At 43.9% G+C, this 71,474-nt stretch overlaps 2 protein-coding genes across 2 annotated transcripts; one reads left to right on the forward strand and one right to left on the reverse strand.

The window, feature by feature from the left end:
• Positions 1-5,259: 5,259 nt before the first annotated feature.
• On the reverse strand, positions 5,260-30,460 carry ARHGAP40 (Rho GTPase activating protein 40). Its single transcript, XM_064673593.1, has 15 exons — positions 30,047-30,460; positions 21,047-21,249; positions 16,313-16,533; positions 15,663-15,738; positions 14,997-15,145; positions 14,224-14,389; positions 13,786-13,877; positions 13,589-13,666; positions 13,155-13,314; positions 12,377-12,459; positions 11,463-11,669; positions 11,054-11,194; positions 9,214-9,374; positions 8,051-8,106; positions 5,260-7,712 (listed from the first exon to the last, which is right to left on the reverse strand). Exons 1-15 carry the CDS (start codon positions 30,271-30,273, stop codon positions 7,606-7,608), a joined length of 2,127 nt encoding a protein of 708 aa, XP_064529663.1. The 5' UTR covers positions 30,274-30,460; the 3' UTR covers positions 5,260-7,605.
• A 20,891-nt stretch (positions 30,461-51,351) lies between these two features.
• ACTR5 (actin related protein 5) lies at positions 51,352-61,298 on the forward strand. Its single transcript, XM_064673594.1, has 9 exons — positions 51,352-51,735; positions 53,132-53,361; positions 54,190-54,359; positions 55,179-55,396; positions 55,735-55,917; positions 57,989-58,111; positions 58,647-58,786; positions 59,697-59,829; positions 60,346-61,298. Exons 1-9 carry the CDS (start codon positions 51,352-51,354, stop codon positions 60,592-60,594), a joined length of 1,830 nt encoding a protein of 609 aa, XP_064529664.1. The 3' UTR covers positions 60,595-61,298.
• Positions 61,299-71,474: the final 10,176 nt, after the last annotated feature.

Raw genomic sequence — 71,474 nt, forward strand, 5'->3', positions numbered from 1 at the left:
CAGATTACCTCTACTCTATTGCTCTTACTATATAATATACACCAAAGCTGAAGTTTGAAAAAGCTTTGTTTCACACCTTCTGTGTGTGAAACAGCCAGAGCTGCAGCAGGACAGGGAGACCACAGAATGCCCTGTCCTACCTGCACACTTGATAATCCCACTCCTCAGTGCTGGAACTCGTTTCTTACTTGTGCCATGTAATCATGGTTCCCTTCAAAACAGGCCTGGGCAGCCTCTGTTTGCCTCAATCTCAACATCTCAGATTCCAGGCAAAAAGCAGATTGATCAATCTATTTCCTATCCGTACATCCAGTACTCCTCAACAGCCTCACAGGTACTGCAGGTTTGAAGGAGGTCTGAAGCCTGACCAGTTCTCCAGCCTGACATGGCAATGCAGCAGCAGAACCAACCACCTTCTACACTTTACTCTCTAAACAGGGCTTGGAGGAAAGAGGGACAATGGTCACCCTCCTCACCTGTAATAACCAACATGGTACCAAGGGAGGTACTTGGAGATGCTTTCACATCAAGTCTTATAAGAACAATGAAATTTCCAGTCCTCATCCCATTTAGAGCCCCAGCAAGACAAAGGGATGGAAAACAGCAGCTGAAACCACAAACAAAACCTAGATTGTCTCAGGTCCATTTGCCTCATGAGTTTGCACCCACACAATGCTAAAACAAGGCCAGCACCGCTTGCCATCTCTTGAACAGATGTAAAACCTGAGCAAATCATTCATCAGTAATGAATTTCTGTTTAAAATGCCTCTAAATTGAAGAAAATGAGTATTTCTCTTTCCGGCAGAGAAGTGGCACCGTGCCTCAATCGGGGTTGCTACGCAACCGCCTCCTGCACATGGCTGATAACACTCCCGGCATTATTTCCTCGCCTGACTACTCCGTCAGAACAAAGCCCAGCTAATGAAGCTTTCAAATGCTTTTGGCTTTGCCTTTGACGGCTCAACACGGGTTTTCCTTGCATGTATGTGACAGTTACAGCAGGGACTCACTGTCCCTCCCAGCCAGGCACTCTCCGGAGCTGGATGGAGGAGATGCCCAATGGAGAGTGATGGGCAGCAGGGGAAAACAGCAGCCAAACACCCAACAGACATAACCAGCGTCCAAAATGGAGGGCAGCCACACCTGCCACGGCACGAGGTGGCAATGATGAATCCCTCTGAAACACTGAGCCATCAGCATTACAGATCAAGCCAGACATTCTCCAGTTTCAATTTATCCCTCTGCCCTAAGGCCCTTATCACACTGAGGCTGCTGCTTATGGGTTTGGATATAGTGAGGATAAACCGCCCCTAGCATATGCAACACCTTTTTTTACCAATATGTTGGAATAAATTTGACTGTGATTTTCTTACACAGTGTGTGTAAGCAAAACCCTCCTTCTGCTAGATGAGTTGGTGTAGCAAGAACCATTGCTGGCAAGGAGAACTAGCTTCCACCACAGACATCTTCATCCTCCTGAAGGAGCAGCCAGCTGAGGCTGAAGCAGTCCCATTTTGTAGTGCCACATCCATACAATTTTTGAACGCTTCCAGGGATGACGATTCCACCACTTCCCTGGGCAGCCCATTCCAATGCCTGACCATCCTTTCAGCGAAGAATTTTTTCCCAATCTCTAATTTAAAATTCCCCTAGCACAACTTGAGGCTATTTCCTCTCGTTTTGTCACTTGTTACCCGGGAGAAGAGCCCGATCCCCATCTGGCTCCACCCTCCTGTCCAGGAATTGTAGAGAGTGAGATAGTCCCCCCTGAGCCTCCTTTTCTCCAAGCTGAGCCCTACAGCAACCCCAGCCACTCCTCTTCAGACTTATGCTCCAGACCCTTTCCTAGCTGTAGCAGATCTACCCTTTACCAGATCATTTCACAGAAGGGCTGAACACAGTGAAACAGGGAGCATTTCCTTGGCCCTCTGATATCTCATCTACTTAATGGGATCACCCTAAATACATGCGTGGATGTGACACAATCTTGGTGTGACCAGGCAGAAAGGATAGGCTGACTACACAGGCACTGTGAGCTTGCCAGAGTGCACAGACAAAATAACAAGCAACAATAAACAAAATGACAAGCAACCCATACAGGTACAGAAGCTCCAACAGGAATGAACTCCTGTAGCTGAATGTTTTCTAGACAGCACGTGGCTCCAATTACCTGGAAGAAGAGCTGGGGACAAGTTTTTCTCACACCAGCAGGGTGGAAGGATTGGCTGGGGCTAAAAGCACAGATGCCCTTGGACAGCAAGACGGCATCTGGGCAGTCAGAGCAGGCAACAGACAACCTGAGGGATTAATCTTGCTCTCAAAGACATACATTCTGCAAACAACTCAGTAAGAGTCACAAGGAAGGGCACCACCCAGAGAATCCAACCCAGCCCTGATCGAGGTGTAGATTATAGCAAATCAACCCACCTGGCTGCTCGCCTGCCAGGACTCTGCCTCGCTGGGCTGAGCTGAAGAAAGCCCAGCATGGGCGCTTTTTGCTGGAGACAAAATTATCTAACAAGAGACAATTATGTGACATTACCATTAAAAGCAGTGTGTGACAAAAAAAGCTGTAAGCCTCTGTATCCTGAGATCTGCAAACCCCTTTCTCTACCTTTGTGCTAAAAGGGCCTCATTTAGTCCATTTGCTCTGTCCCAGTCAGGCAAAGCGAAAGTAAGGTTGATCGATTTGTTAATTACAGTAATTTTATCTTAAATAGAGACAGCTGAGTGTTCATCAAGTCACAACTTCGCCTATTACAGAGAGACCTACCTCCTGCTCAGTAATTAGGGATAATAAGTGGCTCATAAATGCAACCCACAACAACATGCTCTGAGAGCATGGCTCAGAATCAGGAGGGCTATTAGGAAACCCCAAGGTCTATTTCTCCTTTTGAAGAAAACAATGTAAAAATCTTTAATTGTCTCTCTTGAAACCCTGAGACAGTTTTGCCATTTTGTTATAAATAAAAGGCAATTATTCCACTTTGTGATTGCTCTTGTGCCCAGAGAAGGCTTAACTAGAGTCACCAGTGCAAATGAGAGTGACTTTCTCTTCCTACATTGACTGGGCACATACAAAAAGCTGAGGCAGGAAGTAAGACCGGTGAGTTGTGTATAATCACACTCCTCAGACTTTTAAGACTCTAAGTAAGGCTCAAAAGATTCAGTTTGAACACAAGTCACAAGCAGTCCATGCTCAGCTTGAATCATCCGTCCACACACATGGCCTAACTTGAAATGTGTTCGTTACCGAAGGCTCACCTCACCCTCCTGTCACAGAAAGGGCAGGCTGGCAAAAGCTGAGGGCAAAGGAATCCAGCTTTGGTCGCCATCCTGCACAGAATGGGGAATCTCTGAGGCAAGTTTCTACTGCAGCCTGCCAAGAGCAAGGTTTGAGGTGAGCAAGGAGAGAACATCAGAGCTCACGTGCATCTGTATCTCTTCCAAATCCTGCAAAACAACAAACAAAATGACAAGCAACCCACACAGGTACACCCACATCTTCCATTTCTGTTTGGCTTCTTGCTTTTTTCCACCTTTATCCCCTAGGTAATTACTCCTGCAACTTCACCAGCCAGAAAAGTACAGACAGCCAAGAGGGTCAGAGAGATGAAAACCACACCACTTCAAGGACTACAGAGAAAAGGAATTCCTTCCTCCACCCACATTCTTTGGGCCAATCCTTGGACAGAACTAGATAACAGAGCACAGTGTGGAAGGAAAGGCTTCAACACCTTGAGCTTAGTTGATCCTGCCAGGTCCAGGTGCTGGGGAAAAGGACCTTGGTAGGTGAGGTCGCCTACCTTCCCCAGGACAGTGAAGAATGGGGAGGGACAACCAAGGGTGTTTGTCACCACAAGCAACGAAAAAAAAAACCATAAAACTTGAGATCGGGTGTAGTAGAGGAGGCTGGGGGTGACTATGGGGGCTGATCCTGCTCTGGCCGTTTCCCAGATAGTAAGTCAGTGCAGCTGCACATTTTCTTTTCCAGTAACTTAAAATACTGAACTGTGGCCTCTATTTTCCCCTGAAGCTGAAGACATATATGCAGCCCCCATGTGCAGTCAAGACCAACCAGCATTTGGAGAGAACTTTAAAGTCTCATTCTCTTAGCATGCAAAACAACAGATATCATTTATCTCATTTTCCGCACTGGGGAGTGCACAAGGATAAAGAAATAGATTTAATCAAATGCAGTTGTATTTCATTTACAACAATACTTGCTGTCACTTACTTTGCTCCAGAAGTGCATTTAGTTGTTTTCCTGTGGCATTTCCCTCCAGGAGCTGAAGCTTCACTTGTTCCTGTGAAGACCCTGTATTTCTGCAAATACCTTTTCCTGATGCAAATTACCCTTTTTTTTTAATTAACGTGTGTTATTTCAGTTCCACTTAATCCACAACTGTGTTTAACCAGCATTTGCAAGATTGTTTTATAGTCTGTCCTGTTATCTCAGCACAGCATAAAGTTGCATTCAAGTTGCCTGCAGAATAAATACTGGGCTTTTATTGTGAGCAAGGGAGAGCTGTGTAATGATCAATCACAAAAGCCCTTGGGGATGGGAGAGATCAGCACTTTGATAGTGCTGAAGATGAATGGGTGAAATGAGTTTGATAAGCTGGTCTTTTCCTCAGATAATTGCTCTGGAAGCTTTCTAAAGCCACTTGGATCCTCTTTCCCTTTTGTTTCTGGGTAGGATAGTAATTCCTGTTTTTCCAGCAGCACTACTGGACGGGCTGCTGCTGTTACTGTTTTTAAACAAATCACAGTGGATTTATGCCACATTTTATCACTGACTATTGAACACTAAAGTATTAGTCACGATTTAACAAAATATTCAGACTGGATTCCTATTATTCCTCGCCAATTTGGCTAGTCCAGCACCCATGTCACTGAGCACAGCTCAGCTGAGAAGGACTGAGGGAGTGGGAAAGGGACTTCTCATCCTTCCTCAAGCTTAAATCTTTAACAGCAGCTCAGAAGTCATTAATCCTTGGTGCTCACCTTCAGCTCCCATCAACCTTTCTCTGGACTTTTTATACCCATCACCATCCTCCTTTTTCTCCTCCTGGATCATTCTTTTGCAGCAATCCCACAGGATCATCCAAAGAGGAACTTCTCCTGAAGCTGTAATACAAAACTCTTGCCCAGCTCACTTAGACCCCAGGTACATCCCTCTTCAGGCCCAAGGCAAATAATGCTAGCATTCATAGACATACTAACTTATTCTCAGCCACTAATGAAAATGGAGCCAAGAGATTTCACTGTATTTTTATTGTTTCACTGAATAAAATGGAATTTAAATACAGAATTAAAAATTTGTAAAAAATGTTATTAAAAGCCAGCATTCAAAAGTGGGTTGCACATCAGTGACCAAAAAATTTGCATTTACTTTTTGATACAAAGACAGGTCAGAAAAATAAAAAAAGCACATCCATCATCTGAAAAGACCTGATTTTTTTTTTTTTACGTTTCCTTTCATGTTTGAGACCTGATATTTGTCTCTTAAGAATCTCCCACGAACCTTGGCTTTCACAGCACTGATTCACATTGTTTGGTTTTCAAAAAACCCCAATCATTTGTAGTTTACAGTAGCAGTGATGTAGTGACCCCTCAATACATACTGACAGTATGTTTAATAAACCAGCATATGAGGGGTGGAAAAAAAATGCAGCATTATGTGATTTGCAGGGGTGCAATTTAGCCTGCAAAAGATCTTTGCGCTCACACCCCTGCCTTTACTAGTTGGGTATTTCTCGGGTTATCACATTCCTGGCATTCGCTCTTTGCCAACTCCATCACTGCAACAAAGAATTCTACAAGTGATGAGTGAATAGGTACCATTGATTTTTAATGCCCCATTTTAAAGCAGCTTGATCTTTCAAGGCACAAATTCCTCATCCTCAAGGAAAACAATCAGGCTCTTTTAGGCACAATTTAAACCCTATAAAAGAGGCACCTCCCTCAAGAATTCTTGACATCGGGGATCTCGGTCAGGGTTGGGAGGTGGTTTTTTTGCAAGTTTATATTATCGTTTCTTAAGAAGACAACTATGAAGATGGTCCAACCAGTCAATGCATCTGCATCATCTCAACCAAAAAATACTAGAAAGACTCTCTAATATATGTATAATTTTAAGATATCACCGCCACTCACATACTGTTCATAACAGGCTGGAAAGAATATGGAGTATGGCTCACCTGTTCTTCTAGGATCTTAACCACCACAAGAATTTAACCACACAGACAGAGAGTGAAGTGCCCTTACAACAGAAACTAGGAGTTTGAGATAAAGAGTAAGGAAAGCTACACATCAGCCTCGGGGGAAAAAAAGGAGAGGGGGGAAAATTCAGATTGCAATGGAAAGCAATTAATTTAACAAAAGAAATAATACTGGAGATTGTCACTAGTGCACCTAGAATTTGGCAAATGAAATACTTTGAGCATACACTTGCAGGGCAGCCCTGCCTCTGCCACAGGAATAAATATCCAACAGTGTTTAATAACGGTACATAAAAAGAGACATCCGGATTTCTGGATACAATGCATGTTCCATCCTCTGTAACTGCACAGTGGGTTCCCTCACATAAGGTATTTCAGTAACATCACAAAGGAATACAATTCTTCTGCGCTCCTCCTCCAGGAGTAGAGTCCTCTTTAGCTGGTGTTGGATGATGATGATGCAGCAGCAATGTGAGGTGCAAGTGTTTTGCTCTACCCTCATTCTCCACCCACAGCGACCACATTGTGCTGTGAGGGACGGACATGTGCAGCTGGAGCAATGAAGGCTCAGTTCAGTACCCACTGTGTGACCAGGCACAGGCACAGACCTCTCAGTTCAGCCACTTCACATCTCAGGGGAGGCTTGGTTTGTTTTGGACAGACATGTTCACACAGAATCCTCCACAAAGATGTTCAGTTTATGTGGCCAGGTCAGATTACTAACCTCAAATTAACTTCAGAATATTTCCTCTTTTCTGTTGACATACAGGTTGTCCAGCAAAATAAATGCATGTTTTACCCTCATCAATGGCAGCCTGTAGATTTGGTTTTGTATTACCAGCAGAGCTGTATGGGACACACATCCCTCTTGTCACACTGCACATCTGAAAGGTTGCTGTCCATTTTTTGCAAGGAAAGTTATGTTCTTGTGTTGCGTATGTATTTATCTGCAGTCATTAAATACAGGATGTTGGTATCACATTCCACCTGGCCTTTTTGCAAACACCCTTCTTCATTCTTCAAAGAACATAACAGTGTCTCTTAGTGAAACCTATGGTCTCAACTTCTGGTGATGTGCACCAGGCAATCATGGACCTTACCAAGGGGATATCCTTAATACCACTGCAGCAATTCGACTGTCTCTCCTCCAAATGGTGCATACGACCAAAAAAATACATAGGAACTGCTGCTTGTTTCCAACACCTCTGTTAGCAGGTAGGCTCACGTACTCTCACTGCCAGCTACCATGGAAGCAGTAAATAAAGTTGTTTTTACCTCCAAAGTCACAAGCATTGTCCAGTCTGTGACTACACCAGAAATGTCTCTATTTCCATAACTTCCAAAAACTTCAACCAAATGCTTTGTTTTTCTCATCTTTTCCTTAGAACATCCGAGGATAAGATGGGTTTTGCTTAATTATCCACTCAGCATGGGGGTTGATGTGGTACAAGTCCAAGAGGTAAGTGTCTGGGTCCAGGCAATGTTCACCTATTAAAACAAAAAATTCAGGAAAAAAACCCACTTTTTTTTATGTCCTTAGTTCTGTAGTTGTTAGGTTTTGGGTTTTGTTTGGTTTTCCCTCACCTAAAAATCAGTACTTGTTAATTTCAATATTACGCCATTCAGAAGTGTTTTCACAAATCTGGGGTAATGCTTCAAAATGAAAGAGGGTAGATGTACATTAGATATTAAGAAGAAATTCTTCACTCTGAGGGTGGTGAAGCACCAGCACAGCTTGCCCAGAGAAGTTTAACTCCTTTCTAAAACAAGTTAAGCATAAAAATTGGGTAACAGAGTCCTTATTTTCAGTTGCCTTTTGTACTTACCAATATTACCTCCCACTTCATACAGAAATAAGTTTGTGCACTCTGTTGAGTTGTTACTGCAGAAAGAAAAACACACTGAAGTTAAATCTTTGCAAAGACAGGTTAGGTTGCTCAGTACTGTTTATTGCAAAAGAATTGTTTGTGGTTCTGAGGCCAGCAATGGTCAAGGAAGCTACAGGCCATGGTACAGAGACCTTGCTGATCCTCCTGAACAGGTGTTGAGAAGGACACCCAAAACTGGAAAAAAACCCCACCAAGGCAGTTATTCCTCACTGGCAGCAAGCAGCACACTGTATGCAAACACTAACTTTTCAGTTGGAAAACAACAGGCATAAATATCAAAGTTCACTGTCAGCATTCCTCAAAAACTGATGGACTACTCCAGAGAAGCTCACTTGCAGGAAGACTTTGGCAGCTGTTAGTGAGATACCAGCTGACTCGTAATCAGCCAACTTCCCCTCCATCCTCCTTGTCTAGACACCTTGTGTGACACAGTCAGGAGATGCACTGCTGCATTACCTACTAAATACAGTCTGCAGGAATGGTGACAGAGTGGGGCAGGAACTCTTCTGTTCATTTTTTGGGTTACTTCAGCAATTTACCACTGGAGCATAGGAGGGAATTGCAGAGTTCATTTTAGGAAATCCCTACATTAACATATTCATGTTGAGATTACTACTCCAGGCAGGTAATTTGCACAGGTGATGTTTTTTCCAGGTGAGTTAGAGAGGATTTGCTTTGCAGGGTCAATGTTATTCCAATTTTCCTTCCTTTCTCCACCTACTTTTCCAGCAAGGTTGCTGGAGTTCACTTGCTGTCCAGCAGCCCAGAGGGGATGGGACCACTGACCTCTTGACAGCCTAAGCACAAAATGGAATCACTCAGCTGAACTAACAGTTGACTTCCCCATCCAACACACTATTTCCACTGCTGAGAATAGAGAAGCAGAGAACAGTCTCCTCATGATTCACTGTGTTGCCACATCACCTCAGCCACAAGATCAAAACCAGCAACCACCTAGTTGGGGTTTTTTTGTTTGTTTGTGGTTTTGTTTGTTTGTTTGTGGGGCTGGTTTGTTTGTTTGTGGGGGTTTTTTGTGTGTTTTTTTGTTTGTTTGTTTGTTTGTTAGTTTTTTTTTTTTAAGCAGAGAAAAAGCAATTTACCACTTGAGGAGGTTGACAGTGTTAACAATATTCCAGCCATTCTGGCACAGGTTCTTTTGAAACTGCCTGAGGACATCCGCAACCCTGATTGCATTGTTCAAATGCACCTCCAGTGAGTCCTTCAGGAGGAGTGATGCGTGGACTTTCACAATCTTCGAAGGCTGAACAAAAAAAAAAAAAAAAAAAAAAAAGAGCTTAAAGAGTTTATTATCAGTCAAAACCCCAAGTTTCAAAATAGATTGGAGAGTGTGAAGAATTACACCTATCCAGCCAGCTGCTCATAGACTTTAGCCTTGTTTCTTATTCCACACATTCTACAGGTTAAAAACTTAAAGCAGCATCAAGGTGAGCATTCTAAATAAATCACTAGCATTTCGGTGCTGTGTCCGGGAAAGGAGACCTGTGCTCTCCATCAGCGAGCGGTGGTGCTCTCTGCTGTTCAAACCCAGCACTACCACCAGAAAGCGACACAAGCTTGGATGAAAATAGGATTTGTCGCAAGAAATTTTAACAAACTGGTTTGCACGAGTCTGAATGACTTCTCTGAAATTCATTTAAATTACTGTAAAAGGAGTTTTGACAGCTGGATTGCAGACTACTGAATTTCAGAAAGGTAGTTTCCAAAGAAAGGAAGCACTGAGCCATCACAGAGCTGAGTCCAAGTGGGGTTTTTTTCCAACACTGTTTTAATCAGCTACTCCATGAAGTAACTTCTCAGAACTTTTGCCAAGAACACTGAATTATTCTCACAGGATTTAATCTGCTGTAAGTTAATTTTGCAATCCCAAAACCTCTGCAAAAACAGTGCACAAGATTGAGTCCATTAGAACGGTGTTAACCACTTCCTAAGCATGGGGTCGTCTGTTTGATTGCCTAAACAGTAGCTGCCCTATCCAAAATGACAGCACCTTCAACAGGGACATGTCATCTTAACAGCTGTATTTTAGGCAGACATCATCTCAGTATTCCAGCCATAGAAAGGTGGGGAATGTATTGGCTTGTGAGAACATAGACTCTTCTTCAGGAATGCAGATTTAAACTTTCAATTATTATTTCTACCTGCAGACTCCAACTAAGCTTATGTCCTTAGAGCATCCTGGTTGCACCAGCACTATGTGATATTTCAAATCCAGCCCTGCATGATATAACCCAACCCCTACAGACCTGCACATATTCAACTAAGATGGCTACCAAAAAAACCCAGGCAGAATGGCTCCAAGGATCTTTTCCCAACTTTGATACTGAAACAGATCAGGTAGAAACATCTGTTTAAACAACCTCAGTCTGCACCAATACAAGAGTGCGCAGAGCCATCTGGGAACTTCCCATCTGGGAACGTTCATCAGGGAACTTTTCTCCCTTTAAGCAGCAAGAACCTCCTCCTCAAACCCTTCCATACATATCAACAGCATTATGGAGTAAAAAGAAAATTAGATACAATACTGCTATAATAACCTAAATTTTTGTTTTAAGTTCCTGAAAATAAGTCTGCCTTTATCACAGCAGATGTGTCTGTGCCAACACCCAGGGCACCCAGAGCCGCGTGAATTCTGCTTTTCACGTGAGGCAAAGACCAGCATTTCTGCTCCTGGTCTCTTCCCTCTTCATCTGCTTTTCACCAAGTGTTTTGTAGCCTGAAACGTATTTAGTGTTCTTGTTGTTGGAATCAGTTTTTGCCACAATCTGGCCGAGAGAGTCTGGGAAACTGTTCCTCACTATTCTGCAACTTTTTTCTCTCTCTTGCTCTTCAAAGAACATCCCTCTTTACAGCTTTCTGAGTTCTCATGAAAGCATTTGACACTGCCATGAAATGGCTTGTTTTTTCCAAGTCCCAACTCACCTCTGCCTGGTTCTTTTCCACCTTATCTTTATCAGCATGAATCTTGCGCAACAAATTTTTAATTCGCTTGTCACAGAACTGGTACCTTTTGCTGTTGCTCTCGTTCAGCTTTCTCACTTGAGCTACCAGAAAAGAGGAGACCTGGGCAAGGGAGAAGGGAGAAAACAGGAATTAAATCAAGCAGAGATGAGGATGTCATTTAAGAAACCAGTCATCACTTTATGAAGCTCCTGAAATAGACAAAATATCTGTGTACCTTGAAGACAAGGTAGTCTTGGAACTCAGTCAGAGGATTTGCCTACAGATGTTTAACTCCTCTGAAATTTCCAAGACTATTCCCTCCCCTCTTCTAACTCTAACCAGATCAAGACACTGCTGCACCATACTGCCAAACACGTGTGCAACTTACTGTCCAGAGCAGATCCTGGTAATGTATCATCATCCGTACCACATCAGCCGCTCCCTCTGCCAGCTGCTTCTCTTTCCCTTCAGGGATCTTGTTTGGCAGCCCCTTGTGCATAAAGAGGTTTGGGGCCATGACTGTGGAAACATTCCAGAGGTTCATTTTGTTGTTGTTCTCCCTGGCAACCACTTTGCTGAGAAACTCAAGTAGAGCCTGAAGAGAGGGAAAGAGACTTAAGACTATGGCAATTGCTGGAGAGATCACTTAATTAGCTTTTTCTTCTTGTTATCTATGAGCAAATTCTCTTTCCCCAGTCATGAAGTTCAGTGACCAGTTTCTAATACTAAAACGGCAACAAGCAACTATACTAAGCATACTAGTTTGTCCAGCACTTAGAGATCAGGAGAGACAGTCCGTGTGGGAAGCAGATGGGCTCTTACTCCTTGGCAGGTAGCAATTTACAAAGTCGAGTCGTAAAATTTGCAGAATCTAAAGATAAACCCCTCCTTCTCTTAGTATCCTTTCAAAGCCATTCCCAGATGTGGAAAAATAAACCCTTTTGGATTATTTCTTTCACCTCACACCTCACCAGAGCCATGACAGATCATCTTTGGCTCAATTATGTATTCCAGAACCCTAAAGTTTTCAGGGTGCTAAGTCAGCCTTGCCTTTAGTACCTGGAAGCTGAACTATGCAAGAGAAAAAAAAAAAGCAGTAGCAACCACCATAGCTCTTATAAAGCACAGAAAGCCAGAGGTGGTGGTTATTTAAAAGTCATGCAGACGTGGCACTTGGAGGTATGGTTCAGTGATGGCCTTGGCACGGCTGGGTTAATGGTTGGACTCAATGATTTTAAGGGTTTTTTCCAATCTAAATGATTCTATGTTTTTTCCAGTTAAAACCAGAACAAGCACTTTTACCTTTAGAGTGTTTCTGTTGGGCTCTGGCAGAATCAGGATCAGGAGGTTCAGCGCTTGCAACCTTTGCTTCAGGTCTGGAATATCTAGATAGGGAGAGCAACAACAGGACAGAGGATTCAGGCTTCTGACACTGTTCTTCTTGAGCAGGGAATCCCCCAAAGAATAAGGCAATTACTTATTGCAGCGTTTGTTGTCTAGGATTTGAGAACTTGCTTTATAGAAGTAAATCAAGCTCATACTGTCCTTTTGAAGGGAATTACCCATGTTTTAGAAGACTGGCTCATTTCCTTCAGAGTACACAGTCTACCAGCAACTCTGATTCCCTTGAAGGGCACCAAATGACCCCATTATTCCCCGTTTCTTGAACAAAGAAGCTGTGCACTGAAAAAGTTAGCTTAACCCATCCAAACCACTCACTGAGGCACAAACCTCAAACCAAGGTGCTCGCAGAACATTGCGTTACCTGCAGTCAAGCCAAGATTGTACACCCTGGCCAGTGGCCACAGCTGAGTTTTCATGTCCTAATTTTTTCAATGACCTAATACAGCATGGCAGCAATGCTGTAGCCTCAAATGACACAACATAATGTAGACTTCAGGATAGTGTACAAAGACATACTCAAGCAAGCACCAGCAACTATGACTCTCAGTCATGCACTTATTCCCATTGGATCCGCAGGCTCCCAACACACCTGACAAGAGAGTTCAAGGCCACAGGAGCTTTGCAAGAAGAGCACAAACCAAAAAACTGCTGCCAAGCAGGCAGAGCAGGGACTCACTTTGCACAGCAGCAAAAGCAGGGAGGTACTCTGCTGTTAGCAGCGGGGCTGGCAGCTCCCGTATGAACCTCTTCAGCAGCCCAGACACATCATTCTGATGCACTTCATCCCAGCGGAAAAGGCCAGTGTAGAACTCCCTTTCTAGCTTCTGTTCCAGACTCTATTAAAAAGATGGCATTTATTACAAGCAGGTATAAGGGAAAATTCTGTAGCTGAGCACTAGGAGGGCAATCTGTCAAGTCAAAACAGTGCATAGGCCCTCACAGTATGCACTCCCAGATTTCCCAGGGTATTTCTAGTTGTAATTGGAAGGGAGATGAGACAGGTTATTAATAAATATTAATATTTATTATTTTGGGTTATTTAGATACTCGCTTCAGCAAATGCTCCCTGATCACCTCTGACATTTTTAAACACTGCTAAAGAGCTCATACCTTGATCCTGGTCTGAGACCCAGAAACTCTCAGAATGCCCTCTGTTTCAAGTCCTCTCTTCTCCAAGCAGGACAACAGCTATTAATAACGGGGGAAATGAGAAAGCTATTAGGCACAGATGATGAGGAGTCAGCCCTTCCTTTTCACAGGATGACTCTGGGGATCAGAGGTGTGATTGAAAGCAGAAGAGAACTTACTGCCTGGAGTAGCAGAGGAACCTTGGTGTTGGGGAGCAGCTTTTGGTCATTTTCCAACAAAGTGTTGAGTGGAACTCCGAAAAGCCTTTTCTCTACAACAGAAACAACAGTTCGTAAGTCTGTATCACCTCTAATACAGGGCTAAGGGGTATATCCCCCACTGCAGACTAAGATGGCACTTTTGCAAGCATAGATACTGGAAAAAGAGAGGAACAGTTAAACAAGACAAATGCATTTAATAGCCAGATATAAATGTGGTACTAGGTCTTGATGTCATGATCCAGTGACTTCCAGGACCAAGGAAAATACACCTGTCACAAGGTTGCTTATCAAAGACTCTCTCTGTCCTAACATTTGGGACATAAATCTATGAGAAGATGAGTGTAAAAAAAAAAGGCACCAAAAAAGAAAAAAACATAACAAAACACCCCAACTAACCTGTTGTTTTCAGTTTTGCTGCTTTGTTTCTCTTCAGCTCAAAGCCCAGGATATCACAGAGAGCTGTCAGTTCAATGAGGGCCAGTGTGGGGATCTTCTTCATGTCCTGAGCAGACAGATCTCCAATCCTGGTCACTCCTAGTCTGCCCTTGAGGATCTTAAATTTCTAAAGGAAACCACACACCCCCAGAAGCTTCAGTTCAAGTTGTCACTTTTTCCACTAGTAAACAACTTTTGCTGTATTCTTACGACTCTTTATCATAACCAGCCACCTGTTCATTCTGCTGTGTTCAAGACCAGACACATGCCCAAAACTGCTCCTACTCAACCACTAGTTGAATAAATATCTTCCCTTTTCAGTATTGCTCTTCGATTATATTGGACATTCCAATTTATCTAAGTTAAAGCCTGATACCCACCCTGATCTACTTGGATTTTGGAAGCAGTCCAGTTCATCTGCAAAGAAAACTGTTAGGATGATGAATAAATAAGTCCAGTTACTCTCCCCTTGTCAGAGGAAACAACACAGATCTGTGTCAAAATAGATAGTTTCAGATATAAGTCTTACTTCTTTTGACCCTCCACTATACAGTGTCTATCCTTGCCCAACACTGCAAGGATAAAAGCACTATGTACCCAAAAATACCTAATACAGACCCATTGCAACACTATCCACAGAGGATGTTTCCAAGAGCTGATCATACAACCGAACTGAGTGTCTTGACAAGAACAGATTAATAAATTCTAACAGGAGAAATTCCTTCAGTGCTTACAGTTAGAGCGTTTCCATCCTTTAACTTCCTAGATTCAGACAGGAAGGATCCCTTGAGGAGGACAGCTGCTTGCTCTGAGTAGGCAACATCCATGTTGAACGTCTCCTCTTTTCCAGGGTTTCGAACTGTGCGGGAGTAACCCTGGGTTTCTGATACAGAGGAGAAATTGTCTCAAATTTCTGAAAGCCAGGAGGGTGAAGCTTAGAAAACAAGAGTACTAAAAAAGATTTGGTATCATTGTTTTTACAAAATCCTATATTAACATACAAACACAGAGTCCTAATAGTACAGCCCTGACACTGATCAATAGATGAGAATAGTTTGAAGTCATAACATTACAGCTACAATCATCAGACCACTGGTAAGACAAGTATGGCCTTAAATTACAGGACACACCTATGGCTAACTTCTCCTTGCACAATTGCATATAGTATTTATAGGATTTCACCACATGATCTTTACTAGACTGATTCTATTTTCATTTTTCAGTTGCTTTCTTGCAGAGTTACCGTTATCAGTTTGAGTAGCAAACTATATAAACTATATATAAACTATAACAACAACTATATAAGTGTATCTATCTATCTATCTTTCCTTCCAGTTTCAGCCCTACTTCAGATCCTACTCCTCATTCAGTCCAACTCTACATTTAAAAACTCTCCTTACTTCTCTGTGCATTTGTAGTCTGTAGATTCTGCCACAACAGATCTGGGTTGGACTCCCCTTTCTCTGCTGCTGTCTCCTGAAAAATAAGAAAAATGTTGTTTTCACTAAAATGAAAAGAGGAGCAGAACTTCAGGAAAACAGCTGAAAAGCCAATTGTTATGTATTCTCTGACAAAAAACCCACAAAAACAGGCATCAAACAAAAAAACCCCAAACCCTCCAAAAAAGGCAGCTCTACTCTTCCTCCAGGATTTTTCAGCTGCACAAGGTCAGCTTATCAGAACTGAACTTAAGAAGTTCTTTTGTTTTGGTTAATAATGATGATTTAACATGTCACTGGAATAAAGAAGACACAAGAGGGCTCCAAATGATGCCAGTGCTCCATGAGGCTGTCATGCTGTAGACAGACACCACATAGAGGCAGGATACAGAATTGTTCCAGCAGCCTCTAGGAAGTTTATGAATCTTCAGGTTTTGTAATAACTTATCAGCACTGCAACCAGGATGTAGAATTTCTCCAATCTCAGCTCCATTTCAGCTCAGGGGATGAAATCATCTCTTTGGACATGACAGCAGCCCTAGACCCAGAAAGGCAAGTCAGCCACCAGAAGGCAACAAGGTCTTTCAAGAGATCCCACTAAAACAACAAACCTCCGAGCTGGCCACTCCGAAAATGTCCCGGACATCACGCACAGAGTGCTTGTTCTTTCTCCGGCGGGAGCGGGAGTAGGTGTCCAGCCGGCGCTGCACAGCGGCCGCTTGGGTCTGCGTCAGGGTGGAGAGCAGCACGAGGTTGTCACTGTCTGAGCCACGGTCTCCGAGGAGCTCGGACAGACCCGCGTCCTGGAGCCACTCAGCTTCAGCTTCTCCCTCTGCCAGGCAAGGGATGAGAAGGCAAAGTGAGCAGATAAAAGAAATTTGGGTGCTTGCAATGCTTCAGAGGCAGAAAACCTGAAGTTTGAGCCATCCCCTTTCTGAGGTGGCAATGGGACATCAGTGGAAGTTTAGGTTAGGTTCCTAACATGTCCTGGTTAGGAAGCCACAGCTGTTCTCAAACTCTTAGCCCTATTCCCTGGTACCCAGCTGCCTGTGCAAAGGGGAGCTCTGACAGCTGGCAATGGAACACAGCCCCCCCCCCCGAGAGAACGGCAGTGTCTCCCTGAAGCACACGTGATCCTTTGACAGCTTTGAGAACGGACAAAAGGTCTGTGAGAAGCCACAACACTGCATATTCGGCTTTTGTACTTTTCCAAATTACTTGGCTATTTATTTTAATTTTTATTTATCTATGCGTATGCCTGTATATCAGTTTCTTTTTTCTTTTAATATCCGGACCCTGATCTGGTAGATTCAAATGTATTTTATTTAATATACTCGCAGAACTATTTGTTTGCACCATCCCTACTCTTTACCTTTTAAGTGAATTGGTATCCATACACTCAACAAAAGCAAAAACGTTATTCTTGCTCTGTGTATTCCCTTTATGTCTGGGCCTATTCAAAACATCACTAAAATTAAAGACCATTTCAGATTCAGAAGGAAGTGTGAGAAGCCTGGAGATAGTACAGCAGCATCACTCAAAAATCTCAAGTTCACTTCATTCCTTAATAAAGTTGGACTTCAAACACAGAAGACAATTTTTTTCTTATGAGTTGCACTCATAAGGAAGTGAGAAAGTGCCCTGAGCAAGGCAGCTACTTGAAATCCAAAGAAACAATTTAGCAGGCAGTTTCAACTTTAACACAGCAAACACCACAAAGCCTTTTATCTTTCTGTTCTACGCACCACATGGATTCACTGCAGGCAGCTCCAGTACAGCTCTACCAAAGGTTATATTGGGAAAAGAAAAATCAAAACTGAACTGACACAGAACAGTCCATTCCCAGTCTTTCTGTCCTATGCAAACTTCTATCTCTTCAGCTATCACAGCTGCTCAGGCCAAGTTTTATTATTCCTGCATCAATAATAAAGCAGCCAAGCAGCTCTTCCTGAGAGATTAAATAACGTCATTTTTTCTGGAGAAACCTCTGTGTTCATGCAGCTTGCAAACATACGTTGTGACAATTAAAACTCTTCTCAGCCTTCAGAGCATACTATTTGTGTTTTTAGGTGCTGTAATGAATCAGAACATTTCTCTTCATCACACCACAACAGAGCTGGACTTGAAGTCAAATAATTCCCTTAATGAATCTACTGGCAAACTATCTGGTTTTCCTACATGGTCTTGAGTTTTGGTCTTTTCCCGTGCCTGGTTCTACAGTATCTAACAGTTAAGAGCATCCCCCCAGTAGTGCTCATTTGGGCACAGCCACTCGTGGTCCCACTCACAACTCCTCACTGTACATTTGTCCTACATCCATGGTTTCACAGCAGAACAACACACAAAAAGCCTCTGGTTTATTTTGCCTTTGGGAACCAGAGGAAGTGAAATGTATTGCTTGCAAATTTTGAAAATAGCCATTTCAGTCATAACAGGAAACAAATCTAGTACACAACACTAAACAGCAGCCCCTAAATCGAACATCCATGTGAGCCTACTGCCCCTTCTGATGCCAAAGCAGCAGATTGTAATTCCTCTGTTTAATATTTTGGCCCAGTTATGTTTGCCAGTAGCACAAAAGGAAACCAGCAAAATAGGTTATTTATGGGGAAAAGGTTAAAAATGGGAGAGAAACAGGTCAGAACAGAGAGATCCACAGAAGCTGAGCTGCAGGCTTAAACCTGGAGAGCTGCTAAGACTTGCCTTGTGAGCAAGCAGCACTTCAGTGGAGAACAATTAGGAATGATTTCGCAAAAACTAAAGAACACCACTTCTAAAGACTTGCTCGAAACATAAGCTGGCCACAAAGAGCATTTGTAATATAGCATTCAGTTTCCAAGTATTTAAAGGACAGCTATGGCATCCTACAATTTCAGACTAAACATTAAGCACAGCTTCTTATCTAGTTTTTGAAGGTGGAGAAAGATCACTCTGCAGACAGTTCTCAGCCATGGGTACATGTTGGAAGGAAGTGAACAGGCGTTTTAGTGGCAGAGACCCTGCTGTGCTGTCAGGCCCTGGGGAGACCTTGGCAAACAGCAACAAGCAAGGAAAGGACAATGCTGTTTGTATTCCAGGAAAAAGCTACTTTCTGCTCCCATCAACCATTAGCGAGGCCACAAGACCATCAGCACCTTTCAGCTGTCCCAATTCTGCACAGTTACACTCTGACCTCCCAGGTCAGGAGCAGCTTCCCACAACACCTCCCCTCACACAGGGCTTGCACAGGAGCCCAGTTCTCCAACTAGGTCAGCTTTTTTGCAGTGCCTTATCTCCACACAGCCTCCTCACTGTTCCTTGTGCAGTGATTGTGATCAGCCACCTCTCCATGCTGTCTCCAGATGGAGCTGTTCGCCACTGTCCAAGTACAACTTCCTGGAATTTATGCAAAGAGCAATGGTGCCTCTGGCTCTGAGGAGCCTCAAAGCTTCCATGCTCCAACCAGAAGCTGCAGAGGTGTGAAAGCCAACAGGCACCAGTCAAATCCTGCCTCCACACCATCCAAAGTTTCCCCTCATCGCCAGTGCTCCCAGCACAACCCTTATTTGCCTAAGCTCCTTTGGAGAAGGTACCAGGAGCCCAAGTGTGCTGCACCACCTTCCCCAGCACACCAGGAAGGCTTTGCTACTCAGAGCATTATTTCAAGTCTGTCTGGTTTCAATGGCCAATTAAGCAGTCAGCTCCTGCCTGACAGATTAACACACAGCATTAAAAGACATTTCCTGCATACACATGGTAATTAAATTTCCTCCAGCATATCAGCCTTTTGGATATCCCAGACAGTCTTTCATCTCATGGCATGGTCTCTTTTCCAGAATCTCCTTCCTGATGCACTCGTTTTCTTGGTTACTTTGCATCTCTTCCAGTTCTAAAAAGCAAACTTACATCCTTTATGTAGGGACACAATCAGCAGACCTTAATGTTTATCATGTCTTGCCTGCTACAGCAAACACAGATGGTGATCTTCACATCCTTCTCTCCAGAGCCCCCCTATGAACTCAGGAGAGCTATTGACCCTATTTTTCAAAATGGACCCAGGAAAGGTATGATCCCAAACTGTGGGATCACTGGGTATTTGTCACCACTTATCATCCCTCCGAACACGCCAGGATGTTGTACCTTGCATGTCAAAAGGAAATGCTCATCAGGAAAAGGTTCCTGCTCACCAGTGATAGGACAATGAGTAAACTGAGGTTCAAACTGAAGGAGGGGAAATTTAGATTAAATATTCAGATGAAATTCTTCCCTGTGAGGGTGGTGAGGCCCTGGCAAAGGTTATCCAGAGAAGCTGTGGCTGCCCCATCCTTGGAAGTGTCCAAGGCCAGGATGGATGTGGGAGGTGTCCCTGCCCATGGCAGGGGGTGGAATAACTTGAGCTTTAGTGTGGCAGTGAGCGTCACAAGGAGGGTGCCGAAAGGCATCCTGGGAAATGTAGTTCCTGGTACTCTGTTGCACATGCCCCGTAGAATACTTATATGTAGTTAAAACATCGTTTGTTACTTTTTGAACCTCATATAAGATGTTGATGTTCTAAATAAAGTTGATTCAGACGCCTGCCACCCCAGGCATCAAGGTCCGTGCCCACAGTGCCATCACTTTAGTATCTCTTTCAATGCAAAAAATTCTATGATTCTAGAAGAGGCAACTGTATTCCAAAAATTTTGGAATACGATTGGTTTCAGTTATTCCAAAACACTGCATATAGTTATTTCAGGTTCCACTTATTCCAAAACACTGGATAGCATCAGGGCTACAGAAAGCCCATTAAAAACACCCTATGCACATGAAACAGTTTTCCAAAGAAAGAAAGAAAGAAAAAAAAAAAAAAGAGATATGCTGGAAAAACCTTGTGTGGAAGGACTCAAGGCTTTCTGGATGTTTACTGTGTTTTCTTGAACAGTGAATTAGAGAGGGAACAGTCTGCCTTCCGCAGAAGCAGCTCCCATAAAAGCCACTATGATGAATCTCAGAACCACGTACACAAACGAGCCTTCCAAAACACAGTCAGCTTTCACAGGGTGTTTAACATGCAGCCACCTGCAGTGGGAGTGAGATCCCCCCCACTTAGTGGGGCTGTTTGAAAAAAATCTGGAGCCTTGAACGTGCTCCTGTGACTAACCTTTAGAGTCAGCTTTGCTTCAGAAGCCAAAACCAGGCCGGGCCAGCACTTCCCTTCTGCAGGGCATTACCCACCACCCAATTAAAATAATATGTCTATCTCTGATTGACTGATAATATTCTAACCATACTCCCACATGCTTATAAATCGTTCAGGTGCATAAGCAAATTTCCTGTTTCAGATGTTCACATTCCTCTCCTCACTCCCAACATTTTTGGCAACCTACCCTCTTGTGTTTTGAGATCTGCAAGGCTGCATTCCTCTTGCTCGGCTTCAGCGCTCTGTTTAATGTTCTCTACTTCTAGCCAAAAACTGTCCATTGACAAGTTGTCCAAAGCCTCTACCCTGGAATTCGTGCCCTCTGACACCAGGGATGTCAAAGGACTCTTCGGAGGAAGCTGGCTCATTTTGCAAGGACAATTTCTGGTGCTGAGAGAGGAAGAGATAAGGAGAGAGAGATTAAGCTACACATATTCACACACAGCATTCACAGTACAGTCTTCACTGATTAACGGCTGCAGTAAAGTCAAACAGAGGTAAGCGCTGAACTTGCTGTGGTTAGTGTTTAGCAACACAGACAAGGTTGGGAGTAAATCCCCTAGAGAAGGGGGAAAATTGCTGTCCAAACCTGTGAGAGGACAAAGTATCAACACAGTTTTTCCAATGCTGCCCCTCCAGTGACCTCCAACACACCACCTACCACCACACTCTTGCTTCCAAGACTCCCCTGCAAGCTTGCACAGATACCCTCTACATTCACAGCCAACCAGGATGTTCTCCAAGCTTGGTGTATATGTGCTCCAAGGACCTGGAGCCTGGAAGCTCCCAGCCACAGCAGCCCAAACCCAGCAGGTCTGTGCTCCATATGCAAAAACTGGCACAGCTCCGTCTCTTGCATTTCAGCTCATGCAACAAAAAACTCAGATGGCTGAGGCCCCCTTTTCCTGCTCAGACCAGATTTTTCAGCTGTGAAACAGCACAAGTGTCCTGGGGAACCCAAGCATATGGAATTTTCTTACCACCCTGTTGATTCATTCATGGGCAGCCAAAGTCCCAGACTGGCCTTGTTCAGCTTTCAACCTCTGTCCAGAAAGCTGTGATGTTCTCATCACTTCATGAAATAGTGCCTCTCCTAAAATGAATTATAATTTTCTTTAAAGGGTTACAAGCCATTTAAACCCTGTTACACATCTTTTTCAAAGACTTAAAAAAATAAGGATAAGTGGAACATACTTATGAGAACACCTCAATAGTTCCAATTATGAATACAAAATTAAAGAGGCGGCACACTACACTAACTGTGGGTGGTTTGAGAAACACCTGGGAACAGCCACCACCACCAAACATAGGCCAGAATTCCTTTCTAGTTTCATGAAAAAATAAAAATATAAAAAATAAAAAGGCAGATTGAGTCTTATGCCTTGAAAACCATGACAACAAAACACACATGAAAAGCAGTTTAGATTCCTAACTCCTGGACTCTGAAAGTTATAGACGGCAAAGTATCTGGAAAGTTTTAGCCCCTTTCATTCCAGAAAGCCATTACTAGCAATTCTGGCACCAACTTGCTTCTGTTAGAAGAAGCATTTCAAGTCATAAAGGGCTAATTTTGAGACACATGTTATAGGACATTCTTAACTTGTATTTATGCATATGCATGCACATCATGCTCACACCTTATTCTAACATGCACATAGGCAGACCTTCTCTTCCAAAGGTCAGAACCAAAGCAATAACCACCACTCCAGGAACATCTGGAGCCAACCAGAGTGTTGACAACAAGAATAAAAGGGATTTGTTTGTTTTATAGGAACACAAAAGTAAAAGACTGAATTGAATCATTCTGCTATCCAGCCCTGGCAAGGGCAGAGGTGATCTGCTTGTTTAATACCCATCTGCTCTTTCCTATTCCTGGATATCCAAATAACAGGTCTCCACTTGACGATGCCGATTTATAGCCTGGTAGAACACTTAAAAAGTAAATCTTAGATTGACTATTTATTTACCTTCACAATCCATCTCCATCTCTCTCAGTTCCACTGCAGTAACCACTCCAAATAATTTTTTCCCCTTTGGACTTTTTACTTATATCTTTACCCATTAGGAATTAAAAATTTGGATCACACCCCTCATTAACTCTTCATCTTTAGTACTCCTCTCCATTTTCTCACATTTTCTGACAACCTACTCATAAGATTAAACAAAGCCACCTTGCCAGCATCAAAAAAGACTGTTTAATACCTTGCCATGATATCTCACTAGGATTCTATTTTGCAACAGTCAGTAGACATCAACACTAACACAAAACTAATTGGAAGGAGGCATTTATATTGGAAGGAGGAATTTATATTATCTTGAGGGAGTTGGTTTTGGCCATATTAATGTCAAAAACACTGGCATAGGAACTTGCACTGAAGAGCAGTCTCTCAACACAGAACACTAAGGACCATCTTACAAGCTCTCCTAATTACACTACTACATGCTTTCAGCAGGCACAAAACTACTCTTCTTGCCCTAAGTTACTGCCCTATACTCCTGTAGAATTTAGTTTATACAGATCAAAGCTGCTCTGAAATGTATCTTTCTTCTGTGTTAAGCTTGGTTTAGAGCTGGCTCATCTAACACCCCTAAAATCTCCATAGATTCACACCAAAACAGAATTTAGGTTTGCAGCTCCAGCAGAACCTTCCCTAGACCTGAGCAGCAGCTTGCACCCAGCAGATGTGCTCTGTGGCAAGCCTGTGTCACACATGGCTGTGACAATCCCTTCCCCATGCCTGCTGGAAAAAACAACACAATTTTAAGCCAACATAAATACAGTCTTCAGCTCTTTCCAGAGAGTGGCTCTTGACTTAAATCTTCTGCATGACTTACATAGATACCAGACCCTGAATGTGAGTTTCAGTCCAGGAGATGTTACTACAAGTGCAGCATTATTTATCTAAGGCATTAGGGCATATTTCTGGTGCACACCTGAGAAGGGTCACAGCATCCTTTCAGCTCAGGTTTCAGGTTCCAGCCTTGCCAGCAGCTATTTTTGATCTACCTTCAGTCCACACCAAGACTCTTGCACAGAGTACTGGTGTAAGGATATAGTTTTGCCACACAACAGCAAACTGCTGTCCCCATCCCACTCTGACTGTGTCTCCACACCACCCAGTTATTTTGCTTCCTTCTACAGCTGGAAATACAGATATTCTACTACTGCTTGCACCAAAACGCCCCCTGACCAGTCACACTATAAAACTACTCTAGAAAAGCCATCTCTGAACTACTTTTGTGTCAAGCAACTTAAAAGGCATCCTGACTTTCTCAACAGGCCCATGTACTCATGCACTAAACTCGATTTCACTGAGGTGCAGGATGTTATTGTTACACAGCAGCTCTACAAAGCAGCAGCAGGTTGCAAAGCCCAGCTCTAGAAGTGCTAAACTACAGCTGTTGCTCCTGTCTCAAAGGACAACACGAAAGTCAAGCGTTTACATTTAGAAAATGTTTTATTTTCTGGTCTAAGTATATTTTTTTTCCTTGAACTCAATGCCCAGTGCTTTGCAAATACAGCTACCCAGGTGGAAGGTTAATTTTAGATTCAGTGCACCTGAAAGATTGTTCTTCCTCATTGCATTCCCGAGTCAACTGGAGGGCAACTTGTGACGTACAAACACAGCAACAGTTTAGATTGAAGGCAGAGATTGTTGGCTTAAAATGTTAATCACTTGGTTGCAACTGGGCAAAGAGGAGGTAGAATAATTAAATTCACACTTGCACTGTCAATGTAACTAAAAGCATCAGATTATGAAGCTGTAAAAATTAATCCAACAAAAAGCAAACTGGCAGAAAGATCTAGTTAAGGACAACCATAAAGAACGGATTCTGTGGAAAGACTGACCATCCTAATGCAGCCTTCTCCTCTTGTTTAAGAGCACAGACAATTTCAGTGGGGCTTAGGCTTTGCCTAACACCTACAGTCTCTGACTTCAGTGTTAATGACACAGTTACGAGTAATTAGACTGGCATGGACTTTACAGAGTTCATTTTCTTATTGTTTTCCTCTCTCCACCCCCTCCATATGGATCCCTGGGAGCTCCCCATGCCTGCACAGTGCTGAGTCCAAGTGCTGGTGCCTCACTGATCCTGGGCTGGGAAACCCAGTCTCAGTAGTTCTTGATCTGTTCCTAGATACTGTCAACACACTGCAAATGTATCGCAAACACTCATTCACCCTCTTGAATATCAAAATAAAATAAACACTGTTGCTATGCATTTGTTCATTCCAGGCTTGAATCATTCCTGTCAGAGAGCTGCTCAAAGGACCTGGAGCTGCCTAGACTACTCTGCTTGCTCAACATCCCTCCCTCACTGAAATACCTCTCCAGCAGATGAATAAATAAGGAGGTTCCTTCTCAAGCATTTCAAGTAGAACAGGAGGCAACAAGTGTAAGCCAAGAAAATGGAATTCCTTTAATACTGATTCCAGAAAAACTAAGATGAGAAAAAGGCAACAAGAACAGAAGAATTAAGTCAGACAAGGCAGTCCTGCCACACAAGGAGCATCTGGTCTTTAAAAACATTTCCAAAGATTTGGAGCAAGCACAAAGGCACACAAGAAACAAAGAAACAGACTGAGAGTCTGAAATAACCTCAACAGCAAGTTGAGAGCAGTACACCAAGTCACAGCATCATTTATAATGATTCAGACCATGAGCATGAAACACAAGTGTCTTGAAAGGAAAAAAAACCCGAGAGATTAGTCTATCAACTGGTTGCGGTATTTTGACAGATAAAGACACTAAGTAAGAACAAAACTTATTTTATGTCACAACACATATCTTACCTGCTTTAAATTTGATTCAAGGTCAAAAACAACTGATGAGTACAAAAGCACAAGACTAAAAGAAATGACAAAGAAGTCCACACAGAAAAAAAGTCCCTCTTCACATTGCTTCCAGGTTCTTCCCCTAAGCAAGCAGTTTAAACCCAAATGATGAACTGTGAAGTAAATTCTGAAGAGAATGAATCACATGAAGATGAGCCTATCACAGTTCCCAACATGATAGACTTTGTTTAAAATCATGTGGCAGACGAAGGTGTCCAGAAACAACGGACAGGAGACTTTGGAAAACTGGAGAAAATCCTGAAGCAGTAAGTCACATATATATCTCTATTTTACATAGATATAGCTATAGATATTTTTCTTATTGGAGTTTAAACATTAGTCTCTCAAAGTTATCAATGCTAATGTAAGAACAAGTCCCTGTATGGAAGAATTCGATCTACTCATTATCAAAATCTTACATGAAATATGCATCAGCTACTTCATTCAGACACACAGAATTACACAAAACTCTATTCCCAACACAAATAGCAAATTTATCTAGGAGATGCCTCATGGACAAAAACTCCACAACTTTTATACAAAAGGCCTAAACCAAATGGAAGCTCTACCACAAATATTTAATGCCTGGATCAGTTACCCCCAGATTTTGTACAGAAACATCACAGACTACCAATTCCTTCCTTCTCCCCGTAACAAGAAGGAGGAAAGAACTACTGCAGTTTACTCTGAAGAGAAAATGAAAAGCACATGCTGTTCAGATTCCTTGGACCAGACCACAAAAGCAAAGAGACTAATTATCAAATTACTGTGGCAGCAACAAACAGTAACGTACCCAATAGACTGTTACCATGCTTTACTTTCTCTGGCTTAATTCAACTAAAGCAGCCAAAGAACCAGAATTAAAGCAACCTTAGTAGCAGTCTGCCACTGCTGACATATGTCTCCATAACTGACCACAGATTTGCTCACATAGTAGTTTCACTGAGAACATCCCCTATGAGAAGCCACAGTTCTTTAGCTCAGACTATTTTATCCAGCACTGCTGCTAACCACCACTTATGTTCCTATTAAGGCATTTTATCAAGGACTTTTCACATGTGGGACAGCACAGTTGAAGGTCTCTATAGCACCAGCAAGAATAGCTAAGATGTCACTACCACAATTTGTTAATAAGATTAGAGCTTGTTTTCAGTAACACAGCAATCAGCTCATCAAGACCTATTATGCAAGCAGCTCAGGGAGCAGCGTCATTTCAGGTTGTTTTGAAGAAGCCTGTTCTGCAAGTGATAAAGAGGATGCGCCAGATCGTGCTGAGAGTGTGGGGTAATCCCTACTAGTTCCAGCTTTCCCTCAGACACACAAGAAGGCACAACCTCCTGTCCTGGCATCCCCAGTGACATGAGAAAGAAGGAATAGAAGTCCTTTGCTCTGTGGATTTGTGGAGGGAAAGATGTGAATTCTGATGCTTGTATGTATCCCACTGCTACCCCTGAGCACCTCCAACATTTTCTGTGCTGGACAGGAACTCCAGATGGTGGTGGAACACCAGCACAGGTTGCCCAGAGAAGCTGTGGACGCCCCATTTCTTGAAGTGTTCAAGATCAGGTTGGATAGGGCCCTGAGCAACATGACCTGATCATGGGCATTCATGCCCATGGATCAGGTTGGAACTAGGTGGGCGTTAAGGTCCCTTCCAACCCAAACCATCCTGTGATTCTACGATTCTGTGTTACCTCTATCACAGCATTGGGACTTTTAACTAAAGCACAGGTTATAACTTACCAATAAGGGTCTCTATTAAAGTATTTAGGGGTAAAGAAATTCCATCTCAACTTCTTTGTCTCAGGCCTTCATCCAGAATAGTTAGGGGCTAAATGAGCAAGCTAAGAAATAAGGAAAGTTGCCTGTAATTACAGATCTGCCTGGAGGTATCTCAGACCGAAACTCAGAGCAGAACAAACACAGGATCGATAAGCCCATGCAGATACAGTCAAATTAAAATTATTCAAAGCCATTTTTAGTTTAGACTATCAGCTGGGTGTCTGTCCCATCACACTAGCATTTGTTTTGGCCTCAGAAGACCAAAGCTATGCTCCCTGTACATGGTTTCATGTTTGACTGTAAGGTCACTACAGATGAGCCCATTGTTCACTTTCCCCCCTTAGCAGGGTAAGCCACACAGGAAAGGGCTTTCATCCACACAGAAATCCAGCTGTGAGGAAGGGGTACCTGGCCAGAACAAACCTTTAGTAGTACTGGGATCTTTAAAGTGATTGTAAATTGATAAGGCTGATCTACAGGATGATTAGATGACAATCAATTAAAAGGTAGCATTCCCATCTCCACTGAATCCATAGTCACCTAAACACACAAGCTGCTTTATCTATCCCTTAGTCACAAGGACTTGGTCTGACAGTCAAATTCCCCTATCAATATGACACCAGGATCCCAAACCCCACAGCTCAGTAGCACTGGTTACAGATGGGAACCCCCACACACTTGTACCTCTGTACAGAAGCTGCCCTGGGCTTCCTCCAGCTGCCTTGAGGCTGAGCCTGTGCACAGGATTCTCACGAAGGAAGCAGCAAGCACAGACTCTCTGCCCTTTAGTGACTGTCTGTCACCGCCCCGAGCACACACTGCCAGGGATTTTGCCGAGACCAGAATGAGTCAATACTTCCCAGTTACTGAACACATCCTCAAAACATGCTGCCGTTACACCAAATGAGACAGCTTGACTTTATTTCCATCACTGCTGTGACTTCAGGCAAGATGCTAACCTGTATACATCTGAGATGCCTAGGTTTGGGACAAAGGGGTGAGGGACCACCTGGCTTCAAAAGGGAAGGCTGCCAATGTGTTTGAATCCACTATAAAAAGGCTGTGAACTTATTTCTTGTGTGCTCATTCATTAACACAAAGACTTTTTACAAAAGCAGATTCACGTATACTAAATATTTGGCCTCCAACCTCTTTAATGTTGAACTTTGAGTAAATCAGGATGATAGAGCTCATTCTCATTTCTTCTTGTCGCCCATTCTACCAGTGCTTGGCAGTTACACTGCCATGAAAAGCCCTTGGTAAAAATTTATAACTAATTCTGTAACTAGTAACTGGAGTGCTGCCAGCAAGTGCAGGGCCAGTGACCCCACCCATGAGCCTTCTCAGGTATCACCAGCTTCACAACACCCAGAGGAGGAGCAGGAGGCACAGCTGGCTCAGCAATGGCTTTTTCTCAGTGTTGCTTTGGAGCCAAGACACCACCACTGCTGTGTAAGCCAGTAGGTGTCTTAGTGGGAACCCAGTGAGCATGTCACAGTCACTGATCAAAAATAAACAGTGATTACAGGCAATTAATTAGAAGGCCAGGATGGCTGGTGTATCATTGCTGTATTGTACAGGCATGTCTTAGGTAAATCCTAGCAGAAAGGCTTAGTTACACATGTACACACAGGACATGTCTCACCTGTGGTGAGTTCCGAGTGAACCGGTGGGAAGTGCCACTTGGTTGGAGTTCAGTGTTTTGGTCAAAGTTAGTGAGCATGTTTGAGGTTCCTGCTGTAGGATCTGTTCAGACCTGACCACACAGATGTTCTAGCACCAGTACAAACACTGGAACTCAACAAACTCGTTTGGCAAAAACATAAGTTGTTAACAAATATTTTAATTTTTACCAAAGGAGCCCTGCCATACTCAAGGTGTTAATCTTGTTCTCTTAAACACTGCGTCAGTCTCCTAAGATTCTTCTTTTTTTTTTTTTTTTTTTTAATCTCAAATTTTGTCTGGGGTCTTTTAAAGATTTCTTGTCTTGCTTTGAACACACAATGTCAAAGCAGACTAGAAAAAATGAGAACTCAGACAGAAACGTGAAAACATGAGCTGTGATTAGAAGTAAAATTCAGTACATTCACACGAAACCAACAGATTTCAATTACTACAGCAGGGAAACATTCTAAAACTTGATGCAACTTCTAAGCTCATGCAAATACACATTAAATGAATGTCCAGTAAGCACACCAGCAAGATGGTGTTTGCCAAGCAAAGCAGTTCAAATTTCAGTTCTATCCTCTAATGCTTTGCATGATATTTATAAATAAGCAGTTCTTACCTTTATATAGTTCCACAAATCCCTGAACAGCCCCCAAACCCCAGGAGCTGCCCAGGCAGGTTACCAGTGAACCATGGAACAGGCAGTAGACAGTTTAGTCCCCCAGGTCCCACTTCCCCAGCTTGCTGCACTCAGCCCAATTACAGAATTAGCACAAGAAAAAAGAAAGGGTTTTTTTAAACAAGGTTTCATTTCAGGATCAAGGCACTCAAAACCCCATTTAAAGAGCATATAAAAGCCTCCTCACTGCTCGAAGTTCACCTTGCTTCCACACTCCGTACCTGCTCAGCACCTGGGCACAGCTGCCTGCCCGGGCAGGAGTCAGCACTACCCGGGGCCTGGGAATCCCACTTCTGGCCATCCAAGAGCCGCACGTGCCACGCTTGTCCATGTCCAAGTGGGGAGGAGGGCGGCAGTCAGTCCATCCGTGCTCCTCCGAACACGGCCGGCCACTCGAGGAACGGCTCACCCGCGAGGTGCCGGCTGGGTGGCCGCGAGCATCCTGCATCCACCCGCCTCGGCAGTCCCCGGAGAAATGACAGTAAATCCACCCGATCCTTCCAGTGCCTGAGGCTGAGCCGCCCACGCCTGGGACAGGGGCTGAAGGAGACAGCCCACAACCAGCACTCAGTGCCCGGAGTACACAGAAAATAGCGACGAGCTTTTCCCAAGGCTGGGCTGAAGCTAAGGCTTGCTAAACATTAACATAAGCCTCGGCCACGTGAAAAAGTAACTCCCTATCACAGCCCTGGGAAGGAGGAGTCAAAACAGCCTATTTGCTCTTTAAAATTATACTTCCCTGCAGTGAAAGAACATCAAGAAAAGCATGAAACATCTGTCTGGGGACCTCAGGACAGCAGGAAAAATCTTCAAGTGCTTATTAAAAAAGCAAATTCAGCATTTCTTGCCATAGTTGAGCAGTGAGTAAACCCCAGCTGGATGTAAGACACTGGTGTTGAAAGAGCAAAGCTAACCCGTAACACCCACAGAGGATATTTTGTAAGATCCACATTATTCCTCAAATTCTCATCAACAAGCAAAGCACAAGTGAGTGAACGGTTAAAGCAATTCGATTCTTTTCAGCCATCCCTGACAAGTTTGTTCTGTCCTTGTTATTCTCTCCATCAAACCTCCTTTCACAGTGTTTCTGCAACTCTCCTTTCTTATAACATTTACTATTCATAATCCCAAAGTTAAGGGGACAAAAAGTGATTTATTTAAGTTTTCCTAACAAAGGTACACAAAGCTTATCCAGCACAAGTAATAATCCCTCTCTGTGCTTCCAATATTCCCAGTAAGGCTGAATCTACAGCTCAGTCTCCTCTGCCTCCAACAGCTTAAAGGGCAACATCAGCAAATTTAGAGACAATCCCTCATAAAAGGATGCAAAGAGCCCATTTCAGCTTTGTTCCTACTAATATGGCTATTTATCCAGTCACTGCTTTAATCCAGTCTCTTTAAATCCCCTTTGCTGCCAAGGGAATGCTGCCTCACTGCCCAATATCAGACACCAGGGCTGAAGAAGGGAAGTTGTTTGGTCTGGGACACTTACAGCTCCCCACAGCATGTGAAAATACTCACAGGAATTTCTACCAACCCTCCTCTCTTTTCCTCCTTACCCACAATTCCTGTGAAACTTTATTCCTCCCCTCAAAATTGAAAACTCAGGTTATCCATACAGCTCCCCCTCCATCAACTCCAAACCAAGATAAACTACAGAATGTCCCAGCTTGTGAAGTTCACAGTTATAACCAAAACACATCCACAGGCCACAGGTTTTACAACAGCACAGAATTATACACAGGTAGCATATTATCATAAAATGATTTGGAAGGGACCTTGAAGATCATCTCGTTCCACCCCCTGCCATGGGCAGGGACACCTTCCACTAGCCCAGGTTGCTCCAAGCCCCATTCAACCTGGCCTTGGACACTCCCAGGGATGAGGCAGCCACAGTTTCTCTGGGCAACCTGTGCCAGGGCCTCCCCACCCTCACAGCCAAGAATTTCTTCCTAGTATCCAATCAAAAAAGTTTATTCAGCAATGAAGATCTTAGAAACGGGCAGAAAGCACATATAAAGAATTCTGATGCTTTTATACAGATACACAGAAGAGTTGCTGCAAAGCTCCATCAGACAGAAGCACTACCATCACGTGTGACCACGCACACTGCCCAGCATGTGAGACATGGGAGGGCAGAGCAAAGAGGGACAACAAAAGCATCTGTGAGAGGAGATGTGGCTGCTCAAAGCTCTGCTGTTTTTACAAACTTTAAAAAGCATAATTTCTCCCCAGGGACCACCCAGCCTTTCCAAACAGTTCCCCAGCAAATGCACCTTGCCCTGAAACAAGAGGTTAGGTCTCAGACCGTTCCTTCTCCTATATACAAAATCCCATCTAAGCTTCCAGCACTGCAAGTCAATGTACACCACAGCCCTCAACTACAATTTTTTTTGTCCCTCGGTGATGTTCCTTGTCATTACATTTCTTTTAATAACTTCAGCAGCCAGCTGCTCATCCTTTTTGATGGGTAAATTTGAAGACAGAGGCTCCCAGACACTCATACCAGTTAGCTTCATCCTCACAAGTTTCTCATCATGGCTAGGCTTCATGAACAAAGATTTGGGTAACAAGTTTCTAATGCAGTAGTAATAACTCAGCCAGGCTTCTTGCACAACTGAGGCAAATTTAAAGTATTCAAAATGAAGACAGAACTCTTTAAGAGTACATTCAGCTTTGATTACTCACGTAAAGCAGTACACAAGCATTACTGAAACTTTCAGATCTCTGTGGATAATAACAACTGTGCTCCCATCTACAACCTCTAACGTCTTCACTCCTGTCTGGCCTTCAGTTATTCATGGTATTTGGGAGGAGCAATCAGTAAGTTTATCTCCTAGATTGTGCTTGTGAGAAAAGAGGTGGAAGAATAGAACATGAGGCCAGCTGAGTCTGCTTTTTCAGACAGAGTGAATCAGTTTAAATATTCCAACTCTGGCTCCAGCATATTTCATGCTCCAACACAGTCTTCCTGGCATCATTAGAGATGAGACAAGCTCACTGGGATGAGACTATCTGGATCACAGGAGCTGAATCTTACTCAAATATGGAGACAAAGACATATCCATGCTCTCAGCAGCCAAGAGTTCAAATGAATCACGGGTACAAACCCAGCACTGTTACCGTCACTACTTCAGTGCACGAGTTGTTTCTGAAGGTATCTACACTTCCTGCCAAACTGACATGACTTGGCCTGACTTCTTCAGAAACAAAAGGAGGTGAAAAAAACATCCAACATGCTTTTGGACAATCAGGAATTTCAGCAGGCTGGAGACCTGCAGATTAGAGGAACCCTCATCCAGCCTACAGGGAATCACCAGCCTGAACCCCAGCCAGGGAATCCCCTGCCTCTTCATGGTGCTTGACAGAGAGCCCAGCATCAGTGCCTTCAGGTCAGCTTGAACACAATGCCTATTGCATCACAATGTTTTATGACAACATTACATTTTTTCAAGCATCCCCAAAGTAATTTTTTACCCTGAAAAATTAATGCAAGTGACACACTGCAGTGTGGAGTGGAAAAACCAAAATCCATAACACGTAACTCTTTTTTCCTCCAGCCAGTTTACTTTTAGGGTGTTTGAGATTAGGAAAGGCTGAAAGTAATTTATCCCCCCTCAATCCCACCACATAACAAGAAAATCCTCACATAGTGTTACCTATCCATCACATGGACCCATCAAGATTAAGAGATTATTACAGTTTCTGGAGCCACTGAGGCGCTGAGATTATCCAAGTCCCAGCTTGTTCCCAGTCTGGCAGGGAGCAGAGCCCAGGCTGTGGCCTGAGGCACAGTGCTAAGCTGCCATCAGGTCTGGGTAAGGCAGCAGCTCCCAGCAGTCAGCCCTACAACAGGTTTGGCTCTGCTATGCCCTAAGGTGGGAGAGCAAACCAGCACCTCTAAGCAAAAGAGCTGTCAAGAAACAGCCACAGCAACACTCAGACCCTAAAAAGTGCTTCCACTCATGACACTACTGCACAAGACAAGACCTAATTTGTCATCCTACTGGAAGAGATACAGACATGCCCATGGGAGCTGGAGTATCAATCCAGTGCAAGCAGAGGAATAAAGCATCACCTGCCCAATAGCCCAGCATCACCCCCTCGACCCTTCTTGCTCTATTCACATTTGGGTGGCTCAGCCCCAACAATGAACAGTCAGACCTTGCTTACTGCCAAACCCATCCTGTCTGCAGACACAGCTGTATGTCAGAGCACACGCTCTGCTTCACTGCATCCAAAAGTTGTAACAGAGGATCAGGACTTCAGGCAGCAGACAAACAGCAACAAGTATTTCCTAAAATGAGATTAATAGCCATCTCCATATAAGCAATCTCTCAGTTAAGAATATGGAAAACAACATTGGACAAAGGGCATATCCGGGGGGGCACAATGCTGTAGCACAGTGGGATTGGTCAGTTGGCAAAAGATAGAGCCACTTCAGCACATCACCATCAGAAGCAGCAGTTGTAAGCAGAGATCTCCACCAGACAACATGGTGGAGATCTCCACATGGGCCAGCGGTTGGGTACACAACTGCCTCCAGTCGCCTACCCTGTTTGACAATGTCACGTCTTGGGGGAATGAAGGAGGAGGGGAAAAAAAAGGTCATACACTCTTTAGACACAGATGTATATTCAGATAGGTGAACTGCAAAGATGCTTAAACCTAATTACTACTGTAAATGTAATTTAAATCACCCAAAACATTTCCACTGCTCAAGGAAGAGCTGTAACAATGGGAGGAAGCACTAAGACACAGCAGCTATTCTTAACACTCAAACCCACTTATTCTGATGAATAATCAAGATTTACTTGTTAATTTAAATTTAATGTGCTTCAGCCTCCTGGGCATTTAAGACTGTATAAAATTAGAAGTCTTAGCAGGTTTCAGAGGATGATGTCATTTACCTCCCTGTTCAAACATGTGTTTGACATCACAGGGTGCTGTGCCTTGCAAGAGTTGTATCTTTCCTGCTGAATGCCAAAGGCAGAAAGAAGTGACAGGCACCAGATTAATGACCAGCAAGCTGCTTGTTCACTTCCTTCAAACACAGGGAACTATTATCCCTGCAGGCAGCCAACAGTGCCACACATCACTGCTACAGTGATGGAAGAGAGGCAGGTGGGGAGGAAGGACCAGTGAGTTCCCTCTCAGCTGCAATGAGTAACCAGCACCTCGTGCCAGTAGAGCACACACTGGACTGGAGTACACACTGCAGAACTCACCCCAACATCACCTCCATGGAGCACTTTGCACCTCCCTAATTCTCATGGAAAAAGTTTTTGCAAAAACTCCAATTCCCACACTCACATCCCAGCTCATTTCACAAGCCTCATTTTGATTTTTGCAAGTTGGATTTTCTGTTTCTTTCTGGGAAATGGATGGGGCAACAGAGCTATGAATAGGAAGAGTGTCAGAAATGGACTATATTACTCTGGTGCCCCAGTTCCCAGCCCAAAGATGTGATGGATTAAGTTGTCATCTTGTTTATTTCCTGCACCATAATCACAGCAGCAGGATAGGCTCCATGGGCTGAACTCACCATGAGTCAGTCTGTTTTTGGGCATCCCACAGGAGTTACTGCCCAAAGAATGCCAAACATCCACTCCTGAGAGAGGAGATCATGCACATGGCATGGCCCCACAATCAGTGCAGGGCAAATGGTTCAGAGCTACCAAGCTTATGAGACAACTCAACAATACCTACTGATAGCTTGGCTCAGATAAGCTGGAGTTTTAGCAGGGATGGTAAGACAATGGGAGGAGAAAAGTAGGAGTGACCTGATCATAACTACAGAATTAAGCTATTTATTAAGATTAAAATTAAACACCTAAAGACCAGCACACAGTCTAAGCATAAATGCAGTTTTCAAAGCAATGTCTCATTTAGGAGAGGTTTTGTTTCCTTAACAGATTTTAGTATCTTATAGTTTTAAAAATCCCCCCATAAGTTTTTGTATTGGGTCAGACTACCTGAAGCTACTCCAGAGATTTGTCTGGAACCCCCTCTGTGTGGTTGAAACTTGTCTTGTTGAATGACTACAATAAAAGCTAAATCCACTAACCTAAATACTCAAAATTCAAGTTTTGGAAAAATATAATTACCAAATAGGTTCCCCCACATTGTCCTTACACACATAGACACAGGGCATGTACTTGGGAATGAAATGCCACGGTGCTTATTTGTGGGTAGAAGTTCCATCACCCTCAGAGCACGCAAGAGAAGGATATCCCTCTCTCCAAGAGAGCAGCATTTTTACAGATCCTGATTGCTCAATCAGCTATTTCCAAAATAAAAAGAAGATTTAATACAACCAAGTAGCAGAAGCTCTCATTTAGCAGCCAGGCAAGTGCCAATTATTCCACTTGTAAGCAACAGTTTTGTTTTACTCCAAAGTGCCATCACTTATCCTAACAGGCTTCTGTTCTACTTTGTCATCTCTTCTGCAGTGAGAGGTCCACCAGGAGGAATCCAAACTTCTCTGTGTGCAGACAGATTACAAGTGGCCTGTAATTTATATTTATGGGCATTGTCCTCATTTGGCCTTGAGAAGAGAGCGGGGACAGAAACAGAGCTGGGCTGCTGCTTTAAAGGCTCAGAAGTGCAAAAAAAGTCAGCTGTGACTATTTTTGCTATGCCCAGCTCTGAAGTCACCACACAGAGCTTTTTTTGTACTGGTTTCATCTACAAACGATGTAACAGCTGGAACAAAAGTGGTTGAGATGCTGAACCTGATTACCCAATACAGCTCATGGCTCTCACAGACCTGTTAGTAGTCAGGAGTCTGTTAATTCATTAGGAGAGGGCTTGTTTTTCCAAAATATTAATGACAAAGTTTAATTACACGAGTCTTCATGAAAACCAGGACTGGAAGACGTCAGGCACGATCTAGCTTGGGGGCCAATGAGGAGATGGAAGGGATTGCTACAGATTTTCCCGAACAGCTCTGTAGTGCAGGATTTACAGGAAGAACATGAGGCAGGTGAGGTTAGTGGTGCAAGATCATCTCAAAGCTCAGTCAGGGATTATAGTAGTGTCCATAAATCCCTACATGCTGTTTAGTCTTTCAAAAAAAAAATCCACTGCTCTAACTGGGAGGCTAAAGAGAAGGTCAAACACATGCAATCGTGGGTATCAATGCCAAGTGATGTTGCAAGACAGATTTTTATTCTTCAGCTCACACCTGATGTGCAAGGTCAGAGTAGTTCAGGGCTGGTGCAAAGGCCAAAAGAAGACATCACACAGATTATCCAATTAATAAGAACTGTTGAATCCAAGTGAAAGAACAGGAATTCAATTCAGACTTGCAGGTGAGCTGAAAACCACAAAGAATTCATCAAAAGTAAACCAAGACATACACACAAACAGATGAACTACAGCAGCTGTGTTTTACCTCACAGCTCTTACAACACAACTGACATTCAGGACTATATGTTTTAACCAGGCTGGTCTAAGCAGCCAAGCTTTTGTACAATGGCCATTTTCTGACACAGACATCACTTGGCTGTGGCTGCTGACTCAACTCCTGCTCAGGTTTTGGCCCAAAAATGCTGATACAGCTCAGCCTGACCTACTCTGGCAGCAGCACCACTGGACTAAAGCAAAAGCTGCAGATACACAGGAGGGGAGAAGGTGAGACCTGCTTTCCCTATAGCTGTGCAAAATCAACTGTCGAGCAGTTTCTGATAAGACTGAAACTTTTCAGAATTAACTGAAACAACCCACAGGAATGGTAGAAACCAAACTTTCACAATGCAACCTGTAAGTACATCACCTTACCCAAAAAGCTTTCAAGCTGAACCATCAGCATCTGCACTGTTGAGGCTCCCAGGCTTTCCACTGTGATGCTTGCACCATGATGGAGGAGGAAGGATGAGCATTCTCACCATCAGCTGGGAAACTGGCTTTCTCATAAGCACGGGAGTTAGGGAGTTTGTGAATTAACCAATTAATTAGAAAATTAACAAGTTCCACCATCCCACTGAAAAGGGACTGAGCCCTTGTTTGAATTTTTTACCTGATGAGCCCACGTAATAAAGTTAGCTTCACAGTGTACATCCTCCTGGAACTGTGAGAGATCCAAATGAACCAGGACACCTGACTCAATACTACTGTCAGAAAAAGTACTCATATGGGGTTAAATGATATTCATAGATCCCCAGCCAGCAACTAAGAGGCAGCTTCTTGACCTTTACAAAGACTAGATTTTTTTGCCATCTGCTTTGCTAGCTATGAGGTGATGCTAATCCATTACAAAACTGCACAGACCACACAAGCAGAATTCACAGGAATGCCTTAAAGAAGCAATTCCTTGGTCCTACTTATTGATTTGCTCCCTTGGCTCTTTTTTTCTTCCAGCTAACACATTATTGCAGCTGGAAAAAGCCTTGCAAAAAGCCACTCTCCAAAAAGCTTTTTCCACCACAAGGGCTGGTATTTTGTAAAGCCTTGAGTTCCCCCAATGGACCTGGCAGCTCTGCGCTTGTTCCAAACTCTTCCTGGCCTGCAAACATCCGGAAGCCTCACGCCTGTTTCACGCTGGCCAAGGCAGTGTAGGAAGCACAGAGTGAATGAACTCAAACTCTTGGAGGAGGGATATTGTTAGAAGGGCTGCTCCCAGGAGGTGTCCTTCCTCTCCCATTAGTCAAAGGAAATACTGCAGCTAAATACAGCTGTTACCTTTGTCTGCTCTTACCCTTCTTATGCACGAGCTGGAGGGAGGCCAAGATTCTGAAATATTTGGCCAAAACAAGGGTATCAGAGATCAGCTGCAGGGATGTATATACTGCAGCCTCATATCCCCCTTCCGCTGTGAGCCACACAGGGATTTCCTTCCACTGTGCCAGCCCTGCTGTTTTCAAATGGCGACATTGTCCAAGCTTTACCTTGGCTGAGAAAAACAACTTTCATCAGCAAAGCTGTATTTACTTGTTGCCTAAAGAGGATATCCTTCCAGTTCCATTATATATTGCTCACCTGCTGTGGACTTTGCAAAAATTCCAGGCTCCTGTTCACTCAAGGGCTTACACACACTCTCAAGGCAAGAGATTCCACTTTTATTTTGTGTGTTGGAAAATCAGCAATGAGACTCTTCAAAAAGATGAGTACAGAGACAAGGGAGTGAGGAGCACTCAGGATTTGTGCCATTCCACTGTTTCTTAGTTACAATGATACATCTCCCACGCTTCTCTAGGTGACCCAGGCAGGAATAACTGAGAAACATAAAATTTGGTCAGCAGCCTCCTGTCACAGCTTCATCCATGCACAGGCTGCCCAGTATGTTACTGTTGAACCACCAGTGTATAATGGTTGAGCAGGCTTGCACCTCCTTGGCAGTGCCTTCCCTGTAGTGTATGTTGTGTTAGTACCTACTTCCACTTCTAACGGAGTCCATCATCTCAGAAGGAACCTTCTCTAAAAGAACAAAACAGGGCAAAGGGATAAGTACATCAGTGCCACAAAAACAACAGCAATTCACACAGCAGAAGCTTTCTTGGGTCTCAGCCAGTCTGTTTGCTGAAACACTGAGGTCTCAACTACATGTTGCATTCAGTCACATCCTATGCTCAGGCTCCACGATATGATGGGAGTGTGTATGTTCACAAGGACGTCTCACACACCATAAGCCACAACATTCAATTCAAGTAGGCAGAGACACTGCAGGTTAACACAGATAGACAAAATTCCATAATTTAAAAAACTAAACAACCCTTGAACAACTAGTGAATTAATAATTGGCTTGCCAGACATTATGCAGGAAGATTCGAAGGTCCTGAAACTTCTCCCTCTAAAAATTTAAAAGAATATGAAAAAAATACCAGAATTACCAGAATATTGTTTATTTTAAAAGGTCCCCAGTGAGGGTTGCCCTATTATTTTTCTGTAGGACAACAGCAAAGTTCTTTTCATACACAGCTAGCGCAGAGGATTTAGTGGGAAAGATCCTCATTTTTACAAGAGACACACATTTTAATAGTTTACCAGCCCAGGCACTAGCAGCCCTGGGGCTGATGGAATAAGCTATGCAGATGGAAACAATTATTTAGGAGGGGAAGGACTCCTGCATGCATGGAGAAACATCTCACTAAAACTGAAGCCTCCCACCAACACATTCCAGACTCTTGGAGTAATCTACTTTGGGGAATATGCTTTAAACTACATCAGCTTTTGTATTTCTTTCTCCAATCTTAATTGCAATCCCAAAACATACTCCCCTGCAAACTGACCCATCACTCTTACCAAACAGCAACAAATACCAGAAAATATTATGAACATCTGAACTCAAAACAGTTTAGAGACCCAACTTTTCAAGCAACAAGTTCTGACTTCAGACAAGCTTTTCACTATGCAACACACCTCGAAGAACTTACTCACAGATTAGCAATGTTGTCGTGGATGACTTACACCTAAAGTCCATAGCATAAAATCATGAATAAATCATACACACCATATTTGATATGTAGTGTATCAAATTAAAATGCCTTATGTAATTCAAAATCGTGTGTCTTAGAAAGGAGCAGAATTTCAGAAAGCACTATTTGATTAGAAATATCTAATTAAGGATAGCCCTTTCAAGCCAGCTACATAAAGAATGTTTCATATAATATGTTGCAGGAGAAAAATAACTCCAGCAGGTTTCAATTAAGCCTCATTGCCATATGGATTTTGCATCCGCAGCAGGAAGGCTCAAACACCATGTCACAACTAAGATATTTTTATGTCTCCAACTGAAAGCACTTAAACTGCTTGGAATAGAAGCATGTGGGTCATAACATCCCCAATAAAGCAAAGCTTTTGCTGAGCCTAAAAGACACATGAAGCTAGAATATACCATATTCTTGGTCATGCATTGTAGTTACTAACTTTTAAAGGATATAAAAAGCTAAGTGTGTAGAGCATGTATACTTCAGTGCCCTCCTTACCCAGAAAAACAGAAGACCGCAGTGCAAGTCACACAGTGCTTTTTAAGGAGACGCTAAAGGAGTGGGGCATCTTTTTCTCCCTGCAGACCCAGCAGGGCACTGCTCCCTGAGCAGTTTACATGTGCCAACACAAGCACATTTGAAGGGCTCCTCAGGTTACCACCTCAGCCAACCTCCTGCTTAAAGCAGGATCAAACACCAACTAGGCCAGGATTCCGAGGGCTTTGACCAGTTGGGTCTTATGAAGGGCTGAGGTACCATCACCTCTGTGGGTCCCCATTTTAACACTCCCCTGTACTCCCATGGAGTGGTATTTTCCTCAAGGAGGGCTGGATACTCACCCATTTCAATATATAAAGCTTTGACAAGTAACAACCCTCTATCCAACTAATGAAAGATGCTATGAACTGGAAAACAACAGTTATGGGGTTTTCCCTTCACTATTAAAAACATTCTCAAAAAATACGTCTTGATTAACCCAAGAGCTCCGCTGCTGCTGCTGTGCCCTCTTGGGGCACAAGGGACCTTGAGCCAAACTGTCAGTGTTATTTTTCTTCACACAGTTTGGACCCAAGAACCCCAATTCCTCTTTACTGAAAACAGATGTCAGCCAAGTTAAATCATCCCATGACTCCTCCAGCAGAAGGATGTAAACAGCCACAGCTCACCCAGCTGTTACTCAGAGAGGCCCTGCTGACAAGTCAGGGATCCCAGCATTCTTCAAGACCTTCAAAATACTTTGACATACTGATTTGTGTTTATCACTTAAATCCATCAAAACACATTAGGTCACTTGAGTTTGCACTAGATTAGAGTTTGGTTCTTCTATCAACTTCCTTCAGGATTTTGAGCTCAGAGGAGAAAGAAACTATTATCTATGTTTTTATACATACAATGCTTCCCAACAGAGTCTTAATGTTTAATAAACCCCACCCCTGCACCATGCCTGCAAAGTAAATGCTTTACAAATAAGGAGGGGGAAAAAAAAGAGAGATTTAGTGATGTGCAAAAGGTCATAAGACACGTACGTGTACCATACGCCTACCATGTTCAGCACACAGAAATGCAGGCTTCCACCTCCCAGGAGGCTTAACCTCAGCCAAAAGGAGCTACCAAACTACAGCTCTCACTAATGCTGTGCTCCAAAGTGTTCAATTCAGGTTTTTGTATCCAACTTTTTCAGCTAAGAAAACTACCTACTTGCAACAGTATGGAAGGACCCTGGGGCAGAAGCTGTGGGATGTGTACGAGAAATGATGCTTTGGATCAGGTGAACAAGAGACCTTCAGGTGAATTAAATCCAAAACTATTTGCAATCATTGTAAACAACCACACAGGCAGGAGCTCTACTACAACATCTGAGGCTGTAAGCTCTCTTGCTGATGCCCAGGAAACGGCTTTTGCACGCACAGCAAAGGGAAATTAAAGCACGAACTCACTGATGTTATTCAAACACTTGCAGACTACAAAGGCAGCTGGGAGGTCATGCTATATTCATGCTGTGACTCCAAATGTTCAGCAAAGATAGGCACAGGGAAAGGCATTACAGCCAGATTCAGGGAAAGGAAATTTTTTAACAAAGGTGGATCACAACACAGTCTCCAGGGTTCAAGCAGAGACCCCTCAACTGTAGGTCTGCATCCATTCTCCAGGCCAAGTTCACACATCACCAACCTCTTGTAAGAAGCACAGACCTGCAGCAGAGCCAAAATGTCCTTTCCATACAACTTCTAGCCAAATCCTCAAACAAAATTTTATTCTTAACAGCCAAATATTTATTTGTGCATTATTTCTCATAGCTCAGAGACAGGAAAACCAGGTATAAATTACTAGTGCCATCAGCATAGCTGTGGTACTGGGCAGCTCACAGGAACCAGGAGCCCTCAAAGTAAGTTCCTCAAGCAGGTTTTGCAAGCTGGCACCAACTTCCCTGCTATTACAGTGACACTACCAGTGACAGCCAGCCCAGCCAAGCTAAAGCTATTCCGAGTGTATTTACACTGACTAAAAACTACATGGAGCTACAGAGTATACTCTGCTACCCCTGGGCTTTAGAACATCACCATGTAATTCAAGAAGCAATATTCTCCTAGACCTTTGGGTTATTTATTTACTCACCTTAGTTCATCTACTTCTTTGCAGTGATGATCCCACTATAACGTTTTTAATTTAAATTACGGCAACTGCCTCGAGATAACAAGGTGTCATTTTGAACTGAGATTGTAACAGTGTGTCCAACATACTCAAATAGCCTACACAAGCGAAATCCAAGAGAGACAGGAGGCATCCCCAAGGATTTAGCTGCAAGATTGGAGGCATCCCCAGTGATGCAGCTGCAAGATTAAGCCTTTCCTGCCAACACTTTTTTTAAGTGCACATAGACTAGGGAGAAAATGAAAAGAGGAAAACCTTGAGACTACCAGAAAACGTTCTCCTCGCTGGCTCAATGAGGACAGCCTTGAGGTGTCAGAAGGGGGACTAGAGCTGAGACAATAACCCCATTCCCCAGCAGGGCAGAAGCCAAATTCTGCAGGAAAAGCGACAACTCAGCACCTAAAGCACTAGAAATCCCGCAGCTCCGGGGCACGGCCGGAGCCCCCCCAGCATCCGCCACGCACCAGCCTACCTGGAGGGGTCAGCGCTGCGGACAAGGGCGGCCCGGGACCTAGAGGAGAAGAGAGCAAGGGGCTCTCCCGACCTCGGTACCGCCGCCCTGGAGCCGCCCAGGGATGGGCGCGGAGCTCAGCGAAGGCGAGACCAAGCGAGGAGACCCTTCCCTTCCCTCCGCCCCGGCCACTGGGAGGGCTCTGGGAGGGCGGGACGGGGGCGGACCCCACCCGGAGCCGCTGCCCGAACTCGCCCCGAGGCGCCTCCGCAACCAGCGGCATCTGCGCCCGGTCCCCCAGCATCCGCAGGGAGACCTCTATGGAGCACCCACCTCGACCCGCTCGGCGTTGGCAGAAGGGGCAATAAATGGGGAAACCCCATGGGAGAAGATCCTCAAACCCCCTCCGGGAAGAGTGGGATGTCCTTGGAAAAAGGCTTTTTTTTGTGTGTGTATTTTTTGTTTGTTGGTTGGTTGGTTTGGTTTGTTTGGTTGGGTTTTTTTGGGTGGGGGAGGAGGTTGGGGTTTTTTGGGTTTTGTTTTGGGGGTTTTTTTTCCAAATAAAGGAGCTGCGAAAATAAAGATGTGGGCAAACAGTTTTTATTTAAGAGCATACAGCTTTGGGCAAACATTTGGACACGTTCAGGGGATGGGGAGGGAAAGGCAAATACGGACAGGAGAGGTTTCATGGTTACTAGGGGCTGGTGTTAAACAGCGGTTCCCATGCAAGGCTCTGCAGGCACATGGCCTGCACGTGGGGAGCAGAGACAAACGTTTTTCACAATTGGCTCTGTGCTCTTTGGGATGTGACTTCCTAATTCAGGTCCTTTTTAAATAATAAAAAAAAAAGAGTGTGTTGAATGTGTGCATCGATGCCAGGAGCACACAGCTGTTCTGATCACAGCCCAACACCTGGAAAAACCTTTAGGCCACAAAATGATGGCTCGTCACAGTCCTACCACCCTCCTTGTGGCTCCAACAACTGTTGAAATCAAGCTGCTGGTGTGTGCTTCTTTAGGCTGTAATCTAACCTTCCATCAGCCTGCCAGCTGTGCCAAAAAGCAGAGCCTGCATGGAAATGAGGGACATGCATGCTCGGGATCTGCTGAGGGCTTAATTATTTCTTATTAATTGGAGGTAGGCTTGCTTAATTTATTAGACCTGAGTCTTGAAAAGTTGTTTCCTACTTTGCAAACTGACAAGTTGAAGATCAGAAGAGTGCTAATTGGACTATAAGTATAATAATCCTTGGGCTGTACTGCATTTAAGTCCCAGTAAGAACCACTACAGAGAAAGATTGCCTTGATCTTTTTTGTTTGAAACCAAAGATTAGTAGTGTGAGCAGAGAGTATCACTGGTGCAGTTCTTGGTCCTTAAAAAAAGGGACTCATTCCTTTGAAGTGGAAGGGGAGCAGAATACACATCCAGGTGGTGTACAAGAAACTGGCTTCTGTCATTTATTTCATATTTAGCCTGTTAGTACTCTGAAAGTAGTTGTTGTGACCTCAGTGAGTGCTGGCTTAGTCTTGAGCGGGTTTCCTCCTCAGAGAATTCCCCTCCCTCTGACATGCTGCAGTCGCTCTCACTGATGCCAAGCAGGATGGATGCTAAAAGCCATGAGACCATCTGCTTTATTTTCACCCTCTGGTGGTTCTCTGAGCTTTGCTCAGCTCCAGTTTCCTCCCCAAGACTGAAGCCAACAGTCCTCTGCTCTCCAGCCTCAGGGAGTCCAGGATTTTCACAGCTTTTTCATACAGCAAAGCAAACAGCTGAGCCATGTAGGTAATCAGATAGGATGGCAGCAGTAGAATCCTCAGGACATTAAAGATCTGGAGCAACAGGCAGACAAAGTTCCAGGTGAGAGAAGAAAACATGGTGCACAACAGCTGATGAAGAAAAGGAAGAACTGAATTATTATGGCAATGATGTTTTCAGAAGAGGCTCTATTTTCAGTGGAATAGACATAATTTTGAAATCACAAGTGCTTGTTCCCTTCCCTCATCCACCCTGCACAACCTGCAAGCCTTTCAGCATGGTATTATGCCCCACAAGAGACCAGTTCAAGCTGCTGTGTTCAAGTCAATGCTTGTACGTGTGAAGAGCTCTAGGAGAATCAAATGGTACCTTAGACCTAAGTCCAAGCTCATTCTTAGCATTGTTAGCCTTTGAAAAATTAATTAAAAGGAAATAAAAAAAATTGTTACTACATCGACTTGGTACGGCCTTGGTGTTGTTAATAATGTTAAAAATGTTTTCACTTAGGGTATTGTTGATTCCATGCTAAAGCTCAGCATCAGGGTGTGTTAGTCAAAGAACTGCAGCAGTTTAAGGTGATTCCAGTCCTTAGCTAATCTAGCCTAAGCAAGGTTACCCACTCCAGCAAAACTAGTGGAAGGAAACATGAGTGAGTACCTCAGTTGCTGCAATTCAAAAATCCCAGCAATGTAACTGAACAGACAAGGACTGTGTGTAGTGAGCGTGGAGCCACAGAGCAGCTTTCCCTTGTGAGCCCCTTCTACAAAGGAACAGACAGTCAGGGCACAGGGAAAGAGAAGACACACAAGACAGCAAGCTCCTCCACTGCGTCAAATATATCTTTTGGGATTTGTGTAAAGCCTAAGAAGATTTGGACTGTTGTGTTTGCAAAGAGATTTCTCACTTCAGCTCTTATTGAGTAAGTGAAATACATTCTATTTTTAGTCACATACTCCACTGTGAGAAATCTGAAGCAGCTTTTAAAAATACATAATATCAGCCATAAATACCACAAGAGTTTCTACGCACATTTGAGCTAAACTTCTTATCTTAGAGAAATAAGTAGCATTTTTTTGCTGTTTTAAATGCAATTCTCAAGGACTTTTAAACTATGCATACATACCTTGAAATAGATATACACACACATATTCATGATCGTAATTCTGCACAATTTTGTGTTACCTTTACCTTGTCTACATCAGGAGCCACTCCAAGTGGGGAAGACAGAATATAGAACCTCCTGTTAGTCATTAAGCAGACATAAACCAATCTTGCAGCTTTTTCTTACCCAAGAGACCGAGGAGTCAGGCAGAGGTGAAAAAAAGTCAGAGCTGAGGCACAAAAGCAGTAGATATGCAAAGAGACAACCCAGTCACACTACTCACCATCATGATATTACAGAAATTGCTCTTTTCAACATGGGAATATCTTATCTTCTGGCTCCGGGACCAGCTGTTTGAGGTCACAGCAAGAAGACTTTGCTTTTGGCTTTTTGGATTTGAGCTCAGATAAGCAGGCTTGGGCCTCAGCCTCTCCACAGAGTCACTGGGTTGGGACTCCTCTTGTGTCTCTGTACTGGAAGCATCACTCTGGTTGTCCTCCTCTGTTAGCTCATCTTCAAATATAGAGTCAGAATCAGGCTCATCAAAAGATTCTTTCTTTATCTTTTCTGTGCTGGGCATCTGTGCTAGAAATAGGTTTAAAAAGAACATGCAAAACAGCTGTATATGACTTTTTCTCCCTGGCTGCAAGCCTTGTACGTTCCACCTGTGAGCTGGGCAAGGTTCCTCTGCACATTTTTCATCTGAAATAAAGGATTTCCAAACCCAACTAGACAATAAAAGGTTTATACAAGTGTTTGATTTCAACTAATTAACTCTTAATCAGCAACTATATTAAAGGAAGAGCTGAAACATCCATAACTTTTTATTTGTGCCTGCTGTAATCTAGCATAAAATAAGTGGATATGACTGAATTAGGAAGTTACTTAAAAGGGCACTGTTATCTTTCTCTCTTATGAGTAACTGGGAAATGCTTTAATGTTGTAATTCTGTAAATATGCTAGTATGTAAAAAGTTAGTAATGTGTCTAGTCTTACTGATTAAAATGCAATTTAGAGCATTTGTGGAAATTGTTGGAGGCCTGGTGCTAACAACAGTCACTATAGGGCCAGAATTTGTGGAAGTAAATGTAGCAAGAATATCCCGAAAATCTCATTCAAAGCATCAATAGATTCCAGAGTTACTCTGTCCAGACAAAAACCTGAGCACTCAACTGAAGTGTGTGCAGAGCTACCCTTTGCCTATGCAAAATAGATTTTTTTTTATCACCGATATTGAACTTACAATTCATTCCTTATCCAGGATTACTTACGATCCAGCATTAGAGCAAAGTAGCAAGGCTTTATCCTCATGAGTACATCGACAAGCTGATTATTAGTCTAAACCAAAAGCCTGTTATCATTTACTGACATGTTAGAAGTAAGAATCAGTGATGGATTGGGAAAAAAAAGAGCAAAATACACAAATAAAATGCATGACTTGCTCCCTTCAAAATTTTCTATCAGCCTCAGCATTGACAAAAGGACTCTTTACCAGCTTCCCCAGTAACACCCTGTACACCTCCCAAAAATAGAGGTGCCAGAGAACTATAATGTCGGAATTTAAAGTGCACAAAACTAGAGGGTTAGCTTTGCTTTCTGGGAGATTTCTTAAATAGAAATCTACAAAAAGTACTTGTCTTTTACCCTTCTTAAATCAAATTACCTTTGAGAAAAAGGGAGAGACTAAGGAATAGAAGGGTAAGGCAGCAGCTGGTCTTCCTATAAGCATTGTTAACAGAAATAGTTTGTGTTTGCTTTTCCATATACTACCACCAGTACTAAGAAACCTTTCAGTTTCTTTCTGTGACAAGTGTCATTAACCTAAAAATAGCTAGCAGAGTGTTTTAAAGGTGAAGCTAATAGATAAATGCTTTATGCAGAAGCATTTTATGTGATCAATAGCCGAACTTACCTTCATTAAGTAGAAGCTGTAGCCAGATGATCATGATGATCAACAGCATTACAAATGGCAAACAGAACCAGAAGAAAAGCAGAGGAAAGGTCAGCTCATTCACCAGAGGAACCAGGGGATACCTCATAGCTTGCTTCGGGTTGCACTAAATTCAGAGCAGCTCATCTGCTCTGGTTTCTAACCACCTTTTAATAACTCATTGCAGCACTATTAACGACAAGAAAATGAGTGATATATCAGCATGGTTAGCAAAGGCAACAGTCCTGTGCTAGGGAGGGAGCAGTGGGGATTAAATACAGCATAAGAAGAACTGAGAAAACATCTGATTTGATTGGCCTTCCTTCAGCTGCTATTTAAAGGAAGCTTTCAAGGCTTATGTTAAAACAGTAGTTAAAGATCTGGTCATGTTTGTGGATATAGGGGAGATAACCAAGCACTTTAGCCAGATTCAGTAGCCAAGGTTGCTTTTGAGAATGCAATAAAACAGAGCCAACCCTCCACAGATGGGTAGAAGATGAAGAAGTAAAAATTACTTCTCCCAGGCTCCTGTTTGACATAGAGCACAAATATGTCCTGTATTAATATAACTCTATTTTTAGCCTACTCTGTATGCCTCCACCTATTAGTTAATCCTTTAGGAAAATAAACCTTTGTATTTTAATTGCCTATCTCCCTTACATCCAAAAAAGGCAACTAGTGTGTTTCATAGGACATATGTCTACAAATGTATTGCTTAAGAGTAAAGGAGTTCAGTAGGGATCAAAGCAGGAACCAGATAAGTGACTTGATAACTTGATATTCATCACACTGTGTGTTTCTCCTTCAATAAAATAAAACCATTACCTATTGCTTACCTCACAGAGAGTTGTTTGGCTAATTAATTGTTTGTGTAGCTCTCAGTGGAAGAGAGCAGTGATGTAACTGCACATTACAAATGATTGCATGCATTAATGTTCTTGCTTGTGTGCATGTGTTTGTTTTTATGTAGTAACAGCTCCTCGAAATGAGCCTTTTAATCTCAAGATCTAAATGAACTCCGCAAATTCTTATTAATTCACATTAATAACACCCCTGCATGATAAAAGAAAGCTATTATCTCTGCTTTGTGCATTGGGTGAACAAGTGAGAAAAGCCATTAACGCCCTGAGCTTCAAGGATGCTCAATATTTGAGTCCTCATTTCGCACAGTATGGGTGGCAGGTTGGGGGCATCTTTGAAAACCAGGCTGTCAGTGATTTGTCTACAGATGCAGTGCCAAAATGGGTGGAAAGGAGCTGAATCCTGAAGCTGTGATGTGTTTCATTTTAGTGGTAAAGTGTTTCTCTTACTCACATCACAGGGACCCCTTGGGGTCCACACAGGCTCTCACCGAGCTGAGCCAGCCTGGGACCCCTTGTCCTTGTGGCAGGATTAATCCCATCCTGTGAGCCCACCTCCCTGGGGAATGGGGGAGTGAGAATAAGGGGGAAATGCCTTCACTATTTCCCATATCTCTGGAGAGGCTGGTGGGACAGGAGTGGGTCTCTCAGCAGGGAGATGCCTGGGCTGTGTCAGTGACCTCCCGGGTGGGTGGCACAGCCCAGAGCCACGGGGTTTCACCTCCATGCAGACACTGGGGAGGTTTCACAGTCCAGGTTTAAAGGATGGCAGTCTCTGTGTGAAAGTGAGATGGGGTACAGCCCACCCTGTGAGATGGTGGTGTTGTCCACAAAATTGGATTCTTTACCTGGTGTGCAACAAGACTTAACCATTACACATTTGAGAGAGACACTGAGTATTTATTTCAGAGCTGTGCAAGCCTGGGTGTTCAGTGTGTTCCACAAATCCAGCACACCCCACTGGACTTTCTGTGGCATTCTTTATAATTAATTTTTTATAATTTATTTATTTATAATTTTTATTTATTTATTTATAATTAATTTTAATTCAGAGTTAGTAACTTTCCAAGTACAGATGCCCTATTATGATTGGTTAGTAATTTCCATACGAGTTATGTAACCCCAGCTAACTTTTCCACATGCTCGGGGGAGGGTCTTCACCTGGGCAGGGGTCTTTTTGACATGTAGGTATGATTTTTAGTATTACAATGAAGATAGTTCAGCTATAGGGCACATGGACCTTGAGTATTTTGCTGAGTTAGCAGTGTATACATAGACATACATCAACATCTTGATTTACTACATCCTTAAAGCTTGGTAGTTCCAGAATGTCAATGAGAGGCGATGTTCCTGCTACCTGTTCCACTGATTAGGTCTCCTTTCATGGAATTACAGAATAGCTGGGGTTGGAAGGGATCTCTGGATATCATCCAGCCCAAACCCCTACCAAGGCAGGGTCACCTGGAGCAGGGAGACTCCACACCCTCCATGGGCAACTGTTCCATCGCTCTGCCACCCTCAGTGGAAAGAAATTCTTCCTCATGTTGAGGTGAAACTTCTTGTGTTTTAGTTTATGGCCATTGCTCCTCATCCTGTTGCTGGGCACCACTGAACAGAGTCTGGCACCATCCTCTTGGCACCTGCCTTGGAGATATTTATGTGCATTAATGAGATCCCTTTGCAGTCTTTTCCGGACTAAACAGGCTCAGCTCCTGCAGTCTTTCCACATTAGCGAGATGCTCCAGACCCCTCATCATCTTTATGGCCTGTCCTGGACCCACAGCAACCTTCCAGTATCTGAAGGGGGCCTACAGGGAAGCCAGAGAAGGACTGTTCATCAGGAACTGTAGCAACAGGACAAGGAGTAATGGGTACAAACTGAAAGAGGGGAAAATTGGGTTAGATATTAGGAAGAAATTATTTACTGTGAGGGTGGTAAGACACTGGTACAGGTTTAGATTAAATACTCACAAAATCACAGAATATTCTGGATTGGAAGGGACCCAAGGATCATCAAGAACACCCCATCCCTGGAAGTGTCCAAGGCCAGGTTGGAACTGGCTTGGAGCAACCCGGGCTAGTGGAAAGTGTCCCTGCTCAGGGCAGGGGGTGTGCTAGGATGATCTTTAAAGTCCATTCCAACTCCTTAACACTATGATTCTGTGCTGGCTGCTGCCTGTCCCACCGCTCAGGTCTCCTTCCTTGCTGATTAGGCTCGAAAGCACAAAAAAATCTCACACCAAGGCACGCCCTGATTTAAGATAATAAGGTAATGCTGACATTTCGTAGCGGCGGCGGTCCCGGAACCCCCGCGCGCTGCCGCGTTCCCGGCCGGAGGCGGGACCCGCCATGGCGGCGCCCACACGGGTGTTCGCGTTCCGGGACGCGCGCTGGGCCCCGGACCCGGTGCTGGCTCCGAGCGCGGCCGTGCGGAGCCCTCAGCCTGTGCCGCTGGTCATTGACAACGGCTCCTTCCAGACGCGGGCGGGATGGGGCTGCCTGGATCCCGCCGTGCCCGCCGAGCCGCTGCTGCGGTTCCGCTCGCTGGCGGCGCGGAGCCGCGGGGCCCGCGGCGGGGCCGGCGCCGAGACCCAGGTGGGCAACGACCTGGGCAGCCCCGAGCCCCTGCGGTGGCTGCTGCGCTCGCCCTTCGACCGCAACGTGCCCGTCCAGCTGGAGCTGCAGGAGCTGCTCCTGGACCACGTCTTCCAGCGCCTCGGCGTCTCCTCGCAGGTAACACCGGGCTGGGGCTGGAGCCGCCCGGGAATCGTGGAATGCTTTGGGTTGGAAGGGACCTTAAAGCTCATCTCGTTCCACCCCCTGCCACAGGCAGGGACACCTTCCACTAGCCCAGGTTGCTCCAAGCCCCGTCCAACCTGGCCTTGAACACTTCCAGGGATGAGGCAGCCACAGCTTCACTGGGCAACCTGTGCCAGGGCCTCGCCACCCTCATAGGCAAGAATTTTTTTTTCCTGATATTTAATCTAATTCTACTCTCTTTCAATTTGAAGCCATTTCCCCTTGCCATGTCACTCCAGGCTTCTGTAAATAGTCTTGCCTTATCTTTCCTGTAAGTTCCTTCAGGGCCGGCCCCGGGGAGGGGGAGTCTGGGTGGAGGGGGAGGTTCCACCTTAACATGGGGAAGAACTTCTTTACTGAGCAGTGACCGATCACTGAACAGATTGACCAGAGAGGCTGTGGAGTTTCCCACATTGGAAATATTCCAGAATCATCTGGACACAGTCCTGTGCCGTGTACTCTGAGATGACTCTGCTTGAGCAGGGAGGTTGGACCAGATAACCCACTGTGGTCCCTTCCAAGCTGAACCATTCTGGGATTCTGGGAGGTTGTGGCTGGTCCATAGTGGGAATTTGGAGGTCTAGAATTTCCTCTGGCTCTCCTGGGATATGTTGTCCCCCTCCTCACAGATAGTCACAGCCTGGGTAGACAGTGAGGTGAACCTGGCTGGGCAAGGTGTGCCCCAGAGGGGTCTTCGAAGCTCTGCTATGCTATGCTGTTAATTTCTTCATGGTTTTGTGGTGAAGCAGAAGGGGAGGATTCAGCTGCAGGGTGAAAGGCTTGGACTGCAGTGTCCTGTCAGATCATGTCTGAGAACTTGCATCCAGGATCAGCTTTTGAGAAGGACATAAACATTACTGGTGTTGTGTAGGGCTCTTATTAGTAGTGCTTATTGACCACGTGTACTTCCGGCTATGTTGAGAGTTGATCCTCAGGCCATGGAGCCTTTTGCCTGCGTGACAACACAAGTATGAAAACTTTACCCAGTGTTGAACTAAACTTCCAGTGGTTTTCTCTCGCACTTCACCTTCTCATTGCATAGATTTTGGTTACTTAGATTTTTAATAATTTGTATATGCTTTTAGAAGTCCATTCTCCTCCACCATTAGGAATTTATTCTTTGGTTGAATTAACGTTAACATCTTTTTTCCCCTTTAAGCACTAGATATAATTTAGCTTACGTGATTTTACGTGATTAATAGCCTGCACATAAAGTGCTTTCTCATGGCTGTTTTGAAGGAGTTCTTGCTGGTGTTCAAAAGAAGAAGCAAGGATGATTGTGTTTTCCCTTCATACCTTTGTTATTATTCTTTTCCCTTGTCTCTTCCAGGGTTGTGTTGATCACCCAATTGTTCTGACAGAAGCAGTGTGCAACCCTCTGTATTCAAGGCAAATGATGTCCGAGCTCCTCTTCGAGTGCTATCAAGTGCCAAAAGTGTCCTATGGTGTGGACAGCCTGTACAGTTTTTACCACAATAGGAGGCAGAAGTGGCCCTGCAGTGGTTTGGTGATATCCTCAGGATATCAGTGTACACACATTTTGCCAGTCTTAGAAGGCAGGTGAGTTCTTGATGTCTTAAGTGCAGCCTCTCTTTGTCAGGCATTGGCTTTTCAAGTGGTGCAGCTATCCATTTTTCCAGCACTGAGTATTCCAGCCCTGCAGTATTAACTCCTACCAGGTCTTAATTTATACTGATGACTTAAAACCAGGTCTGCAGATTTTACTAGGTTCTGTTGAATTTTGAATTGAAGAAGCAGTACTGTCTTTGTATTTTTAGTTGCTACTCATGCCAAAATTTTTACTTTCAAAAGTAGAAGGGGATATCTGCTCCAAGTGAAATCAGGCATTAAAAAACATAGGTTTTAAAGCAGCTTTGGGACAAAATAAAGTGCTCTGTGAGAGTTCTGCAGTTCTTGAGGCTTTTATGATTCTAGTTATTCAGCTACATTGCTCTACTTTCTCTTTTTTCTTTTTCTTCTTTTTTTTGAATCACTACTGCAGGCAATGGCTTTATTAGATCTGATAAATGCTTCGTGTTTTCAAGGGTTACACCTGGCCAACTGTAAAATGTTGCAAAGGTTAAAGAACTACTTTTAGCTCTGCTAACCATCACTTCCCTCGTTAAAACAGAATTATTTAATATTTGGGTTTTTTTTAAGCAGAACTGAGCCTTTCAGAAAATATCTGCAGTAAACACAGCAGTGATTATGCTGTCTGAGAAAAGCAGGTTCTGTGGTAACTGAATCTTGAAATATTTATCTATGAATATTCATCTGTCTACTTGTCCGTATGAGAAATTAAATAATACTGAAGTAAGCAGGAGGTGTGTTTTATGTGGATTTCTTGTGGATTTCTCCAGTCTGAGCTGTGTCTCTTTGCATTTTGAGGCTGGATGCCAAGAACTGCAAGCGCATCAACCTGGGGGGGTGCCAGGCTGCCGTGTACCTGCAGCGGCTCCTGCAGCTCAAATATCCCGGGCATTTCGCAGCCATCACGCTCAGCCGGATGGAGGAAATCCTGCACGAGCACAGCTACATTGCAGAGGACTACATAGAAGGTAAAATCAGAGTAATTTACTGCCAGATAGTGTTCATCCACACTTAGTTTGTCGTCTATATCCCTTGTTTTGGGATATCAAGTTGGCTGGGATTCTACCAGAAATACTCTACCACTGTATTGCTATCTTTGTAGCTGTCTTTCTCGTAACCTGCCTCATGCTTAACAATGGTTTCAAATTTAAAATTAAGAAATAAAATTGAACTACTACCAAAAATAATCTGTATTAATTCAAATTTATCTGTGAATAAAAATTGGGATTGTTTCAGAGGACAATAATTTAAAATGAGCTTATTATTTACTTTATACTTCTAAAACCCCTTTAAATTGGTTAGGATTTCTACATCTAGCTGCATTTCTTATCGGCATTAAGGTTTCCAAAATTGCAGAGGGCATTTGTCATGCCTTTTGTGAATTCCCTAAGTTTTACAATTTTCACGGTAAGTGTCATCTGAAGTAGTGGTTGAAGAGAAGTGCGTTCTTAAATTTGTCACTTGTGAAGGAGCCTGCAGGAGTCCTTAAAAATGTGTGAGAGCTCCTCTTGGAAGGAGAGAAGAGACTTTAGTGTGCACTTCCACTTGTTAGTGCTTTGTGTTTCCTGGAGATCAGAGCATGAAGAAGCACCTGCACTATGTGACCAGAGGGTAGTGCTCAGAGGGAGTAGCCAAGCATGGGGGCAGCTGCCAAGAGGTGACAAAATTTTAGGCTGGACTATTTCTGCTTTCTTTCATCACCTTTCATCCTCTGCATGGAGTGTGTACAACATATGAATCATTGTCTTCAGCTGACAAAACAGTTATCTTGCTTTCAAAACATGCAGAGCTCCAGAAGTGGCGGTGCCCGGAGTACTATGAGAACAATGTGCACAAGATGCAGCTGCCTTTCTCCAACAAGCTGCTGGGGAGCACTCTGACGTCCGAGGAAAAGCAGGAGAAAAGGCAGCAGCAGTTGCGGCGGCTTCAGGAACTCAATGCACGTCGTCGAGAAGAGAAGCTGCAGCTTGACCAGGAGAGGCTGGACAGGTTGCTGTATGTACAGGTAACCAAGGCAAAGTTTTCATGTGATATTTTGGGAGGAGGGCAGGCTGCCATTGGAGCTGCATCAGAAGGTCACGTGTCATTGCAAAGAACCTATGACTGTCCTGGGTGTTTTCTGATAGGAGCTTGACAAGGTTACTTGTGAGATAACAGGGAGAGACTACTGATGCAGAGGGTGCTTTCAGGTTCTGAACAGCACTTTGTTTGGGAAATATTTTGAATGCTGCCAAAGTGTGTACATGGTAATATCTAGTAATGAAGGCAGAGTGTCTGTGCACGCACAGTTGACAGATAGTTGTGATTACCCTGTCTTGGTCATCACATCTCATCTGTCTGCAGGAACTTTTAGAAGATGGTCAGATGGATCAATTCCACAAAGCTTTGGTGGAGCTGAACATGGACTCTGCAGAAGAACTTCAGTCTTACATCAACAAATTGAGTGTGTCTGTTGAACAAACAAAGCAGAAAATCCTACAGTCAGAAGTCAATATTGAAGTAGATGTTGTGGACAGCAAGCCAGAGGTATGATGTTTTGACCAAGTTAATCCCTATTTATCTTTGAGAGAATTAAATTTCTGTGCTTGAAAATGTGTCCCTTCAGACTTCTAGGGGTGAACTAAGCTTTTAACATGCTGCAAGTCATTGTCAAGTTGGCAACTGCTTCTCTCTTTTCAGAGAGAATATCCTGAGACAACTATCCTTAATTATTAGTAGCCTTCTATTAATGATATAGAAGAACCCATCAAGCTTTTTCTTAAAAACACTATTTGTTTTTCTTTCTGTTCTTCCCTTTCAGATGCAGAGAACTTTATGGTTAAACAACCAACCTTTTGCTTTCACGCTGGCTTTTTTTGGTGCAATTAAGCAGTCTGTTCTGTTTTGTTTACTTAATGAAAGGTTAATTGCTACACTTGGTTGTTGAAGTTGTTTTGAAGATGAGAAGCTTGTTTGTCTGCTTTGCCAGACTAACACAGGCCTAGCACACAGCAGCTGTTTCTAAGAGGTGGTCTAAGGTGTTTGTGCATGTGCTTATAATTGCCTTTCAAGTCACATAAAACAGAGCTTTTTTAGTTATGGCAGCCTTTGCTCAGGAAAAAAGGCAGAGAGAAAAACAGAAAATTGAAGCACAGAGGAGAGAGAAGCTGTGGCTGCCCCATCCCTGGAAGTGTTCAAGGCCAGGTTGGATGGGGCTTGGAACAACCTGGTCTAGTGGAAGGTGTCCCTGCCCATGGCAGGGAGATGGAACGAGATGAGCTTTGAGGTCTGTTCCAAACCAAACCATTTTGGGATTCTGTGGTTATCAGTAGAGTTTGTGTAACAATCAAAATGATTGTGTTTGAGCAAAATTCAGGGAGATGATGGGCTTACCATTTTGGTAAAACATCCCTCTGCCTTCTATCAAGAGAAATTGTTCTAGAAAGAAGATAATTGAAAGACTATCAGTTTCTTGTAATTTTGCTCAGTGGTTATGCCTAAGTTCCAGCATGGATCCCACACTCCTCTTTACTAGGTGTAACCACAGACCTTGGAATGAATCCACAAGTCTTTTTGTTTGGTCTTTGCCTTGTGAGAGCACCTACAATTATCACCAAATCCATTTTTTAGACAGGCCATCCTTCTGGCATGTAAAGGAGTCTAAAAGCTAATTATGTTGTCCCAGGGTCTATGCCAAGTCTCCAGCAGAATTCAGTGTTTCTGATTTTATTTTTTTTTTTTAAGATGTAAAAAGAAATGGATTTAGCAAAGCATAAGTGGTGGAGAGAACTTGAGGTGACTGCATTTGTTTGCTGTAACAATGAACTCTGCTCAAACTTCAGTTTGAGTAATTGCTTCTATTTAAGTGAATATAAAATAGATACTTAAGAATGTTTAAAGGATCTAGTTTTAGCTCATCCTGCTAGATGAGCTTTCTAGTTGTTGCAGCAAATATTTCAAGTTTAAAATAACCAAAATAAATATTTAGCAACAAAATCCTAAAGGTAATATTGTAACACAAAAAATAAAGAAGATAATTAAGACACTGTTGCAAGCTCACAACAGGAGTCCTGTAGGATTTTGAGTGATGCTTTTCATTAGGAAAGCGCTTCACATCTGTGTAAAATATAAAGGGGTTTTGGTGCATCCCATAAGCAAATGGTAGGTGGTTGAAACTGTCAGAAATTGTGTGGTGGCTTTGTAGCTAGCAAATATTTGTTTTCCAGTCCCACACAAACAAAACAGGGAATTTAATGGTAATTATAGTGGAGTTAGAGATGCTGGGAGAGCACCAAGTTTTCACCAGTATAAAAAGCTATTTTACCAGGTTTTAATATGTTATGTTTAGGACATGGCTGCCTGGGATCCTGGCACACTAAGGCCTTGATTTTTGAGCTAGCATTGTGACAAATTTATTGGAAGTGTTTGATTTTTGTGCTTTGAGTGAGTGTCTGTCCTAACTTCTACTTTCTGGGCATATTTGTTTTCAGGCATGTTAAAAAGTTGAGATTTGAGGAAATTGGCCCTGAGTTTTCCAAATGTGACACGTGAATTGCAGTCACACGTGTGCCCAGCACACCTGACCTAACCTACCATAATACACCTTCTCTGTTTCCAGACTCCTGATTTGGATCCATTGGGCAGTGAACAGTCACTGGAGGATATGGAAAGTATTAATGAATTTGAACCTTTATTTGCTGAGGAACAGCCTGAAGTTGAGAAGCCTGTTGCTGCAGTACAGGTTTGATTTCTATGTCTATACCTCATGCCAGAGGTTTCTGCATCCCAGTTGTCCAGCAGGTTTGCTAACATTTTTCCCAATGCAAACATTGTTTGCCTGCTCTTGGAAGAGATTCTTAAACTACCTGAACAGGACATTGAGAGGAGAAGTCCTTGCAGTCTTAGCTGGTGGTTTAGACCATGAATATACCCACTTGGTTCACTCTGCAGGCAATGTCTGTTGTAGCAGTGCCATGTTATTAGGAAAAAAAAAAGTCCTGCTCAAGGTTTTTTTGTCTATTATCCATAACTGATATCTCATCCCAGTGGACACAGCTTCCAACTTTGAGGTAGAGCCTTAGCGGCACAATGGAGAATAAATTATAGGAAAAGTCCAGCTTCCTTGGTCTTCTGGAACCTTTTACATCATTCTCTTTCTCTATGAGAGCATTACCATCTGCTTTTTGTACAGAATTGTTTGGAAACTTTTCTTATTCTAGAATATTACTGTTCTTTAACATAATTACCCACTACTTCTCAATCTCATCTTTTCAAAGCCCGTGTTTAACCTGGCAGAGTACCACCAGCTTTTCCTTGGCACTGAAAGAATCAGGGCTCCAGAGATTGTCTTCCAGCCCTCCCTAATAGGAGAAGATCAGGCTGGTATAGCAGAAACCATGCAATATGTCCTTGAGAGGTAAGTTTACAAACCTGCTTACTTCAGATATCAGCTTTCGAAATACTCCTTATTTAGCAATAATTTGAGAAAATGTGTTGGAATAGTTCTTTTTGGCGGGGTGGAGCATTGCAGAATAGACATGTCTTCATGTTCTGAAAGTCACAGGTAACTCTGCTTGTCTTAAGTCAGTGGATCTATAGATTTTTTTGATCAGTTACCCCATCAGTGAAAAATTTTTGAGCACACACCTCTAATAGATATGTCTTTATAAATTACATACAGGTACTACTGAACTGATATATTGTGAACATTTTAACACATACACAAAAATAAAAATTAAAAAGGATGAGATAAAGGTGAAATAGACACTATTTAAATTTATTTATTAATGGTACAAAAAAATACCTTCTTCCTGCACCCCACTGGATTGCCTTGCACAGATCCTGCTTTGGAGATCCCTGGTCCGACTTGTTACAGAGGGAAACAACAAACCCTTGTAAATATCCATCCCATGCAACAGTGAGCTGGCAGTCTCTGGTTTTGGGAGACCAAAATCAGGGGTAACATTTTAAAGTTATGATATGCGCACACTTGCTGGACATTTCCAGACAAATTAGCACTGGCAAGATTTCGCCCCTGAACTGTATGAACACGGGAGATTGCATTTTCTGAAAGGTAAGAATTCCAGCCCTAGAAAGAAGGTAGAAATTCTGTTGTTGATTTATGGAGTACAGTCCACTGAGTGCTTTCAGGGTTTTCTTCTGCCACCCCTTGAATTTCCAGAAAACAAACAGAGTTTTTCATGCTAGGAAAATGAAGGAAGTTTCTCCATTAATCCTGAGGCAAGGTATTAGTACTCCTCAGAGCTGTTACAGTTCACAGGGAAGATGTCCTTGAGAAAGGCTGAAGTTGTTTTTGTTCCTCGTAGGTACTCAAAGGAGCAACAAGCTGTTCTTGTCCAGAATGTTTTTCTCACTGGTGGAAATATGATGTACCCTGGACTGAAAGCCAGAGTCCAGAAGGAACTCCTGGAAATGAGGCCGTTCCAGTCATCTTTTCAGGTGTGTGTGTTGACATTATGTTTGTGTGATCAACCTGTTGATTTGGGTTCAGAAGTCATTGGGGTTGGGTGAGGTGCAGAGCAGGTGTCCTTAGAGCATGGGAATGGAGTGTTTTATGACAAGACACTGCAGACAGCTGTTTTGACCTGAGAAGGTGCAGGTTAAGCAAAGATACAGTTACTCTTTCTGAAGTCAGTAGAAAGAGTAGGGAAGATGCCTTGGAACAGGAAAATCTGCTTCTGCTAAAGGACCGAGCACACAGAAGCATGTTTGGCTGGAATTTTTCAGATTGATTTCTTAGGAATTGATTCCAAGGTGAAAATGCACTTCAAACCCTTTCCTAACTTCCTATTCTTCCCCAGAGACACTGAGTAATCAGCTCAGACTTCTGAAGCTCAGTGGTTTGTCTTTACCACTGCAGTCAGGGTAAAAAGGCCTTTATCTCTGCAATCAGGGTAAAAAGGCCTTTCTCTCCTGTGCTGAATTGACATTGCTATTCTATTTTCCTTCCATCAGGTTCACCTTGCTTCCAGCCCTGTTCTGGATGCCTGGTATGGGGCTAGGGACTGGGCAGTGGAATACATGAACCGTGAGGAAGGCTGGATAACCAAGAAGGACTATGAAGAAAAAGGGGGAGAATACCTCAAGGAACACTGTGCTTCCAATGTCTATGTCCCCATTCGCCTTCCCAAGCAGGCCCCACGGGCAGCAGAGGTGGCGGCGCCCAGCAGAACATTGGCCTCGGGCACAGGAGAGCAGGGATAGCCCTGTCCTTGGCACTGACCAGGTGTGCAGGAGGGCACACCTCGCCCCTGGTGCTCGGGAGCACTGGGACTCCATCCAGGCCCTTGGAGGAGGAGGAGGACAGGCCGTGCTGGCTGTCACCTGGCATGGTTGGAGCGCTCCCAGAGCGCTCGGTGCTGCTCACACACAGCAGCACGGAGAGAGGAAACACCATCTACACTCTCGTAGTAAGACTCAGGGGGTTTTGAGAGTGTATGTTTTACAGTTTTTTAAAATTTTATTAAATGTCCTGGTTTTATACTGGTTTTATTTCTTGATCCCGCAGCGGGGCTGTATGGACCAAGGCAGCCCAGCAGGGGTCCCCCTCGCTCATTGCAGCGATCCCCTGTCGGGACATGTCGGGCAGGACCGAGGGGCTGAGCTTGGCCTTCTCTCCTGCTCTGTGGCCTGTTCGATCTCCTTCGTGCTACAGGCGTTCTGCTAAAGCACCACCCAGTAGGTGGTTTCATTGATGTCAGTGATGATATCGATGACTTGGTTGAAACTGGAGAACTGGTCACATAAAGACACAACCTTCCATAAAGCACAGTCCAGAGGGACTGCCAGGTCTTGTGCAGCCCTGGAGTGGTTTTACAGCAGTAGTGCTGAGGGGGCCAGCTCTTTGATGGGACTGTTTGATCAAAAGTTGATTTAGCAATAAAGCAAACTTTTTGCTTTACCACTAATTTATGTGTTTCAGCGATTTGACTCTTTAGAGACTACAGCATTGGCTGTACCTTGCTTACAAACGCAGGTTTGCAGCCAGACCCCTGTCCTGGTGTACAATGTATTCCAGCTTAAATTTGACTGAGGATTCAGTTGTTGCACTGAACAACTTGCAGTTGCATTCCCAAAAGAATAGTCAATACTTAATGTTGAACTGAAACCTGAGGAGACTCCATCCCTTTGGCAAAAGCTGGAAAAGGTAAGACTCTAGGGAAAATATCCAGATCGTATCACTGGTATAAAAAGGTGTAGAGGTGGTGATTTACTGTCCTTGAGGGCCGCAGAGCATCAAGATAAGTTGTCACCTGGCAGATTCAAAGCAAAGGACATCAGGTGCTTGTTGATGCCGAAGTTGTTGCCACAGGATGCAATACGCACATTTTTGAATTCCAAAAGTATTACCCAGAAGTCTGTGGTCAAACACCGAGGTCTCACCGAGGTCCTGCAGTGCGTGTTCTTCAAGAGAGCATGTGAGGGAGGGGTTGTTGCAGACCTGCTCTCATACACAGCTCCTGTGGCACCCAGCACTGGTCACTCAGGTGGGACACAGGTCTTGGTGGGCCTCTGGCCTTTTCCTAACAGGCTGTTGGGCAGGAGAGGAGGGCAAGGCAGCTCTGTGCCTCCAGGTGACCTCAGGTTTGGACTATTAATCCTATCCCTGGCTGCCTGGAGGCAGTTTTCAGGACCATTAAGGGATTCTATGGGTTGTAAAGAATGTGGAAAAACTGTGCTGTGCAGAAACAGGGCAAAGTTACACCCCAACGTGTCTTTTCGGATCTCAGTTTCAGTGACCTGGAGTGGAGTAAATGATGTCCCATTGCTATTTGACCCCTTTCTGATACATCTTTAGCTACTTTAGGCAGAGTGGCTACTCAAGGTATGGAAATCTGTTCTGATACTTGGTGTTGGCTACCAAATAGATAAGTGTCTTGTGCATAAAACTGTTACAGGGTGAAAGCCTGAAAGGGCATCCGTAGTGGATGATTATGTGACTTCTAAATGTTTGGCTAAATTGAGCCAGACATTTCTCTTGCATTAAGTCAAAGTGGAGCTGTTTAATTCTGTACAGAGATGCCAGAGCAGCTGCTTAAACGGATTTAAGGAAGCATAATTTTATGATCTCCTGAATATTAGCTGTTAATTTTTTACTTTATCTCCGCAATAGCTGAAGAAAGTAACGAAGTTGGACGACATGATCATGGTCACAGGCTGTTCTGAGTGTGCTAGTGGGCATTCAGTTGCTTGGGGTAACATCATGAAAAGTGTGAACATTGCAGAATGGGATTAATTTTACCCATTTAAGTTCAGTTCCCTGGTAATGATTTGGCTGTGGTACTACATGAGCATTGGTGCTGGCACGATTCAAGTGGAAGAAGTGTGTGGTACTGATTGCAGGAGGACACAAAGGCATTATTTTTTATGATGTTGGTGGAATTCTTCTGGAGCTTCATCACTGTGACACTTGTGGCAAGGTTTTCTCATACCTATGTGCAGAAGAATTTGTTCAACTAACTGGCACAGGGCTCTCCAAAACTGAAAGGGTTTGGACTGTGTCTTCTGTGCATTGGCTTCTGCCACCTGAGAGGGGAGCAGGGAATAGGCACCTGCTTGGCTCCTTTTTAATGGGATTTCTGGTTGTGTGAGGAGCACTAGGAGGAAAAATAATGCTTCTGTGGACAGGAAACTTGAAGTGATGCTGTGAGGGCCTTTGCCAAGTGATTGTAGGGCTGCTGTTGAGTGAGCTGCTGTGCCAGCAGCTGTGGAATCTGTGCTGTGTTTATCCTGGTAGGTATCCCACAAGCTGACCAAGTGCAATTGCCAGTCCTGAGATGGTCAGGTGGTTCCCATTTGGTCCTCAGTGTATTAAGTTCAAAACAACTGTAGCCGTATTATACAATTCAGTTATCACCTAATTCAGGTCAAAGAATACAAAAAGTACAAGTTGCAATTTAACAGGAGTGGTGAGTTTGGTCTATTTAAAAGAGAGCTCAAACTGGGTCCCACCTTTCACAGGGTCCCTAAGACCTGCTCTGGGTGGAAACACAACGTCAGTGAGGAGCCCAGGAGACTAAACATCCATCACGTGTTCCACGTCCCAGATTTCTGTTTGAGCTGCTGACAAGCCTCGCTTTTAGGCTTCAAGGCTTCTTATATTTCCTGTGCCACAGTAACTTCAAACACGAGCCGTTCTTTGCTAAATCTCTGCTAGGACACCAAGATTAGAACTCTCTGCTCCAGTTATTAATCTCTGAAATACTTGATGTGATGTAAGACAGCATTTCAGAAAAAAGAGAAGATGCCCATGAACTGTCACTTAGAATTTAGGATTATCCCTCTGGAGACAGCCTGCAATGATCCTCTAGCAGCCAGTCATAAACCACAAGTTTTGAAGCCTGTGTGGGATGAGCAGGGGAGGGGAGAATGCTGTAATGGATTTAACATTATCCCCAGAGTCATATGGTGGGATTTCCACCCCAGTTGGGTACGTCAGGCACAGAGCAGCTGTGCTGATTCCCAGTGCTCACTCCCACTGCTTTGTGCAGAGAGCGAACTGGTCCCTGAGCAGCAGCTTCAACAAAACTGAGTTTTAAATGGTTCAAACCCTCAGCATGATTTGCCAAGAGTTCTTCAGGCTCCTTTCACTCCCTGTCCTGTACAAGCATGAGAGGCTGGGGACTGGCTGCCTTGTCTGAGCTTGCTTGGAAGAAAGTTCAGTCTGTGCAAACAATTTTTGGGTAGTCTTATCTTTCCACTAAGGGTTTTAATGCAGAGATTGTGTTCTTCGGGGCATTGTTGCCCTCTTCAAAGGAGAATAGTAATAGATAAAACTGATCTGCCTCACTGACACTTGTTTCTGCGTTTGAACAGCAACCCAACTGCATCCAGGTAAGAAACAGTTCTGTTGGTCTGCTCTTCCTGCTCTGCTTTGGGGACTTCACGGGGCTCCTTCACACAATTTTACAAATAACTCAGGTGATGCTAGAATGATCAGAAGTCCCCTCGGGAGTGACCTCCCTGTCATCCCTCTCACATTGAGCACCAGCAGCCTTCCAGCATTTCATCTGCTGCACTTAGATAAATCCACCTGATCCAGAAGCCATCAGCTAAACACTGTCGGTGCTCCAGAGGCAAAATGCCCTAAGAAGGTCCCAGGCTGTTTTCCTGGACATATCCACAATGACATGTCCCTGGGGTTCCACTGTGTGCACCAGGAGGGCTGTCACAGGGTCGATGCCAGCTGCCAGCGCTGGGTTTGACCTGTTAGAGAGCTTCTTGCACAACATCTTGCATAGCTTGTCTGGTTTTAGGAAAAGCACCTTTGATTTCTAAATGTGGCAGGGTTGGGGGTTTTTTTGTCACCTTTGAACTTAGTTTCGTGTCCCTTGGGTTAAGCATGTGCATTACCATGATGGCATTGCTGGCTGGCATTGCTTCTCCGCTCTGGGAAACACATTTCATATCCTCATCCTCAGATCAGTTTATTTTTTCCACTCTACAGCTTGACTAAAATATACCCCACTCCTCTCACCCCAGATTCCTGCCACATACCTGGCATTCTTTCATCCTTAATGAGATGAAGGAGTGGGGGATTTCACCCCCCTGGAATTTTAGAGGAATACTAAGTGGATTTCTCATGAAAAGCCCCATTTAGGTTAGGAATCTCCCCTAAAGATAAGTCCATGCATGGTAAACCTTGCTTTTGCTGGTAATGGTGAATGGAGATTTAATTCCTTATTCAATAGCTACTTTCTCCTTGGGCCTTATTGTAATTATTGCCATTGATGGAGTCTGTGTTGGAACAAGTTCCTGGTGGTGTGGATGATGCAGAGGAGATTTGCAGCCTTGCAGAGGTAGATGGGGACACCAGTGGGCTGTTGGCACCATTGCTGTCATGTGGCCAAACTCTTCATATAGACAAGACAACATAAAGGTGATTAAGTGAGAATAGTTTTCATCCAGACTCAGTCATTAATTTCCCTTAATAAACATAAAGATGTATTGGATCAAAGGTTCCTCCAGCCTGGTTCTGGAAGTGACCTCCAGGAGTTGTTGAGGGAGGAGTATAAGAATAGGAGCAGTGAGAAATGTGTGTTAAACAGGGAGGGGATGGTAAATAGTTCCAGCTGGTTAGTGCTACATAGCCAGGGAAGCATGGAAACACAATGCTCCTGGAGTCGTTACATGGGATCCATCACAGGACTCTGCCCTCTTACATGTGTTGAAAGGACAGGTTAAGGTATCCGCGAGGACAAGGATTTTGGAGTAGCAACACTTCCTTGGATTGTGAACATCTCTTTGGAGGAGCTGTACTGGGCTGTGGATGTTCCTGAGCCTGCAGCAAAGCAGCTGTGATAGCCCCAGGCTGTGCTCCAGCAGGGAAGGGCTGGGGCAGGACACAGCGAGCCTGTCTCTGCCTGCTGCTTCGGGAGAGGGGCTTTGCTGCAGCTCCATGGGGCAGACACAGCAGCTGCAGGAGCCCTGGGTCCCGTTGTGTGGGGCCCTGGATTGCTTTCATCCAGCTCTGCAGCGGCAGAGGGTCACAGGCTGTCTTTGCTGCTGGGGAAACAATGGAGAGGAAGGCTTTGATTCCAGCAGCGATGGACAGCCTCCTGCTCCAGGGTGGTGCCGATGGAAGGAACTGGGGGCTCGGTTATTTGCTTTTATCCTTTGTTAACCACTGGTAGCTTCTTGTTGTGGGAACTGCTGTGACTTCTCCTTAGGTTTTATTTATGCTCTTTGGCTGACATTTGCAGGAGGTCTTTGATATTCAGCCCCAGGAGTGTCCCCTGGCCTGGCAATGGGAAAGGTTGAGCCAGGGCTGCCCGCAGGCACAGCGAAGGAAGGCTGGTGTCCTGCTGTGGTGGCAGGAGTGGGGGGAATGGGGGAGACAAATTAGTCACATGCTACTCTGGGCTGTTCCCAGACTGATGATTTGTGCCTGGCATCTGTCCTTGGCCACAGCAGTGTCCCAGGTCAGCAGCAAACATGGCTGATCTCAGCTGGTGGGGTGGCAGAGGGTGGAGAAGATCCAAAGAATTGGGCATTTGCAGGAATTTGTCATGTTTTTCTAGGGAGAGAAAAACTAGGACAATACAGAGCTTTTGTACTGGGTTCAGGCTGCAGATTCATGCCTGGAAGAGCTGGGAGATATCCAACAGGTGTGATCTAGGGGAGCTTTGCTCAGGTCTCCTCTCCACAGCATCCTGGGGCTGCACTGGCTGCTGAATTGGGGCTGGAAGGGATGATTCCCCGGCTCCTGTGGGCTTGACTTCCCACTGTGCTGTAAAACTTACACATCCATACCTTTTGCCATAGTTCCTGTTCACAGGAGGCTGTTTCTGCCCCTCACTGCCCAGATCCATTTGTCTGGGTATGGAATGAAAACAACTTTTATAATGATATAAAAATGGAGGGAATAATTTATATTTGTAGTTCCCCCTGAGCCCAGTCTCTTGAATGCATTTAAGAAATCTCAAGAAATATTGTTTTTCAGAACACAACAGATCCCCCAGGCAGCAAAGATGACAATTCCCTGGAGCCATAAACCCCTTGAGCATGTTAACCCAACTCAAAATGTACTTTATAACTTTATATCACCTTCAACCCACTCAGCTGTTTTACATGCTGGGATTTTAAACAGGCAGAAGCACTTGTGCTGTATGTCTTACAGAGAGCCTGGAAATCTTTAATTGTAGATTTAGGAGCTTGGATGGCAGTTTTATAAACAGTGTCAGCAACAAATGATTTTATGAGGTATCAGAGTGCACTCTCACAATCTGGGAAGCCAGGCTCAGAGAGGGGTGTTATCTCAAGCTCTGGGCTTTATGTGAAAGGCTTAAATAGATGGTCACTGTTTCAAGAAGGACTTTAACTTTCAAGTGCTCTCCAATAACCCTTTGGCAGCAGGGACTAAGCTACAGAACCACATGGGAAGTGGAACTGGTTCAGGTGGGAATGTCCTGATTCTGCAAGAAGTGGATTGGATATCAAGAAAACAATATAAAAAAATTAACCCCCAGGCCCCACTGTTTTTTTGTGATTTTTGAACCCAAAAATAGCCATTTGGTATTTCTGACAGAAGGAACCTCATTCTGAGCAGCCATAACTGACCGTTTCCTATTTTTTTCCTTCTGGGCGGGTGGTTCAGCAGCTCTGGCTCCTGAATTGAAGGAAATGTTTTCCTGAAATGCAGACAGAAATGCTCCTGGGTTTTCTGGCTCAGGAAATCAGCCCTCAAGTCTGAGGCTGACTTCTTTGGAGGTACAGACACCAGCAGTCCCCACCAGGCTGATAGAAATCCAGTGAGTCAAGTCCTGGCAGAAGTGGCAAATTCTGTTGCTCCAGCTTTGCAGACTTCATGTCCTTGGCATATATTTCTTTCACAGGCTTTGTCAGAAGATGACCAACTTGGCTGCCCCTTCCTTTCTAAAGAAGGCACCATGGCTTAAATCTAGGCAAAAAAGTAACTAGTATTTTATATTATTATAAATATATTTCTTATTTAGCCATCCTAAGAACCTCTTTGAAATGAAAGCAAAAGTATGTTTATTTTGAAAGTGATTTGTTCCTTCATGTTTCTACTTGAAAATAGAAAGGTTGTACCTCCCTCACTGTGGTTATATCACATCCTGAGATGTATGATTTAAACATTTTGAACTTAAGTGCAAACCTTTAATGCCATAATTTCCTAGTACTACTGCCATGACTGTTTAGACATAAAAGCCATTTGATTACAGTTTTATGTTAAGTGACAAGCCATAATTAATATGATCATGTTTAATTTCTTCCTTAGTGAACATAACGATAGAATAATTTCTCCAGAGAAAACAGAGTTTCCTCGAATTACTAAATGGAAAGATTTTTTAAATAATTTAGCTCTTGGAAAGAAGTTTAAGGCATTAGATGGGATCGATGCAGAATATAAAATGCAAAATGCCTTGCTTGAGATGTGGAGAGAAAATTCTAGGGAGCTTCATTTCATGCCTGCAGCATCCCCCTTCCCCGGTAGTGTAGTTTAATTTCAGCCAACATCTTAGCCCCCTGTGGAGCCACTTGCTCACTCCCCTAGTGTGATGGCTGAGAGAAAAGTGAGGAAACTTGTGGTTGAGATAAAGACAGTTCATAGGGAAAGCAAAAGCCATGCATATGAGTAAAGGAAAACAAGGAATTAATTCCCGACTTCCCATGTTCAGGCAGGTGCTCAGCCATCCCCAGAACAGCAGAGCTCCATCACATGTAACAGTGACTTGGGAAGACAAATGGCATCACTCCAATATGGTACTGACCATGATGCCATATGGTCTGGGATATCCCTGGGGTCAGTTGAGATCAGCTGTCCCCCCTGTGTCCCTTCCCCACCGCCTGCTGACTGATGGGGTGGGGTGTGGAATGGAAAAGTCCTTGACACAGTGCAAGTCCTATTTAGCAGTAACTAAAGCACCTCTGTGTTATCAGCACTGTTTCCAACACAAATCAAAAACAGGCTGTGAAGAAAACGGAAGAAAATTATCACAGCCCAAACCCGGCTGCAGATAAGGCGCAGGTAGAGCAGTGGGATTTTCCTGAGTTGTCCCTTTTCCTCTCAGCAACATTTCATGGAAAACAGAATGAAAAGCCTTTGGTTGTCAGAGCTCTCCAGAAGACATGCTCTGTTTCTCACTACTCTCCCATTTTTGCCTAAACTACGTTCCCCAGCCATTTTGGGAAGCAGAAAGTGTGTAGAGAAGTAGCAATGACCCTCCTGTCATGCCCAGACCCTTGGTGACTCTTTTCAGAGAGGCTCATAACTAGTACACATGCACCAGTTCAGCAAAGGCTTTTGAAACCTGGGAGCCTGACCATGTAGAGGCATTTTAGACTGAAAGAGGTAGACTTAGATTAGATATAAGAAAGAAATTCTTCCCTGATCAGGTGGGTGAGGCAGTAGAACAAGTTGCCCAGAGAAGCTGTGGCTGTCCAATCCCTGGAAGTGTTCAAGACCAGTTGGATGGGGCTTTGAGCAACCTGGTCTGGGGGAAGGTGTCCCTACCCATGGCAGGGCGGTAGAACTGGATGATCTTTAAGGTCCCTTCCAACATGAACCATTCCATGTTTCTGTGGTTTTCACCCACCCCTACATTCCTGTGCATCAGTGTCAAGGACACCGGTGTGGGGGATGCTCTGGAAAGGTGCTCTGGTGTATCTTTATAATTTGGACTTGTACAAAGTAGGGTGACTGTCCCTGCCAGCCCTTCCCTGAGTGAAGCAGCCCATGTAGCTGGCACTGCTGTCCCTGCAACACGCTGGTGAATCCCACAGGGTTCACAATCCCAGCCATGACACCTCATTCCTTTATCTTCCTTACAGCTCATTTTCTGCTATCAAGTCCTCGAGCCTGGGAGCATTTATCTTCTCCTGGTGGAAATCCAGCACTAATGACTTCAGCAGGGGCAGTTACACAGCTGGAATGTGTTTTATCCATACCCTGGCACGATGTGCCATAGCCTTGTTCGCACATTGCTGGTTTGCTTCCAAGCTCTGAGCCACTACCCCAAATTTTTGGTGCAACATCAATACATTTATACTTTTTCCTTCTGTGTAGCTGCACACTGACACCCACGTGTCCATCTCTCAGGAGGAAAAGGCCACTAGTACACTTGTGTTTCACTTTTAGGAGAATGCAATCGAGTGCCATCGAGAGGGTGTTGAAACAGCTTGTGCTCAAGAATATGACCTTCAAATTATTTGCTTAAACTTCTGAATGTAGAGAGAGGAGAGCGTATGTCAAACTCTCTGTTTCTACGGGGCCGAAAGAAGAAATAAGTGCTTATTTCTGCCTGCAGTTTCTCCCTGAGCCTTCCCCAGGAGTACTTTGGTGTTAAGTATCTGCTCCCCCCAGATCTCTGTTGACATTATTAGCGATAATGGTCAATTAGGTGTATGGGGAAGGGAGGAAGAGTGATGAACAGACGTGTCAATTTTAACAGTAGCAGGACAAAAGAGAATTAATGTTTGCTGAGCAGAAAGATTAAGACCCTAGCAGGGAAGGGAGGGGAAGGAAAGCCTTCAAAGAAAGACCTGTAGAAAATATTTAACGCTGCTTTTTCAGGGCTGCCAAACAAGCAAAACACATTTTCATCTGCTGGCTCAGATTTGACTTTTGATTCACTATTACATAATGTGTTCTGCAGCACAGGTTTTAGGCAGGGTCTGAAGGTAAAAGGATCCAGGGGCCATTGTATTGTCAGGGAGAGGAATGTGGTTTTGTGACAGAGGTGGGAATTTGCAGCAGGTCAGGTCTGAGCTGCTGAGGGATTAGGTCGGTATCAGCTCTCAATGCTGCCTTAAGGCAAATTGACTTTTTTACAGAAGTGAAAGATTAAGAAAGAAAAAGAAAAAACAACCCTACAACTTAACTAATCACCTACCACTAAATAAGACAGCATGAACTATTCACCACCTCCACTTTGCTTGACACATTACTGCAGTAATTACATTTGGTTGGAGCATTTCTAATCCTTGCAGAATAAAAGGGATTCTGCCCAGCTGTGCCTGTGCTGGGTGAGTGGGTTTGAGTGCTTGGTGGTGGGCTCAGTGTGTGGGTGGGGGGTGAGTAGGCAGGAGATGAGCTCAGGAGGATGGGGATAATGAGTGTGGAGAATGTCCAGCTGGGAATCAGCTTTATCTCACAGGGGTTTTATTCTCAGCTGTGTGATTTCAGAAATTCCGTGTCTCTTGGCTTGCATTTGCTGATGGCTGCTATTAGACAGGTGGGGAACAGGCTATCTCCAAAACAGGTACTGGTTCTCTGTGACTTGTTGCTTTTATTTCTGTACTGGAGTAATGTTGGTGACCCATCCCAGGTTCTCCTAAGGAGTCCTCTAACTCCTGTTAGACCCCTGACTCAAATCCCTGCTTGGCTAAAGCTTTGTGGGATGGGTGGCTGCTGAAGGTGGGATTGGAATGGGGCTTTTGCAGGGCAGGAGTCTCTGGCAGAGCTCCTTGCAGAACCCCTGCAGTGGTCACAGACTCCCTTTGCTTTGCTTGAAGGAGGTTCACTCTAGATAGAGGAGATGTTTTCACACAGTAAACAGTAAAGAAAGCTCCAGGTACGTCTAAGCCACAGTTATCCTAACTCTTGAACTGAGAGGAGGCTC

This window comes from Pseudopipra pipra, chromosome 17, assembly GCF_036250125.1.
Source record: "Pseudopipra pipra isolate bDixPip1 chromosome 17, bDixPip1.hap1, whole genome shotgun sequence".
NCBI classification, from domain to species: Eukaryota; Metazoa; Chordata; class Aves; order Passeriformes; family Pipridae; genus Pseudopipra; species Pseudopipra pipra.

What these genes read in the sequence shown, in the direction of transcription:
- ARHGAP40 (XM_064673593.1), bottom strand. Translation starts at nt 30,273, where the DNA reads ATGCAGGATGCTCGCGGCCACCCAGCCGGCACCTCGCGGGTGAGCCGT. An exon ending in AGATCTCAAAACACAAGAGG is followed by an intron (nt 16,534 to 21,046) that starts GTAGGTTGCCAA and finishes CTTGCCTGGCAG; the next exon opens with AGGGAGAAGCTGAAGCTGAG. An exon ending in TTCCTCTGCTACTCCAGGCA is followed by an intron (nt 13,667 to 13,785) that starts GTAAGTTCTCTT and finishes CGTTATTAATAG; the next exon opens with CTGTTGTCCTGCTTGGAGAA.
- ACTR5 (XM_064673594.1), top strand. Translation starts at nt 51,352, where the DNA reads ATGGCGGCGCCCACACGGGTGTTCGCGTTCCGGGACGCGCGCTGGGCC. An exon ending in TTGCCAGTCTTAGAAGGCAG is followed by an intron (nt 53,362 to 54,189) that starts GTGAGTTCTTGA and finishes TTGCATTTTGAG; the next exon opens with GCTGGATGCCAAGAACTGCA. An exon ending in TTGTGGACAGCAAGCCAGAG is followed by an intron (nt 55,918 to 57,988) that starts GTATGATGTTTT and finishes CTCTGTTTCCAG; the next exon opens with ACTCCTGATTTGGATCCATT.